The sequence below is a fragment of the Solanum verrucosum genome, unplaced genomic scaffold (assembly GCF_900185275.1).
Source record: "Solanum verrucosum unplaced genomic scaffold, falcon-dt-bn FXZP01000253.1, whole genome shotgun sequence".
NCBI classification, from domain to species: Eukaryota; Viridiplantae; Streptophyta; class Magnoliopsida; order Solanales; family Solanaceae; genus Solanum; species Solanum verrucosum.
The window spans coordinates 4,915,034-4,987,122 of record NW_026019984.1 but is presented as its reverse complement, the minus strand read 5'-3'; the positions used below and the strand labels follow the sequence as shown (position 1 = coordinate 4,987,122).

At 38.1% G+C, this 72,089-nt stretch overlaps 3 protein-coding genes across 3 annotated transcripts; 2 read left to right on the top strand and 1 right to left on the bottom strand.

Annotated features, from left to right (window-relative positions):
- Positions 1-8,632: 8,632 nt before the first annotated feature.
- Positions 8,633-18,530, top strand: LOC125818068 (uncharacterized). Its single transcript, XM_049497581.1, has 14 exons — positions 8,633-8,939; positions 11,091-11,188; positions 12,532-12,614; positions 12,743-12,869; positions 13,775-13,838; positions 15,034-15,131; positions 15,222-15,306; positions 15,431-15,554; positions 15,940-16,041; positions 16,258-16,322; positions 16,437-16,518; positions 17,898-17,977; positions 18,059-18,143; positions 18,314-18,530. The coding sequence occupies exons 1-13, from the start codon at positions 8,713-8,715 to the stop codon at positions 18,114-18,116; spliced, it is 1,293 nt and encodes a 430-aa protein (XP_049353538.1). The 5' UTR covers positions 8,633-8,712; the 3' UTR covers positions 18,117-18,143; positions 18,314-18,530.
- A 4,902-nt stretch (positions 18,531-23,432) lies between these two features.
- LOC125818063 (pentatricopeptide repeat-containing protein At5g39680) lies at positions 23,433-29,480 on the top strand. Its single transcript, XM_049497573.1, has 2 exons — positions 23,433-23,499; positions 27,217-29,480. The coding sequence occupies exon 2, from the start codon at positions 27,305-27,307 to the stop codon at positions 29,429-29,431; it is 2,127 nt and encodes a 708-aa protein (XP_049353530.1). The 5' UTR covers positions 23,433-23,499; positions 27,217-27,304; the 3' UTR covers positions 29,432-29,480.
- A 4,027-nt stretch (positions 29,481-33,507) lies between these two features.
- On the bottom strand, positions 33,508-69,800 carry LOC125818061 (uncharacterized). Its single transcript, XM_049497571.1, has 11 exons — positions 67,465-69,800; positions 66,984-67,223; positions 65,880-66,009; positions 65,016-65,168; positions 64,640-64,884; positions 64,488-64,557; positions 54,499-54,705; positions 46,523-46,755; positions 45,272-45,350; positions 45,062-45,196; positions 33,508-34,413 (listed from the first exon to the last, which is right to left on the bottom strand). The coding sequence occupies exons 1-11, from the start codon at positions 69,663-69,665 to the stop codon at positions 34,216-34,218; spliced, it is 3,891 nt and encodes a 1,296-aa protein (XP_049353528.1). The 5' UTR covers positions 69,666-69,800; the 3' UTR covers positions 33,508-34,215.
- Between the last annotated feature and the right edge of the window lie 2,289 nt (positions 69,801-72,089).

Below are 72,089 nucleotides of genomic sequence, written 5' to 3'. Positions count from 1 at the left end.
CCGATGTCATCTTCTTGAACTTTTGATTGAAAATCATCTTTCAAGGTTCATAAGCTCCAAAAACATTAAAACTCGCACAATAATCAAACGAACGACCAAGTGACCGAACTGTCACTCCCAGAAAGTCATAAATGACTTGGGGTCGCTACTAAAACGCTCTAAATGACACACAGAAGGCAAAACACAGAAATGACTAGGAGGGTCATTACAATATCCACTACTAAAAGGGACTTTCGTCCGGGAAAGTAAGGGTCAAGAAGTACCTGAAGGCTCAAACAAGCCGGGAAACTGCTCTCGCATCTCCTGCTCGGTCTCCCAGGTAGCCTCCTCGACTGGACGATGCCTCCAACGACCTTAACAACAGGAATGGCTCTCGAGCGCAATCTCCTCACATCTCTGGCTAAATGGCAACTGGCTCCTCTACAAATGTCAAACGATCATCCAACTCGACTGCATCATACTGGAGCACATGGACTCATCAGGAACATACCGCCGCAACATCGAGACATGGAAAACCGGGTGGATGGCTAAAATACTGGAGGTAGGGCCAACTCATAAGCAACCTCCCCAACTGTCCGAAGTATCTCAAAAGGCCCAATGTACCTGGGGCTAAGTTGCCCCGCCTCCCAAACCTCATCACGCCCTTCATGGGCGACACACGGAGGAATACCCGATCACCAACAGAGAATCTCAAAGGTCGGCGCCTCCGATCCGCATAACTCTGGTGCCTACTCTGAGCCGTCCTGAGTCTATCCTGAATCACTCTCACCTGGTCCAAGCCTCCTGAATCAAATCCGTACCCTGCGGCCTAGGCTCTGTAGACTCAAACCAACCACCGCAGAGCGACAACGCCTACCATAAAGCCTCGAACGAGGCCATCTGAATGCTGGAATGGTAGATGTTGTTATACGCAAACTCTGCCAAAGGCAAGAACTGGTCCCATGACCACCAAAATCCAAAACACAGCCCGCAGCATGTCCACAAGGATCTGAATAGTACGATCAGACTAACCATCAGTCTGCGGGTGGAAAGTTGTGCTAAGGTCAACTCGGTGCCCAACTCATCCTGAAAGGTCCTCCAAAAGCTAGATGTGAACTGAGAACCCCGATCTGATATAATAAAACTGGCATCCCATGAAGTCGAACCACCTCCCGAATGTAGATACGAGCCAACCTCTTGGCGCTAAATGAAGACTGAACATGAAGGAAATGTGTTGACTTGGTCAATCGATCAACGATGACCCAAATGTATCAACACCTCTAGAAGTCCGCGGAGGCCACCCACAAAGTCTATAGTAATGTGATCCCACTTCCACTCCAGAATGGGTAATCTCTGAAACTCACCACCAGGCCTCAAATGCTTGGCCTTTATCTGCTAGCAGCATAAGCAACGGAAAACAAAGTCAACAATATCTCTCCTCATGCCACTCCACCAGTAATGCTACCTCAAATCACGATACATCTTCGTTGTGCCCGGATGGATAAAGTATCTAGACTCATGGCCCTCAGAAAGTATCAACTGTATCAAAGCCCCAACACTCGGAACAAAGATGCGGCCGGTGAATCTCAACACTCCATAGGATCTAAGGTAGCCTGACCACCATCACCCGCTAACAGTCGATCTCTAAGGGCCACCAAGGCTTCATCCTCAAACTGACAACCACGAATCCTATCAAGCAAAGAAGACTGAACTCCCATATAGGCCAAGACGCGTCTAAACCGAACCATGTTATTGGCTAAGAACTGAATGTCCAAGCCGATGGGTCGCTCCTCAACATATAAAAGGCTAGACTACCCATACTCACTGCCTTTCAGCTCAAGGCATCTGCTACCACATTCGCCTTGCCCGGATGATAGAGAATAGAGAGGTCGTAGTCCTTTAGGAGCTCAATCCAACGACGCTGCCTCGAATTAAGGTCCCTCTGACTCATGATGTACTGAAGACTCCTATGATCGGTATAGATCTCACATCAAACTCCATACAAGTAGTGCCTCTAAATCTTAAGCGCGAAAACTACCGCCGCCAACTCAAGTCATGGGTGGGGTAGTTGCGCTCATGAATCTTAAGTGCCTCGACGCATAAGCAATAACTCGGCCCTACTGTATCAATACACAACCCAAACCAACGTCGGATGTGTCACAATAAACCGTGAAGCCCTCGCCCTCAACTGGAAGAGTCAATATAGGAGCGGTGGTCAATAACTCCTTGAGCCTCAAAAAGCTAGCCTCACACTCCTCTGACCAAACAAAGGGAACATTAACACGAGTCAACCGGGTCAGAGGTGCTGCCAAGCTAGAGAAACCCTCCACAAATGTCTGTAGTAGCCTGTTAGTCCGACGAAGCTCCGAATCTCAGTAACTGAGGTGGGCCTAGCCCAATCACGAATAGCCTCAATCTTCGCCGGATCTACCATAATGCCCTCCTTGGACACAACATGCCCCAAGAACGCTACAGAGTCTAACCAAAACTGACACTTTGAAAACTTGGCAAAAGCCGATGATCTCTCAAAGTCTGGAGCACAACTCTCAAATGTTGCTCATGATCACCCCTACTCCGCGAGTATATCAAAATGTCATTAATGAAGACTATGATGAAGGAATCAAGATAAGGCCTGAACATGCGCGTCATCAAGTCCATAAAGGCAGCAGGGGCATTAGTCAACCCAAATGACATCACCAAGAACTAATAATGGCCATAACGGATCCTAAATGCAATCTTAGGGATGTCTGCTGCCCTAATCCTCAATTGGTGGTAACCAGACCTCAAATCCATCTTAGAGAACACTGAAGCTCTATGTAGCTGGTCAAATAGGTCGTCAATCCTAGGCAGAGGATATCGATTCTTCACTGTCACCTTATTCAACTGCTATAGTCAATGCACATACGCATTATACCGTCCTTCTTCTTAACAAAAAGAACAGGAGCGCCCCAAGGTGATACACTAGGTCTGATAAATCCCTTATCCAAGAGATCCTGAAGCTGAACACTGAGCTCATTGAGCTCTGCAGGAGCCATCCGATATGGCAAAATAGAAATAGTCTGAGTACCCGGCTCAAGCTCAATCAAAAATCAATATCACTCTATGGGGTAGGCCAGGTAGGTCGACAGAAAACATATCTAAGAAGTCACGAACAACGGGAACTGACTCAATCGGATGGACCTCCCTACTCACAGCACACACATAGACCAAATATGATAAACATCTACTAGTCACTAGCCTCCTAGCTCGAATAAAAGAGATAACCCAAACTGGTGTGCTACCACGAGATCCCTGCCACACCACCGGAGGAATACCAGGAATGGCTAAGGTAACGGTCTTAGAGAAGTAATCTAAAATAGCGCGATAAAGGGATAACCAGTCCATGCCCAAAATCACATCGAAATCAACCATGTCAAGTAATATAAGGTCAGCTCGGGTGTCACTCCCCTCGATAGTAGCTAAGCAAGATCGAAATACCTGATCCATTACTAAAGACTCACTCACGGGGGTCGACACACGCAACGGCACTACCAGAGGCTCAGAATCATACTCAAGCGAGAGGCATAGTAAACAAAAAATACGAAAAAGTAGAGCCCGGATCAAATAAAACCAAGGCGGGCGGATGGCATAAAAGAATCGTACTTGTGATCATATCGTCTGATGCCTCAACCTCCGCCCTCGCTGGAACTGCATAGAAATAGTTATGTCTGCCTCTGCCCTGACCCAAACCTACCACCTGACCTGCCTCCTCGGGGACCACCCCGTATACCCTGTTGACCACCTTTACGGTCCTGACCCTCACCACGACCTCTAGCTGGAGGTGCTGGTAAAGCTGGGGAGCTACATGAGGAGCAGGAACAATTCGACTATGTTGAGGGAAGTCCCTGGCCCAATGACCCATCTCACCACACTCATAGAAACCCTGTCGAGGGCGACTCCTAGAAGAACGGTCATCATGGCCTGAAGAACCTGACTGAAATACCTCGCGGCCCTGACTCGAACTAGCCTCGCTCCGACCACCATCTGATGCCTGAAGAGAACTTGTGTAGGTCTGCTAGACTAACCCTGTCGAAATCGTCGTTCGGTCCTGTCATGATAATCCCTAGACCTGCGGCAAGATTCACAGTAATTGCCCTCATGCCTAGCCCTCTTCTCGTTTCCCCCTTGGGCCTCACGATGAAGATGTTTCATAGTACTGGCATGGTCAACCACGTCTAAAAAAGATCGACCCGCAGAAACCAAAGACTGGGTCTCAAGCCGAAGCTGCAATCTCAACCCACGAACAAAACACTTAACTCTCTCCTCCTCTGTAGGTAATATCATCTCGGCATAATGGAGAGCTCGTGGAACATAGTCTCGTACTCTATCACTGACATGGAGCCCTGCTCCAACCTGCAAAACTGATCTCTGAGGCGGTCTCTGACGCTACGAGGGATAAACTTGGCCAAGAAGGCAAAAAAACTCATCCCCTGACACTGGTGGAGATCCAACTAGCCTGGTCTGCATGAACGTGTGCCACCACTGCCTGATGGGCCCATCTAGCTGGTAAGCGATGAAGTCAACCCCTCTAGACTCCACTAGACCCAAAGTGCAAAGCCTCTCACGGCAAGTAGTAAGGAACTCGTGGGCATCCTCACCCACATCCCCAGAAAACCTCGGTGGTGTCAAATTGAGAAACACACCAAGCATCTTCTGGTCCTCGAGCGGCATAGGTTTATCTGCTGCCAAAGGTTGTACTCCCTTAGGTGGTCTGGACTTGAGGTGCCCTCACTGTAGGCTAATCCAGCGGCACTGGTGCTTGTGTAGCTGGGTTGGATGGCTGTTGCATACCCCCAAGCACACCTAAGAGTTGTGCAATAGCAACCTAGAGATCTGGAGTAAAAACTCGTCCAGGTGGTGGCTGGGCTAGCCCTGGTCCCACCGGTGGAGCTGGTTTATGAGCTGCTGGAGGGTCCGCTACTGGCTTTGGAACCTCCTATCTCTCCTGGGCTGGTGCTGCGGCCCTACCTCGATCTCGGGGTTGGCGTCTACCCCAATCTGGGGCTTTGTCTGTAGGCTCGAGTGCATCACCCCCGGCCGTGCCACCTCGCGAGCGAGCCATCCTGCGAAAGAGTGAATCAAGTGAGATTTCAAGGAACCAATAAGACACACGTTGCACGAAAGTGAAACAAAAGAGGAAACCTTCCTAAAGATATCATGTAGCCTCCCGAAGATAAGTTACGGATGTCTCCACACCGATCCGCAGGACTCTACTAGACGTTAGCTCTGTACAAGTGAGATCAATGAACCTGGCTCTGATACCAACTTGTCACAACCCAATTTCTCGAGTTATGATGGCACCTACTATATCGTACCAGTTAGGTAAGCCAACCCGTAACCCAGAACATCAAGTAATGAGCGTAAGGGTAGAAACTAGCGAAAACAATAATCTAAACAAGGACAACAAGGCGGAAACAAACCAAAATAAATATATACAGAAATCCCTCCCAGAACCTGGAAGTCACTAGTACATAACTATCTAATAAAGAGTACAAGTCTCAAAGGTGGACCACACAAAGCGTGTCTCAAAAGCAACAAGACTAGCTAAAACAAAAGAAGGAGACGGAACAAACCTAAAACGCCAAGTGCTCGCCCTCGTCTCCGAGTTACAACTGCAAAAGAAAGCTGGAACTAATCACCGCTGGTAACTGGTACTGGGACCTGCATCACGAAATAAATGCAGAATATAGCATGAGTACCAAAACAACAGGTACTCAGTAGGCATCAAAGGCCGACTGAGCAAAAAGGGTAAAAACAATAAGAAAGGATAGAATCTAGACACAGAGAGGTCAAAGCGGATATGAAAAGAAAGCACATGAACATACCAGAAATAAACTAAGTACAACTAAATTAAACCTAACTGGACCCCCATAAGCCCAGAAGGTACACTCATGCACAAGTTCAAATAAAACCTGAACGAATCCTCATAAGCCCGACAGGTACACAGAATAGCTAAGTCTATTGAGAAAGAAGAAAACTGGGCTCCCAACCCAAAGTAACTAAGATAATCCATCAGACTCCACCCAGCCAGCAGTGCACTCCCAGCCCAACTAGAAAGAGTGACCCTAGGGGGCACCCAATCAAACAGTCCACTCCCATCCCAGCTAGAAAAAGGGACCCGTAAGTGAGGTAGATATCGCGAGTCGTCTTACCATGCAGTCAGCTCCCAACCCAGCTATAAAGAGCGACCGGGGGACACCCAGCCATCAGCACACTCTCAACCCAGGTAGAAAGAGAGGCCCGGGGACAATCGCCGAAATCACCGAGTCTACCTAACCAACAATACGCTCCCAGCCCAGCTAGAAAGAACGATCCCGGGGGTGATGGTATCTCCAATAGGATCCAATCCAACAACAGCCACCGTGGAACACCGTCCACTTTAAGAAATCACAGAAAAGGCTCCAAGCCTATATTATCTCAATCCCACACATTTAGTGATGCACTGAACCTTCGAGAACACGTCAGAACCGCTAAACTAGAGGGAGAATATATAGAAGTGCAGCAAGCAGCGATAGCACCTAATATAAAGCTCGAACTATTAGACTCAAGTCTACTACTCCAGTCTACAAGGAGCTAAGTCATCTGAACGACGTCTGCAGAAAGTCAAGGCTATCCAGCCCATACGGGTCATAAGTCTAAGGCAATGCTAGCCTAACCTAGACTAAGGACATCATGCTTACGGTTAAGGATGAACAAAACATACAACACATAGCATACAAGCATACAATAGCATTTAGCACATAAGCATGCAACTCTACTAAACCGGTTAACATGGTACTACACCCGAGTTATGGCCAATCGATCCTAACATAAGGTATCTAATCAAAGTAAAGTAAGAAACTGGTACCCACCCCCAATTCACTCCAATCGACATATTTTTACACGATTAAGCTCAATTTAATAGAAAGGAAGCCATAGCCTACCTTAAGGCCGACTGCTCGCGCTCCAAATCACTTTGCCGGAGCTTTTCCTTTTCGAACGACCTTTGAACACTGTCACTCTATCAGATATAGGATCACAACGTTAGTAAAGTCATTTAGACACCAAAAATCACAACAAATGGAGACATGTCAATTTTGGAGTCAAAACGGGAATCGTGGGACCCGCAACGAATTGTTCGAATTTGACTCCATCAAGAGACCCTAAACAGTACCCTGAACTTATGTTTCAAAATGGAACACAATTCGAGGCTCAAAACGCAGCAAAACCCAACATGCAAGGAAAATCACATTTTAATCAACTTAAAAGAAAACATGCACCAGTCTAAACTCGAAATTTACGAGAATCGAAAGGTGCCCAACACTCCTTGAACACTCTACGACGTAGCCACGATAATTCTCAACACGTGGGACTTCGAATCACCCAAAACCAAGTTAAAATGAGTGAGATATGACTAAAACAAGAATGCCAAAAACAAAAGCTCGAAAAAAGGTTACAAAAGTCAGGTTTATTGCTAAATTTACCTCGAACAATGCACACCTAACAACTTTCGAATACTCTACAGCGAAGCCACCGAAAATACAAAGTTCCCGCACTTTGAATCGCCTAATTCGGTTTAGAGATGAGAGAGTTATACTGTTTTTAAGTTTGGAAAAAGGTTGCTAATATTTCTGCATTTTATAGCAGATTTTTCTGCATTTTTTTTTTCCGAAAACTTAAAAACTTCGACGGGGTGCTTCAAACTCGTTCGGAACCCCGTGCACGCAAATGAGATATGCAACCATACTAAATTTGATATTCCAAACCCAATGGCACAGTCAAAATTTTCATGCGAGATCATCTTGACAAAAAGTGGGTCCCACACCCAACCGCCATTTTAAGTCAAAAACCACTAAAAGGCTCAAAAAAATATCGGAAACCTCGGGACACAAAAGAAGGGTCAATCTAGACCAAACTTGACATTCTAGAGCTAACCGCACTGATGGAATTCTCATCCGAGAGCGTTTACTCAGAATGTTGACTAAAGTCAAACTTATACTTAAACTTAAAGTTAAAATGCCTAATCGCACCGACTCACACTGAAAACCTCGAAAGTCATGCCGACCATGCTACTAGCCCAAAACGACCCTTCCGGAGCTGATGGAATCGTCAGAATTGGATTCCGATATCATCTTCTTGAACTTTTGATTGAAAATGATGGTTCAAGGTTCATAAGCTCCAAAAACACTAAAACTCGCACAATAACCAAACGAACGACCAGGTGACCAAACTGTCACTCCCAGGACTTGGGGTCACTACAGGAACGCTCTAAACGACACACAGAAGGCAAAACACAGAAATGATTAGGAGGGTCGTTGCAACAAATTATTAGTTTCATTCCTGAATTATTGATTAAGTGAGCTTAAATACACCCCGATCTTATAATAGGAGTGAAATACACTCTAAATTTTTGTCAAGTTTAGAAATGTTTCCAACACTTATCTCAACTTTTTATTAAAAGTTGCATGCTCCTAATAGAGTTTGATACCACTTGCTATGTCATATTGTATAGTAAAGTAGATGTGTATTTTTAAAGCTGTTAATAATTGAGAGACGGAATAAATAATTTATATCATTTTAGGGGGGTGTTGAGGGACCCGCCCAAGTATTGCATTTCTGGCAGTTGTTTCCCCACATATTTGTAATCAAGAAGATGATAAACTGTTAAACTGAAAGACAAAAGGGGAAAAAAAAGAGTAGAGAAATTTTTAAAAGATGGCTAGTCTGGGCATGTACTCCTGGACTACAGGAATCAAGAAAAGGGTATTTGTAAAAGTTGCTAATTTAGCAAAAGAGAATGAAAAGAGAGTAGAAATAGCAGAGAAAGTGAAAAATTCAAAAGTAGTAATACTTGGTGGAACTGGAAGAGTTGGTGGTTCTACTGCTATTGCTCTTTCTAAGCTCTGTCCTGACCTTAACATTGTTATTGCTGGTCGAAATAGGTAATAAACCCTTTTTCAGTTTTTGGGTAACTCAGAATTTCATTATTGGGATGAAATTTGGATAAAGATAGAGTTTTTTTTCTTGATTTGAAGATGTGTTTTTGGTCCACATTTCTATCTTTCTATGTCCTGCAATTTGGGTACTTTCTATTTGGTCATTTTCGTGTAGTTTGATTGTAGTATTATTTTGTTGTAGTGCTGTTTTGCTACTATGTAGTGTTTTTTGTTACTATCCGCTGTATCTTGTACCTCCATTACGGCCTTTTCTAGACTGTTTTTGTCTTGAGCCGAGGGTCTATTGAAACAGTGTCTCTACCTTGCCTCTGAGGCAGATGTAAGGTTTGCGTACAGTCTACCCTTCCCAGACCCCACTTTGTGTGGGATTACACTGGGTATGTTGTTGTTGTTGTTTTGTTTTCCCACACTGGGTATGTTGTTGTTGTTGTTTTGTTTGGTCATTTTCAATAGAAAATGCTTTTCTTGGAAAATACTTTCTAATGTTTGGTTGAGAGTGTAAGATATTTTTTTAAACAAATATGTGTTTATTAGTAAATTGGATATTGTTAAGATGAAATTTTTGAGTACTAAAGATTAATAATGATGTCTAAGTGGTAGGTGGAACGTGTAATAGGACACAAGGATATAAGGGCCTTCTCCACCTTATGAGTGTAAATCAGCTGAAAATGAGTTTTTGTTCACAAGTTTGATTTTCATATTTTGGCATTTGAAAATATGAAAGATGTGAGACGAAAGCTTATTAAAATAAGAAATGTTATCAATTGGTTGAGTTTCACAGACCAGAATTATTTATTTGTAAAGAGTTGGCTACTTGGTAGAGACAAAAATGGTAAAACTTGAAATTGCTTAGTTTCAACATCTAAAAGTGTCTAGTTTTAACTAACTCAAACTAACATAAGTTTTTCTTCCCCAACATCTAAAAGGCATAAGTTGGACTCGGTACATAACATTGCCATTCTTATAAAGTTAGCAAACCTCATTACAAAAATGATGACGGATTTGATGTTCTTTGTCTTCTAATCCTTGGTGACTATTTATCTGATTTTGATGCTTGTTGTCATGTCTTTTACTTGGATTTGTTGCACTTGAGCCGAGGATCTTTCGGAAACAACCTCTCTACCTCCACGGGGTAGTGGTAAGGTCTGCATACACTCGACCCTCCCCATACCTCACTTGTGGGATTTCACTGGGTATGTTGTTGTTGTTGGTTTGTTGTCATGATGCTACATTAACACTTCCAACAAAAGATAAATTAGAATGAAAGTAATGCAAATGGAAAAGAGGAACAAGTAGAAAGGATGTCAAAATAGTTTTTACCTAGATTATTGAAGGCTTTCTTGACCAACCACTGCAAAGGCTTAAAGCTATAAGGATTCATTATGTTAAAGAAATTGTTAGACTGTTAATCAAGAAAGTTAAGTGCTGATTTCGGAAGTTCCTTTTTTTACCATGTAAAACTGAGGAGAATCTTTGAAGGAAGAGTATCTAAGGTAAATCTCGCGTAAGACTTCTTTTTGTTAATGAAAAAGTACCTGGCGGATTATCACTAATTTTGGTATTATATGGTGCTAATAATTGTATGATTTTGGAAAAGTGATATCCAAAAAATGAAGGTATAAAGAGGAAAATGAACCCCCATTGAGAGGTTGAGTTCGTGAATCCAAAGAGTTCTATGCACAAATTCAGTTGTGTAACATGGCCTATGTTGCTCGGACTCTTCGAAAATGTCGACGGGTGCTACTCGAATCCTCCAAAAATAGTGTATTTTTGAAGGATTCGACACTGATGCGGCAACCTTTTTGGAGAGTCAACATGGACACATCCAAATATCATGGTATAACATGTCCACATCCAAACAATTAATTAATCTTTTGAGAGATAAGTTGTAGATTAATTATTTGATTGTCTCGAGTGCTATGACATTCCCACTCAATTCAAGAACTTTCCCACCCAAGGCATATTAGCCAATTTTGTCTGTGTGTTTCATCCGAACTCACAGTTAAATTGATCTCTTGGTTTATCTCATTTTCTATATGACTTTCTAGGTTTTCGACATTTCGTTCTAAATTTATTGTGTAACTTTGGACTTCTTGAATAAAGAAAAACTATTGTGTATCATATTATCTATTACAGGGAGAAAGGGGCTTCCATGGTGTCAAAACTAGGAAAGAATGCAGAATTCGCTGAAGTAAATATAGACGACAGAGAAGCGTTAGAAGCCAATTTGACAGGTCTACCAGATCCTTCCCTTTTTCATACTTTGAACTTACGAGCACTTTATCAAATGCAGCTGTCTATTGCAAGTTATAGTATTGATGAGTATGGATTATCAATTAGCAACATTATCCTGTAATGTATGTGTTATTTTTTATATCGATTTTCCCTAATGGGAATAAGCTATATTTTAGTCATTGGTCCTTTCTCTCTGCAATTAATCCCATTCCTGCTGCCACATAGCAGGAATCAGTAAACTGATATCCTTTGCATTAAACTGTTTATTTGGACTATTAATTAAGGAATTTGTGTTGTATGACTCTAGACGAAGTGGCGTAATTTCACTTTGTACTCTTCTAAAAGTTAAACTAGCATAAATGCAGTTACTGTATTGTTTTAGTAGGAAGCCAAATTTCCTGTTTGACGAACATGTTAGAAAATATGATTGTTATACATGAGTACTACACTTACTTTTGGATACTTGTAAGTAAATTAAGACAAGTTGATATACTACAGCTTCCCGGGTGATCAGTATACATGGAAAACAGTTGAGGCATTGCATAATTGACACTAGGCTAAGGAAAAAGGTTTATAATTTCCTTTTCATGCTGTTAACATATAAAGCGAAATTGCAGCCTAACAGAAACATCCGTCGCTATTGCTTTACCTAGATCTGATTCTCACCAACTCCCTTTAACTGAGGGAAAATAAAAGGCAACACAAAGACAAGTGAACAATAAAACAAAATTATAGTCATTTTTCCATTGTCTGTTTAACTGTTACTCCCTCCGTCCCATTTTATGTGGCACCATTTCCTTTTTGGTCAGTCCCAAAAAGAATGTCACATTTCCTAATATGGTAAGTATTTAAAGGTACAATTCCTCTTTTACCCTTGTTGGTCCCACTTAATCTTAAAATAATACTCCAATACATTTATGAGGAGAGAGAAAAGTGAGTCTACTTTTTAAAGGATAATTTGGTAAATATTTCAAAGTCTTCATTTATTTCTTAAACTCCATGCCCGGTCAAATGTTGCCACATAAAATGGGACGGAGGGAGTAATATTTTCACCATTATGTCTAGCTGTTTTTCATACTTTGAGAAGGTACAACAGGAAATTCTCACGCACAAATGATTCTATTGTTTTTTTGCATGTTATTGTTTATGATGCATGCCACTTCTCTTCCTACTTACGAAATATCACATTATGTCTTCATAGTCCAAATATTGGCTGAAATGCTGGGAATCTAATTATTTATTAAAAAAAGAAACTTCAGTCATACTAGAATCTTGATGTACAGACATTACCCTTCTGCTAACAGTCTAGCAATATTTATTTAACTGTCTAACAATTTTGTAGATGCGGACATTGTGGTTCATGCTGCTGGGCCATTCCAACAGTCAGAAAACTGTAAAGTACTAGAAGCTGCCATTGGGACCAAGGTGAGAGAAAGGTAATCAGCCAGCATAACTTCCAAGTTTAACTTTCTTAAAAGAATGACTACAGAATTAAGAAACTCTTCCTCTCGTTGAAGTGATCATTGAAACATTTAAGTCGTGTCATCCAACAGACAGCCTATCTTGATATTTGTGATGACACAAGCTATGCAACACGAGCAAAGTCCTATATGAATAAAGCACTGGAAGCCAATATTCCTGCCATAACTACTGGTGGAATCTACCCAGGAGTGAGCAACGGTACTATAAGACTTATGTTATAATTATTTGTTCATTTAACAAAGGAAATTTCTGCTTTAGTTCTGCCTTTTCTCATCTTCGATATTTTTCATCAAAGCTTTACTGTTATGTATACTGTAATTAGAGCGTGGGTGACACTCAAAGTTTTTTAGCTCTCACTTTTTCATTGAAGAAATTCTAGCTTTAGTTATTCTTATCTAAAGAGGTAGATTTTGTTTCTTTCTTATCTACTTTACTATTGATAAGTAGAAAAATGGTAGCTTCTTCATATAGTTCTAGTGTAAAGTCGATTAAATTGGATTTGAACCCAATTGATATTGATCTCTCAAATAGAGTTCAAATATCTAGAAGTGGTTCGAATAACTTTTAAGCTAGAATATGAAGAAGAAGTTGTTTGGCTTCAAAGCTCCACAACCTGGCTTGATTTTCAGATGCATATGTTCTGATGTATACACATATCTAGATTGTGTGGACTACTTGGTGATTTTATGATGTGATTAAGAACTTGAAACATTATGTGTGGAATTTTAAAATTTTCTTATGTTTGAGCCAAGTTCAATCATTTGAGTTGTTGTCACTCTAGGTCTAGGATCAAGCATAAAATTAGAGTTTGAATAGCTCGTTCTTGAGTTCTATTACTTGGTAACCAGAGTCGAGTCGAGCCAACGGCCTTGGGTTTTGGTCTATTCCTTAATTATCATGGACTTGAGCAAGAAATACTTCTATCTCATGGTCATTATTTTGTTAATTAATTAATCAAATACTCTACCTGATTACTTTCCCTTGACAAGATGACACTATTGTAGCTTCAATTGGTTGCTGCATTGCATTTTCCTTCTTTAGGATTGTAAATGTGACTGCTCTATCAAGTGAACTCAAACATTATTTTTCTACTAATATGACAGTGATGGCAGCAGAGCTTGTTCGCACTGCAAAACTTGAAAGCGAGGGTGAATTAGAGAGGCTTAGGTGACAATTTCCTGCTTTGTTTTTGGCCTTATTAATTCATTTTACCACATTGTCAGGTGTTGGTCAGATATTTGAATGAACATTAAGTCATTCAAAGAATACCTTATCTTTCCTATTAATTCTTTCAAGGGTTTATATTTTGTGCATTGACTGTGTAAAGAACTTTTACACAATTAGTTTAAGTTGTCTACAACAAGTAACTTTCGATATCAAACCCTACATGGTGGAAATAAAAGAATAAGCTGCTATAAGTAATTAATATGCACTTATACTATAAAATTTGTTTATAATGTCAGTGTATATAATTAAAAGCTCTTTTTGTCCATAAAGAGTTACTTTAGATGACACTCTCTCTGTAACAATTAGTCAGGAGATCTTTCATTACTGGAATACTTCCTCATTTGCTGACTGTTCCCTTCTAGGGTAACTCAACCTTATATGTTAGCTCAAATGGTGAGGATTACGTAAGATCATATAAGGAGACTAAATTCGATACACTTAATTGTGTGGAGTTCTAATAGGTCTATCTAAAGGGTGACTACTTACTACTAAGTACTAACTGTGTAAACAATATTGGTTGACCTGAGATAGCTTTCTAATATTAGGACAGGAATGCTTTTCAATGAGACAGCTTCATTTTGATGTAATCTATCAACTACAAACTAAGAAAATACTCAATCTTTTCGTTCCTGATACCTATGGTTTAAGCAACGTCACCTATTGCCTTGAAAGATGATCATGTAGCCTGGACTTTACTTTGCATTGTAGGGAGTGTTCGGTGTTCCAATTTTACTATTGCTCTAAATTTCTGGAAAACAAGTTCCTTAAAAATGAAGAAAATGACTTCCCTAATGGTAGTAAGAAAATAAGTTCCACAAATGGCATTCCACATTGATTGTGCTCTCCCCACCCTCCAACTCCCTTCATCTTCATCCAGCCCTGTAGTCCCCATTCCCACCACGTTCCTACCCCACCTTCCGTAGTATTTATCTAAGATTATATACAAATGCTTTTAGGATAGTATTTTTTGCTTACGTACCGAACACATGAAACTAGTAAGAAACCACTTATTTTCCTGAAAAAACATTTTCCTTCCTACCGAACACATAAAAATAGTAATGTCAATACGTTTTCCTTATCGTCTTTTTCCCGATAAATCTTTTACAATTCTAACATGTTTAGATATTTATTTCAGATTCTACTACTACACTGCTGGCACTGGTGGTGCTGGACCTACTATTTTAGCTACTAGTTTTTTGCTTCTTGGAGAGGACGTAATTGCATATAATAAAGGTCAGCTTTTTAGATGGACTGGATTTTCCCCCCATCCTGACCCTCTTGTATTTATTGTGATCTCATCACTGAATTGAAACTATGTACCAGGAGAGAAAATCAAATTGACTCCTTATAGTGGGATGCTTAGTATTGACTTTGGAATGGGGATCGGCAAGAAGGATGTTTACCTCCTGTGAGTACTTGGAACAGTAAATTTGTTTCGAAGGATCTAGCCTTAAGCCCTATTTTCCTTTTATAATATGTGTGATCCTTTCATCCCTTGAGTTCTAATCTTATGAAAATCTCATAATTTTCAGAAATCTTCCAGAGGTGAAAAGTGTGCATGAGGTCCTTGGTGTACCAACCGTTAGTGCTCGGTTTGGAACAGATCCATTCTTCTGGAACTGGGGAATGATTGCTATGAGAAATTTACTTCCTCAAGTTGGTCTCTTAACTTGAAACTTAGATGCTTAAATCCCATATGGTGTGGAATCCTCTTTGTATATTTTTAAAAATCTTAAAAATAAAACTCCACCTATGTCACTTCAACAAACTATATCTGGTCCCAAATCCGAATAAAGTCAGTCTACTAACGGATAGTGTAAATAAGTCTCACCATGACAATTAATTCTCGTAATACTGGACTTGTAAGAGCAGAATGGATAAAAAAGATTTATATAGCTCTAGGTGGATTTTGCACTTTGATCTTTATGCATCAATAATCAGCCATAGTTTGTTGAAGTCGTGAGGATCCGACATTCCAACTTTCAAAAGAATATGTCACACGCTCAATAGGCATCATAATCATATACTAAAACTTCTGCAGGAATTTCTGAGGGATAGAAGCAAAGTACAACAGCTGGTTCAACTATTCGATCCAGTTGTTCGAGCCGTTGACGGAACAGCTGGAGAGGCAGTCTCAATGCGAGTGAGATGTCTTCTAATTATTTTTTATTTATTTATTTTTATTTGTTGAATTGTGTGGCTACCTCATCTAAAAGCTTAAGCTATAAGAGAAGGTACACTTATATTTATTTCACTATATATTCGATACGCTTCGAAATTATCTCTGCTGACCTAAAATTCTGAAATCTTACTTGCAAACAGCTAGCTCACAAAGTTGTTTTGATCTTTTGTGAAACAGGTAGATTTAGAATGCTCAGATGGACACAACAGAATTGGCATATTTAGTCATAAAAGACTTTCTAGGTACACATTAATGGAATGTTAGTTCCATCGTCACTTTCTCAGGGAAATCTAAGCAAAAATCTAATGCAAGTCTCTTCACATAAGGTTTTTCTAAGCTGTTTGTTTCTTTTTCAGATCAGTGGGAATTTCAACGGCTGCATTTGTCCTTGCTATTCTTGAGGGAAGCACAAAACCTGGCGTCTGGTTTCCTGAAGAGGTATGTATTGATGAACCAACTGCCGACATACCTGTGGATCATTATTCTTGTCAACTTCACAATTATGGAAAATGACATTCGGCCTAACTTAACCTCAAAAACTACACATATAATAAGACAACACCCTATACCCTCAAACAATGTGAGACACATAACATACCTGCACACCCAGGACTGATCATCCAATGTGTGGACAATAGGGACCCAACATTAGTTAAACCAAGTTGGGGATGGGCTGGCCTTTACTACCCTATTAAGAAAAATGGACTTGGGCCTAACTTAATCTCAAAAGTTGTTCACGAGGTGAGGATTACTCAAGATCAGGGGAGGATCCACAACATAAGTTATGAGTTCAGCCGAATTATGCCTCATATATGTATTTAGAAAAACACTAAATATGTACAAATGTTAAATTTTCAATCCAGTTATTAGCACTTGAGGGGGAATCTTAGTAGCTCGGTTGGTTGGTGACCTGAAATTTCACCTTGTTGGTAAGGGTTTGATTCCTCGTCTTGTAATCTCATCCCCATTTCCCCTTCCCCTACCCCCAATTTGTTTTTAAAAGAAAAGCGCTTGGCTCTCTAAGTCATGTGCGGTAGCAATATCAAATCAAATATGACTAGTAGTGCGGTCCTGAGCTGTCCTAGAATCTTGAATCCATATAGTTTAAATTTTGATCTGCCTCTGCACAAGACCATGTAAGGAGACAACAACACATACCTTCAACCTATGTGGGACACCTAACCCAAAAGACCTTAACTTGTATTCTTACGCTTGTTTCGGGAAATCAGAAAAAATGTTCATTGAATGAAAATTCCTTACCTAAAATAACCTAATCATCATTTATTACTATAAATGGCCATTGGGTCTTTATTCTTTCAAGCGAAGTGCATATGCTGCCTTGTCAATTTTCCATTCTTTCTTCCTTGTGTTTCCTCTTTGCTGGCGGCTATTCGAACATGTATGTGTCTCACCTATTACTCCTCTCCGACGTACCAAAATTGACGCACAAATAAATATGCACTTGACTAAATAAATAATTTAATTCGACCTGTCGCAAACATGAATCATTCCGAGTGAATAATATATCAAAAGACTCAAAACATTGAGAGTATATCATATCTAAAATTTGGGACTGTTTAGAGGAGATTTGAGTTGGTCAAGATTGAAAAAAAATCAGTCTGCAATGTATAAATATTATATAAACATTGTATATGGATGTATATACATAGTTATACATTATATATATACACTATTTATAGAATATCGATACATTACCTATACATACAACCAGTTTCGTTGAAATATTTTTTTGTTACCTGAACAGTTATGTAAGAATCCCTTTTTTTATTTAAACATTTTTTGGGCTTCCCCTGCAGCCTGAAGGAATTGCAGTTGAAGCAAGGGAAGTTCTTCTCCAAAGAGCTTCCGAGGGAACGATAAACTTCATACTAAACAAGTATGTATTTGTTATCATTTTCTCCTCCAATATGTTACTTAACTGTATAATTTCAACTGAATACGTCTTTCTTCTTCGTAGGGCTCCATGGATGGTAGAAACAAATCCAAAAGAGCTCGGTTTTGGGATATATTCATAAATTCAATATAGAGATTTGACTAATCAAGTGAGTGTACCTAGGTTTTATGATGGTTTATAATATGCGCCTTTTGCATCTCATAAGTATAAACTCCTCAATATTTATTAGTTACGTATCTTTCAAGTGACTTGATTGTGTAAACGTATTTTACAATGACCGTGCATAGAACTTAAGATCGTTTCCTTTTTCCTTTTCAGGCGTCGAGTGTGGAACCAAAATGCACCCTCACCTTCTCTATATATTGGTGCAGTCTTTAAGATTTGAATGCCTATATACAGCTTGTTAGTTGACAATTTTAGTATACTTTGTCCTTCCATTTGAATAGACTTATAAGTAAAGATGTTGTCAAGTTTGTCAATAGCAGAGGTGAGTTCAGGATATTTGGTCTGAAATATTTACACCAATATACACATACTCTTATAGTATATATATACTGATTTGGTATCAAGTTAAGCGAAATTATCAGCTTTAATGATATCAATACATATTGATTTAGTATCAGTTAAGCTAAAATTATCAGCGTTAATGATACCAATACAGTATATGATATTGATTTAGTATCAGCTAAGCGAAAATTATCAGTCTTAATGAATGGGGTATAGGTTTAATTATTTATGAGAGAATGAGTATTTCAGGAATTACTTTGAGTTTGGGTATGAACTTGTAATTATTTTGGATTTTCTGATCCATATTAAGTGAGAAATAATACATTTCTTAAGAAAAATATTTAAGGATGCTTTTCTATCACTTTTTCTTCCTGAAATTAGGTATGGAAAAAACATAAGTGCACGCTTCGATCACAGGAGTGAGAAAATAAGTTGATGAATGACAACATTAAACTAACAAATATTTATTTTGCCTAAGATTCAAATAATAAAAAGATAAATTCTTGTAGAAATTACAAATATTAAGAACATTCCAACAAAAATTAAAAGATTTAGCACTATCACATATATTAGGAACCTCTTTGGTGTGATAACAAATGTTCTTTCATTTTGATTAATTTTATTTACTACATTTTTAAATAGTAATCTTTGTTCTTTGATATATTGGCTTCTCAATTAGTGATCTTTAATGAAATAATCAAACATTAATTTATGTGAAAAAATCTAAAATGTTTAATTTATTTATTTATGACCCATTCTACTTTGGTGTTTCTAAGAATTTCATGATGTGAATGATTTTACAAAATCAACACTATAAAGATCATGTTTATGACAACATTTGGAATATTTCTATGTAACACGATAAATAGAGGCATGAAGGTTCTCATTGATACACTTAAAAATATTTGAACATACATATTGGAAGAATAAGAAAAAATTTCTCTCGTCTCACTACTTCTATTGCTTGTGTCATATTTTTGTTTTAATTTTACAGTACATTATCAATACTAAATTTTTATTTTTGTAAGTATTTTTCGAAGTTGAATTCCACATATTATTTGTTAAAGTGGTGTAACAAAAATTAGTCCATTTGTTGTGCATTCATCCGTGAAAAGGTGAGGTACTAATGCATTTTGTCCTATTTTAATATTGCCACTTCATGACCCTAACTTATTCTTAAGGAAATTTCATATTGATGAGGTATTTAATTACATTATTGACTCTTTTTGTGCCTATAACCGTTAATTTAAGTCTTAATACATCACTATAATAATAATATACTTGTGACGAAATCATGCTGCCCCATTGATTTTCTTTATTTCATAGTGTGAATATGACAGTAGTGCATAATAGGTTTGAAAGAAACTAAAGTGGCTAAATGTATAAATATGTGTGTGGAAGGACAAAATAATTGTAGGCATCATTGTGATAATTATAAACGGAAGAAAAGTATGAATTCTCAAAATTATCCTTCAAAAGTGAAGACAAATTTTACCATCAATTTGGCATGAAAGGTATCCGACATGTGGTTATGGTGTAATCTAATTAATTTAATAAGTTTTATAAATTCTCCATCAAAATAAAGAAATAAAAAGTGATGATGCACTTGACCTCTCAAAGTGATGTTGAGGTGTGTTATACAAATATAATAAATGTCGAAGAAAGACAATATGATTCTATTAAAAATTTACGAAGCACATACATGTGATCACATGAGTCTATTACTTAGATAGAATGAGACTTGTGAAGCATCGTAAATGCTCTTTCATTCTTGAAAATGAATATGTTAATTTGCATAAAAGTTATGAATAAAAAATATATTTATGTATTTTTAGATAAATGTTACAACTTACCTCTATGGGTGATTTGAGATTAAAAAAACATTTTGACATAAGTGATCATTGATTGTGTAATTTTTAGTATGTCACAAATATTGTGGTATATTTTATTATTAACTATCGAAAGGAAAAAAGAAAGAAATAATTCTCACCTATAAAAATTGTAGTCATGACTAAATTGAATATTATTGTGTCATCGCATAAACTTGTCATTGGTTGTGTACCTATGATACAACAAGAGTAAAGCAAGAAACAATTGTTGCATGTAATGATTTTGACCATGAAAATCGTAATAATTTTCTCCTTGAAAGAAATGTCACCATACAAATAGTGTTATAAAATATGTGATAGTACACAAAATCGAAAGCTCCTGAAGAGCTAATGTGTTACTACGCCGATGAATGAAAGTGTTCATCATATTGAGATTATAATAAGTCTCTAAAAGAAATTGTTAAGTTTCCACAATAATTGTCAAATTATATATATATATATAATATATATTAAAAGAGAACCGTATGCCCGCCTACGTGGCGCCACCACAAATCAGAATTTCCTTTTAATTTATTTATTTCCAAAACTAGCCTTCCCTTTTCATGAAAAGTTGTGACTTTTATGAATAGTTGTTACTCTTATGAAAAGTTGCGACTTTTATGAAGAGTTGCGACTTTTATGAAAAATTGTAACTTTTATGAAAGGTTGTGCCCTTTCCGAAGGGTTGTAGCTTTTCCAAAGAATTGTGACATTTCCGATAAGTCACAATAAGGGTAATGCTAAATGGCTAGAGAATTTGGCTAGAATTTGGCCAGAAAATTTAAAAATTGTATAATATCTTTTTTATTTTAAAATAAACTGATCTTTTTTACATTTTTTAGTTAAAAGGGTAAAAATATTTTTAAAAGGTAAAATAACATAGGTAAAAATTATTCTGGCCAAAAGGATTTTTCCGTCACAATAAAAATGTATTCACACTACCCTTTGTTCTCTATAAATAGAGAGATTTCCTCTCATTTTAAAACAAAAATTCTGAACTACTTCTTCTTCTGCACAATTAAATATTCATGTACTTGGTCCTATTGAGTGGCTCACAAATCACAATACCATTGTGTTTCAATACACTGATGAATAGAATCGTTCTATCCTGAGAGGATCTATTCATTTAAACCTCGGGTACTAGAGGGAAATAATTTCCTTAAGGTGACATTGTGCATTCAATGGGCTCATTTTTTTCCTTTCTATCCTGATATGTTTTCTTACAGTCATTAATTTATGTTTATGTATTAATTATTGTTTTTGAGTACATGTTTTAAACTTTGCTGTTTATGTTTCTACAAAGTTATTGTTATAAGTATTTGTTAGTACAGATTAATTAACACATGTTAATTGAGTATTCACACAAGTTTTCTCTATTGAAATTGTTAAAGGTACAACAAAAAAATTTCTTAAAGATCTATACTACCATCTCTTGAAGACAAAATTCAAATTTGGTATGTTATTGTAAGGACATAAAGACTTTAAAAACTTTATCACACCTTAATGTGCGAAGTGAACCACGAAAAAAAGACAAGAATTAATAAATTTTTGACATGGGTTCAAGGATGTGCTAGATGACCTATAGAGGAATATGATTAGACTGGAGCCTCTTTTAATCCCAAAGACCTAGATAACTACACATTAAATTAATTGTTCATATTCAATATGAAGCATGGACAGATTCTCAAGTTTACTGCAAGTTGTATTTACTTTTCTTGAAGTAACAAATGTGTTTCTCGACACTGTGATTGGAATAGAAGGGTAGTTTTAAATTGAACTTCATCACTCTGGTATGTTGATTTTTAAAAAACACTCAAATAAACTGAATAGTTTTATATAATATTTCCCCTTTTCAAGTGTATATAATAAGTTGAATTGTTGTCCAATATGATACATTCCCCCTTTAATTTTTCATTTTAATAATTACTTATGATACATTTAAATGAAGAACTTTAAAATGATATATGTAAAGCAAACGGTAGGGCTGAACTTTCTACACATTAGAATTAGAATATTTATTCACTTTTTTCAGTCTTTTAAAATTTATTTATCCCTTCACAAACGATTATTTATTTATTAGAAAATTTAATATATCTGGTTGATGTTCATTTGATTCCCCAAAAATATCAAATAGAAACACTTCTTGGAAGCAAAAGGATAAATTATAAAATCAAATTAAAGATGATTGATTGAAGGATAAAATATTAAGATGTTATAATTATCATCTTTCTTTACATTATTAATGTTTGTTACTACATAATCTTGTATGTAAGATAATATAGTGTTTTAGTTTTAGTGGCTGATAGATTTTAAGTATTATTTTATAAATTGATATTAAATTTCCGCGCGAAGCGCGGGTGATTTTACTAGTGACTTATATTTGAAGAGATTTAATATCTTCATATTACTACGATTGAGTTGGATTATAAATATTTACATAAAATTTTATCTTCCTTTTTTTCATGTTTGTGGTACATAAATATAGACATGGTGATGAAATCTGACGATGGTAAATAAATACTATTGTTTTTTTTTTATTGTTATTGAATAAAATTAAGAAGAAAATAAGTATTATTTCCTACTTATTTATTAGTAGTTAAAGTGATTTTAAAAGAAAAGAAAAAAATATAGTTTTTTAAAAGTAATGTTTTTATCGGGAAAAATATATAGTTAAAAAAGAAAAAAAAATAGTAATTACTCCCTCTATTTAAAAAAGAATTATCTCCTTTCCTTTTTATAGTTGTTTCAAAAAGAATAACATCTTTCTTTTTTTGGTAACATTTTAATTTCAATTTTTCACGTGTCATGTTTAAGGCCAGAAGATTAAAAGACAATTTTGTACATTTGACATAACTTTAATTTAGGACCACAAGATTCTAAAGTCTTCTTTATTTTCTTAAACTTCGTATCAAGTCAAACTAGGTCATTCTTTGTGAAACGGAGGGAGTTGATAATTGATATATTTGACTCATTAATTAACAAAAAAATGTTTTTGGATCAAATTATTAGGAATATGAATATATTTAGATCAAATTATTTGTATTTCTCTCTTTTTCGTTATATTTAAACACTGGAACATCACTTTCTCCCTCTCAATCCATCACTGCTCCATTGGAAGGCTTCACCCAGGTAAACATTTTTCTTCTCTTATCTCCTCTTTTTTCCCACACCCCAAAACAGTGACGATTATTTTTCCCCTTCCCTTCTTTTTGTTTTGGTGTTCATCGTGTGCTTGAGTTGTGAATGTGATAATTGAAGTTCGGATCAAATAGGAGTTGTGGTGTGTATTGTGAGTAGCAAACTATAATTCCCGCATCTTCACGGATTTTGGGAAGCTAATTCATAGCTGTAGAGTGCTAAAACTTGCAAAGAAAAACTATGCACTCTAAGTGTTCGATTAGTTGCCTGAACAATTTTTTTTTAACGACTGTTGTGTCCGGGCTAACTTTCATGCATCTCTCGAGTAATTTTACATGATACCTGTTGCTCCCAAATGCACACACAGGTGTACGCGGACATGCAAGTAATATAGTGACTTTAAAAAAGTAGGATTATCGAACCTAAGGACTTGTTGATCATTAACTATCTATCAAATTACATTGATTCTAATTATTTATGCAACTGTGCCACAAGAGTTTGATTAATATTGGAATACTAAGAATGCAAGAATGAAAGAAGTATACTAACTAACAATGATTCAACTTCAAGATAATGTTAAAAATAAATGGGAAATTCCAGGGTTGCAGCATAACTAAGAATTCATGCTTCACATATCTTGTATGGATTTCAGATGACTATCAAATTACTGATTTACAAGGTTAATTTTATGATTATGATCTTTCGACCTCTAATCACCTACCCTAGTTGACAGTCGTTGAGAGGATTTTGATTCAATCAATTGGTGAGCATTAAAGCTATCTTCTTGTTTCGTAACCAAACACGGCACTTAGGTATATCTCTATACTAAACACAAATCAATTCAAGTGAGTATTTCATGTTTTATCTCTCTATTCCTCTCTCGAGTTCAAAAGTAGACAATATATTTATTTTAATGGTAATCAAGCATCAAAATACTAATTCAAGAACACCAGAATAATTTATACAATAACCAACTTCATCCATAAAATTAATGTTCAACAATCATTCATAGTCGCAACCCCAGAACAAGGATTCTTAACTACTAAGACTAATCAAAATCACAAAGATAATTATTTTTATGCAAAGTAATGTCTAAGAGAGGAAGAAGAAGAAGAAGAAGAAGAAAAGATCCCTAAGGGTGAATATTATCTCGTGCCTCTTGCACTTGAAAAGTATGATGGTTTCCTCCAAAAGAGGCACAATGTTCTATTTATAGGGTTAGGGAAAATAATCCCTTTTTCTTCTTGGATTCAGAATCCTAAAATTGGAATTTTTCGTTGGGGCTTTCGTGGGGCGGCGCATCACCATAGCGCCAAATCTGGGGCTTCAATAGTTTGTGGTATGGCGCGGCGCACCACCAGTGCGCCAGGCCTAGGGAGCCAGTAGTTTAGGGCCTGGGGAGACACGCCACCAGTGCGCCACAACCCAGATTTCTCTTGATTGTTCTCTTTCGTGTACTCCTCTTATTTGTTTCCAAGCTTTTTGCCCTTGCTTCAACTCCTATTTACTTGATTCTTGCATCATTTTCTTGCAATATCTAATCACATATTTTAGTGCACAATTACCACAATACTCATCAAAACACAACCAATAGAGTAAAGAATGCTCTTAAAACTAAAGGTACATGCAGGTAAAATATAGTAAACGAACATATAAATACGCCCAAGATCAATACCTTCCACCTTTCACCAGCAACGTGTATCAGGTAACTCTATCCACCAAGGTTAGGATGGATGGGAAGAATCACCTAGTATTTTTTGTCTCCGCTCTCCACTGAGTTTTGAACCTGAGACCTCATTTTCTCAAGGACGGTAACAACTCATCTAATGAAAATGTAGCAGTCGCCTCAACCCACCTTGTGATTAATTGTGCTAAACTGGTATATATGTGATTGTAGTCACTTCGGAACATGTTGTAATGGTGAGGCACACACATTTTTTCAAATATTATTTTTATATAATAAATTATTTGATGAAAAATATTCTTAATCTAGTTCTATTCATTCAAATTCTACACATCTTTAGTTAAGAAGAGACTATTGTGAATATATAATTTTGATTCTTCTCAATTATTTTCCTGAGATTTCTGCAGTAAATATCTCTAAAAACTTATGTTTTCAAAACTTAAAAATTTAACAAAGAAAAAGCAACAAATCATATCAACCATTCTGAGATAAGATAATAATTATAATTTCTAAAGTTGCCATTTGTCTTGGGAGCATGTAGAGAATCATACTCATCGATTTTCATTCATTTGTAAACATGGAGAAAATAACCAATATCCAATATGAAATTTAATATAATTATTCCTGAAACATAAATAGGGCATATTTATCCCTAAAAGAGTAAAATTATTACATTTGAATTCACTATAACTACGTACAAGCTTGCAATAAACGAAAAAAGTAATAATATTTTACTAATGATAGCGTATTCGTCAAGTATGATTTGATAAATACATCACAAAAATAAGGTCATATGCCATCCTATCCCATTTCCAAACAAAATGAAAAATTATGGAACAAAATCAATAATCGTGGTTAAAACACTAATAATTTAAAAAAATGTAAGAGAAAAAAACTCTCTATTGAAAGAGTTCCAAATGAAGGATAGAAGTGATCATAATGAAGAACTGAGAAAAAAGTGAACACAGATAGGGGCGGAGCTAAGCGGAGGTTCGTGGGTTCAAGCGAACCCAGTAGCTTTTCCGTACCTTGTATTTGTATTAAAAAACTAACTAAATATATATATATATATATATATATATATATATATATATATATTAACTTGTGAACCCCCTAATAAAATTGGTTGATGGCTCAGTGGTAAGGAAGGGGCCATGGTAATGTTTTCCACACTAGTGTTGTGGGTTCGAACCCTACTATCAATAGAAGTTTCTCAAAGAAGCATGCACACAGAAAATAGGTAACAACTACAATTTCTCCTCTAAAACGCTATAAATGCAAATGTGTCAGCTACTGAATCAATTACAAAGAAGCATATGCATATTTAGTTTTGCTCCCCATGCACGCTTGCTTGCTTCCGCAGCCACCAGTTCGTCGAGCTCCTCATCCACACATGCTTCATGCTTCTCACTCTCCTAATTACTGAATCCTTATTTACTTCCCTTTTTTTTAAAAAAAATTCTATGACTTAATTAAGTGGCTATGCATAATTACTGTTGTGTTCACTTCATCATTGGGTCTATCGTTGCTGTACTGCCAAACAGGGGGAAGCTGGTTCTGTTTTCAAAGCCTTTTTTGGTGGTCATGGCCTATTTAATGTATTCTGTTCGCTTTTTCATTGGTCTGAATTCTGAAACATGGCAAGAGTTTATTATGCTGAGTACCTGATTGGACTTTGGTGGTAACTTATATTGCTCTTTTTTTTTGTGCACTGAAGTTTTCTTCCAGCATTTCCATAAGTTAGCCAACCAAACGTTTGCTTTAATAGGTCCATAAGTTTATTAATTTAACCCTAACATGCCTGAGATTGAGGTATAGTTGTTGTTGAATGAAAAACTATGAGTCTCCTGTGTCCGGTGGTTGGGGGGAGAAGAAACTCATATAACAATATGCAAATAATATAAGAGAAGAGTCTTGGTTTCAAATGCATCACTAAAGTAATTTGAATACATCTTTCTTGCACATGTTTTTCTATATAAGTTTAAACAGTACATTTTAAAGCATGTCTTTGCTTATATTTTCAGATCTGGCATTTCTTTTGTCCAGTCAACATACCCTTCAAGTGCTTGGAGTTGTATTACTCTACAAACTAAACTACACTGAGACTTGGCTATGTTTTTGACAAGCAATGTCCACCGTGCTCCTTTGCATGTGAGTGTGTCTTCTCTATCCCAATTGAACTCCCAAAGTGTCTTTTCTGTGAAGTACGCTGTAAAGTTGTTGAAAAAGTTAGCTGATGATGGGAACTTCAAATTGGGAAAAGTTGTCCATGCACTTCTTATTGTATCTAATCATGCCTCAGAAGACAACGTAATTCAGAATAATTGTCTCATTAATCTCTACTCAAGGTGTGGACAACTTGCTATGGCTCGGCACATATTCAACAGATTGCAGCAACGAAATATAGTTTCTTGGAGCACTTTAATGACAGGATATTTGCACAATGGGTTTACTTGGGAAGTACCCAAATTGTTGAAAGACATGGTTTCAGTGGATAATTTATTTCCAAATGAGTATATCTTGTCTACTGTACTTTCTTCTTGTTCTAATGGTGGTTTGCTACACGAAGGGCAGCAGTGTCATGCATTAGTGTTGAAATCAGGATTAGTGTTTCATCAGTATGTGAAGAATGCTCTTCTATCCTTGTATACAATGTCTTCAGATATGGAAGGGGTTCTGGAAATCTTGAAGTCTGTTCCTGGATCAAGCAACATTACTGATAATGTTGTACTAAAGGGCTTCTTGGATCATGGGTATATAAATGAAGCATTGGATGTCTTCTCAAGGATGTTGTCTGAGGGCTCAGTGGGGGACAAAATCAGCTATGTGAATATATTTGGTCTTTGTGCTCGTCTCAAGGATTTGAAATTGGGTCAGCAAGTTCATTGCAGAATGTTGAAGTCGGGTCTTCAGCTTGATGTGTTTTTAAGCAGTGCAGTCATGGACATGTATGGAAAGTGTGGTGAAATTTTAGGTGCAAGATATATCTTTCATTCTTATCCTGACCATAATGTGGTGTCTTGGACAACAATCTTGGCTGCAAATTTCCAAAATGAGTGCTTTGAGGAAGCCCTGAAAATGTTCTTACAAATGGAACTTCAGAATGTTGTGCCAAATGAATACACATTTGCAGTATTGTTGCATTCTTGTGCGGGTCTATCAGCACTTGGGTGCGGGAAAACATTACATGCACGTGTTGAGAAGACAGGACATGGAACTTTTGTCGTAGTGGGGAATGCTCTAATCAATATGTATGTTAGGAGTGGCCATATTGAAGCCGCTAGGGCCTTATTTTCAAACATGATATGTCGAGATACTGTTACTTGGAATTTGATAATATCAGGTTTCTCTCATCATGGGCTTGGTGAGGACGCATTGTATATGTTTCAGGACATGTTAGCTGCCAAAGAGCAACCAAGCTATGTAACCTTTATTGGGGTTCTTTTGGCTTGTGGACATTTGGGTAGGATAGAAGAAGGATTTTACTACTTACAGCATCTAATGAGGGACTTTGGCCTTGAACCTGGGTTGGAGCACTATACCTGTGTTGTAGGGCTCCTAGGTAAAGCTGGGAAACTTGATGAGGCTGAGAAGTTCATGAGGTCGACGCCAATCACATGGGATGTTATTGCTTGGCGTACTTTGCTAAATGCTTGTAACGTCCACCGCAATTATGGTTTAGGACAGAAAGTGGCAGACCATTTGTTACAATTGAACCCCAACGACGTGGGAACCTATATCTTGTTGTCCAATATGCATGCCAAGGTGAAAAGGTGGGATGGTGTAGCAAAGATGCGGAAGTTATTAAGAGAAAGGAACATAAAGAAAGAACCAGGATTGAGCTGGACTGAAATACGAAATGAAACTCATATGTTTGTTTCTGATGACACTCAACACCCAGAGACAGCTCAAATCCATGAGAAGGTGAGAAAATTGTTGGCTGAAATAAAACCATTGGGTTATATTCCAGACACGGCTTCTGTCTTGCATGATGTTGAGCAAGAACAACAAGAGGGTTATCTTAGTTACCACAGCGAAAAGCTGGCTGTCGCATATGCTCTCATGAAAACACCATCCCAAGCACCAATTCATGTTATTAAGAATCTCAGGATATGCGATGATTGCCATTCTGCTTTGAAGCTTATCTCGAAGGTGACAATGAGAGTGATAGTTGTAAGAGATGTCAATCGATTCCACAGTTTTCAAAATGGGTCCTGTTCGTGTGCAGATTATTGGTGAATCATCACATGATTGACAATTAGTTTCTTCCAAGGTGTCGAAGGATATTTTTCCCAAACTCACATAATCATATCTCAGCCAACCAGAAGTAGTGAGCTTAAATAAAGCTTTCTTAACCAGCAATCATGTAAGTTTTCTGAAATAGTCATTCATCATATAATAAGTTTGTTTCTAGCTTCCAAAATACTGACCCATTTTTTCTGTAATTGAGAAATCCTCAAGGGCCAATGGCCCACGGTTCAAAACCTGGTGGAGTATCTACTTCAGTTTTTTGTCCTTCCTTAGTATCTACTTCTTCAATTTGTGTGATCCTTTAATCCCTCAAGTTCTAAGCTTTTGAAAATCTCATAATGTTCAGAAATCTGCCAGAGGTGAAAAGATCCTAGGAGTACCAACTGTTAGTGCTCTATTTGGAACAGATCCATTCTTGTGACATACAACTCCTTTACAGCCAAAGCGTGGTGGAATTTTAGAACAAAGAATTCTCTACTAACTTCCTTTCTAAATGCTAAATATTGTAAAAGGATTCATCCAGTGGCCAAAAAGAAGAACTACTCTCAGTCTCATCTATGGAGAAGACTCATGGACACTAGAAAAGAATGTGAGAGGCATATCTTCTGGAAAATTGGCAAAGGGGATGTGTCCTTTTGGTGGGATAATTGGACCAACAAAGGTGCCTTAGCTAATCTGATTGAGCAAAGCAGCAGATCTAAGAAGATTCTTGTCTCTGACTTCATCGTGCATGACACTAGGAATCTGGATAAACTTAATGATTTGCTCCCTTCTTATCTAGTTACACATATCCAAACCATCAGCATATCTCCTCAAAATGAAGATTACCCTATCTGCCTGGAATGCTCTAAGAACTCATAGAATCACTGCTCTTACTAACACCAAGATCTGGCATAACAAGATGCCCTTTAAGATCTCATTTAATGCCTTGAGACTTCTCAAGGATAAGCTGGCCATTGATGTTAATCTCTCCTGGTTTAAGGTCCACGGACCTTCCAGATGTTGTTGTTGTAACAATGGTTCTATTGAAACAAATTATCATTTTTTAATGAGGGAGAAGTGGCCAAGAGAGTGTGGAAATACTTCTATGATGCGTGTGGAATTCCTCATAAAAATTCCCTAAATATTAGAGCTAAATTCATGGCATGGTGTCTCATCAAGCCTCAAAACCAAGTACATGAAATCATTCTTCAATGTCTTCCTAGTTTTATTACTTGGGAAATCTGGAAATTCAGATGCTCTTATAAATATGATGGCATCAGGTCGACTACTAACAGAGTGATTGATCAAATCACCATGCTGATGCAGAGGACTCTTGCAGCTCAGTTTACCACCATAAACTTCTCCCCTCCTTTTTCAAATATATTTCATGTTGTGGAAAGAATCTGTCCTCAATTATCTATCATTCCAGTGAGTTGGAAATGTCCTGATATCGGGAAATATTAACTTAATGTTGATGGTTGTTGCAAAGGGAATTCAGGAAGCGCTGGAGCAGGAGGAATTTTGCGATATCACAATGGACATATGATCATGGCTTTCGCATTTTACCTTGGGGAATGCTCTAACAACTACGCAGAGATTCAAGCCATAAAAATTGGATTGAAGTGGTGCTTGGATAATGGTTTCAGAAATCTGATTATTGAATCTGATTCTCTGCTTACTATTCATATGATCAATGGCAACATATCCACCTCCTGGCTTTTAAAATATGAGATCAAGAAGATTCAAGCCATGAATGCAGAGGGTCATATTCAATTTAATCATATCTTCAGAGAAGGAAATTCAACTGCCGATTTCCTGGCCAATCTTGCAGAGTTTAAAAAGTACAACTCTTTCTTCACAACAGCGATCAACTTGCCTATGCAGATTATATCCACTTTGAAGAATGAAAAAAAAAGAGGTCCAAATTTTCGAATAAGAGTGAGGAAAAACACCTTCATCTTTGATCCTGGCTGATTATCTCTTTTGGATACAGACACTTGGTATTTTTGTGAGCTCTTGCTCAGAAGTTTTATCTCCATCTTGTATATTGCTTAGCTCATTTTGTATTTGAACTTATTGAGGTTAGGCTCCAGCCCCCCTCTCAATCTCCTTTTGACTTCTCAATATATTCCCCTCGTGGGACTTATCCATTCTTGTGGACTGGGGAATGATTGCTATGAGTAATTTACTTCCTCAAGAGGTCCTATTACCCCCCCCCCCCCCGAACTTATTTTATAAATAATTTTCTACCCTTTTTCGGCCTACGTGGCACTATCAACCAGATAGCTTGAAAAAATTGTCAACACGCGCTAGGCCCAGAAGATAGTGCCACGTAGGCCCAAAAGGGGTAAAAAATTATTTATAAAATAAGTTCGGGGGGGGGGGGGTTAATAGGACCTTAGTATAGTATAAGTGTGTCTCTAAGATTTCGGGCATAGGTTGGGGGGTTCTTATGCATTTTCCCATATCTTAAAATAGAACTCCACCTATGTGACTTCACAAACTTTAGCTGGTTCCATATCCGTATGCAGTCTATTAATGACTAGTATAAAAAATCCTCTTCATATGCTGGACATGTAGGAGCAAAGAATGGATATAGAAAATTTATATAGCTCTTGGTTGATTTTCTATTTGTGTGCGCGCATGGAGAGAGAGTAAAATAGGCTTACAAAATTTCTGATTTGTTTATAGATTAAACCATTCATTTTCATTTTGCACTTTGACCTTTGATGTGTTCATTTATCAGCTCTGAAATACTGTTGTATTTTTTCTTGTAGTCAAGGTATCCCCCAAGGTCCAACTTTCAAAAGTATTTATCACACACTCAATAGGTCTTGTACTCACATAGTACAAATTCTGCAGGATTTCCTGAGGAATAGAAGCAAAGTGCAACAGCTGGTTCAACTATTCTATCCAGTTATTCGAGCTTTCGCCAGAACAGCTGGAGAGGCAGTCTCAATGCCAGTGAGACGACTGCTAATTATCTTTAGTTTAGTTTTATTTGTTAGTCGTATGACTACCTCATTTAAAAGCTTAAGTTGTTAGAGAAGGTACCGTTCTATTATATGATATCTTCAACATTCTGAAACCCTTACTTGTAAATAGTAAGCTCACAAAATTGTTTTTGATCTTTTGTGAAACAGGTAGATTTGGAATGCTCAGATGAACACAAAAGAATTGGCAATATTGAAGGATGGTTTAGCTCTCTCTCTCTGCTTTTCATATCTGGTAAAAGTTGAAATAATATCAGAATGTACTCTTCTTATAGATATCACTGCATTATTTCACCTTTTTTTTTTAAATATTATTTCGAAACCAATTTGATATCAACTCTGCTCAGAATACAACAACACAAGACCCAGTATAATTCCACAAAAGTGGGGTCTGGGGAGGGTAAAGGGTATGCACACACACCATTGTATAGAATTCGGCCATAGATGAAAACAATGTAACAGTTGCCAACCATGAACGTATACTTTGATCCATGTTATGTTGTCTGTATTGGTACTAGTTGAAACAACTAGCTACATTCTCATGTCCAAATGAAGTGTTTAGGATTTAGACTACCAACAAAATGGATGCATCAATTGAAAGGTTAGTTGTTGTTTTGACTAAAAAATATACACAGGCTGGACGTGTGCTGGCACGAGCTAATCGATCAATATTAGTTACAAATATTAACTAGTTAGTTGTCATTCAAGTGACATGATTTGTGTGAATATCTTTTACATCGTGAGTGCATAAAATTTAAACTCATTTCCGTTTCCCTTTTCAGGCGGTGTGTGAAGGCCATATTTTCACCCTTACCTTGAAGATGAAAACTTTTACATTATATTTTCCATTACAAGTGCAAAGAGAACAATGAAATCTCCTCCTTTTGCGTGGCTGGATTTAATTCAATGAGAGAAAATCTGTCGAATGGAATATGTAAAGATACAGTTGACATGTTAAAGCAGTTGTGTGTTGATTATTTTGGCTACCGGGTACTGGTGTTCAATTTGAGTAATCCTATGTGACTATAATTTAAGTAAAGGTAGAAAAAGAAAAAGAAAATGCCTAGTAAACCCACACCAAAAGTTTTTCAACAAATCAAATAATCAAAAAATAATTGACTTTGGTGTATTACAACAGAAAACCCCACCCACAATCAAGGAAATGAAAAGAACAAAATATCAAAGAAGAAAAGAAACCTCACTCTTAGGATGTTTCAAATGCAAGCAGACACTCTATACACAAACAAAATTACAAATATAATTTAAAACTTAAATGCAGAATAACACAAGCACAGAAAATGATAGATAAACGACTCAGCAAAATTAGTCATCCACAGCAGTCTTCTCAAACTATCGAGTTGGTCTCTCTGCTAGCACCAAAACTAGCAGGGTTCCCGGAGCCATGAACAGTTTCTGTATTAATCCACATTGTTTGATAACTATACAACAGCAATCATGCAGACTGGCCTTGTTTGTTGCCTAAACATATCTGCATGCATGAGTTCAGCTTGATGCTAGTCCCTCTCCAAGTTACCAAACCCGCTGTTGGGAATTTTATGCAACAATTTCTTTTTTGTTCACCCTGCTCGAATGACTAGTCAAGAAGTGCCCAAATATGGAAGGCCGAGGTGTCAGTATGTTGAATACTTCATCCACAAATTTCACGCCTGTTCTTTTTAAGTTCTGCAAGTCATGTATCCCATGTACTGAGGTGACAGCAAACACACACGCAAGCAGAATGCTGAACACGAGGTGCATCGAATTGTATGAATCTCAAGTACTGTAAGTTCATCACAACTACCAGTTAGCTCTATTTCTATCTGGTTCTCTGGACTGGGTACTCTTATATGCTCTCCAAACATCTTCCCACTGGCCTCTACTTCCACTTCTCTCAAACGGATAATTGTTAAAATCCGTGTGTGTTCTAAATGTGCTTCTCTCATTGCCTCTGCTTTGATTATTCCTCATCTCTTCTTCAAGGTCATAACGAGAACGCTTCAAGAAAGAAGCAGTAACTCAGTAAAGATTCAAATTTCAGCAAACAAGAGATGTAAAATTTATAGAAGAAAATGTTAAGCAATCAAGGCCATCTAATCAAAGAAAAAAAGGAGGAAGAAAGCCGAGCACATCCAGGGATACCACACAACTTGAGAACCAAGATTAAACACGATTAAGTCTGATAGGCATCAGATAAAGGTTGCTCTACTGAGGATGGGTTGGGATGGGCAGAGAAGAAAAAAAATGTAATGTACATCTAATGGTGCTTGGACAGTAAGTCGGGAAAAGTTCTTTGTAGAAGTTCATTCCCAACATGTTCTGAAAAACCAATGTTTGAATAGTTGTTTATAGAAGACATACTGATCATTTTGAAAAAAGAAAAGAAAGTCTCTCAGGCAGTTCATTGTTATGATTTTATTTATTTTTTTGATCAAGTAAAAGGTTTCATTGATAGTAACAAGGCCAACTTGGCTGTATACAAGTGATATACCAAAAAGAGGAGAAACCTACAAAATATGGTTCTCTCTGAAAGACACCCACTCTATACAAACAGGAACTATATGGGTGCTCCAAAAGAAAATAAGGGATCAAAGGCACCTCAATTGAGCAAAGCACATCTCCACCCCTTCAAAAACTCTACTATTTTGCTCCTTCCAAATGACCCACATCAAGAGGAGTAACATTCCAAATCTTGTGCCCCACTCTTCCAGTAGAGCATCAGCTCCTTAACTGTTCTTGGCATAACCCAAGAAACTTCAAACCATCTGAAGGTATCCTCCTATAACCTCGTAGCTAACTTGCAATATAACAGAATTCGGTCCACGTCCTCACCCGTCTCCTTACAAAGGAAACACCAGCTCATGCAAACAACCTTTCTTTACCTAAGATTCTCTGCCGTCAAAATCACTCCTCTAGTAGCCAACCACGTGAGGAAGCACACCTTCCTCGGCACCTTCAGTATCCAGACCAATACAAATGGAAAACTATCATCTTCCCTAACCAGCAGCTTCTCATAGAATGACTTAACGGAGAACACTTTGTTATTCCCCAACTCCTAACACAAAGCACCGGGTTTGTCGACTGGCTTGCATTGCTTTTGAAGTAAAACCTGGCAATCTCTAAATCTTGGTCACCTCCCAATCTCAGAAAGTCCTCTTAAACCTTAAATGTCATAAGGCCACATCCCCATGAGTTCGCCTAGCTTGCTGAGCAGACAATTCTCTTTGGCAAGAGACCATATACAATGCTGGGAATTCATCCTTAAGAACCAAACCTTCACACCACTTTTGCCCCCAAAAACAAACCCTGCTCCCTTCCCAACTTTGAAAACAATGTGAGTATTAAAGGCATCCCACCCCTTCATGATATTCCTCCACACACCACACTCGAAAGGCATCGTGATCTCATTTGTTCTCCATCCCCCTTCCATCTCTCCATATTTATCCGCTATCACCCCTCTCCATAAAGCTTCTTCCTTCATCCCAAATCTCCACAATGACTTACCCTAGAGTGCTATGTTAAAGACCTTCAAGTCCTTAACCCCAAGTCCTCCCCACTATTTAGGAGATGTCATGGTTTCCCAACAAACTAAGTGAACTTCTTTGCCCCGTCCGCCGCATCCCAATGAAAATTTCTTTGCAACCTTCCATCTTCCCTATCACAATTATAGGAGTGTTGAACAAGGACATGCAGCATGTAGGAATACTCGATAAAGTGTTCTTAATAAGCACTTCCTAGCCTCTTTTGGACAAGTATCTTTTTTGCCAACCTACTAACATTTCTCTACCTTTCGAATAATCGGATCCCAAACATTGAGATCCTTGTTCGATGCGTCTTTAGGCAATCCAAGGTACGTAGTAGGGAGAAGACCTACCCTGCATTGCAGAACTTGTGCAAGAATGTGAATGTTATTTATTACACCAACAGGTATGATCTCGCATATTCTGAGATTAATTTTAAGCCCCAACACCACTTGGAACCAAGTTAAGACTTGCCCAAGGAAGTCCAACTAGGTGCCATCTACATCACAAAACACCAAATTATCATCTACAAAAAGTAGATGAGTAACCACCATGTTACTTACACCACTAACCGCAGCCTTGAATCCATTGATATGTCCACCTAAAATTGTTTTGTCCATCATTCTGCTCAAAGCTTCCATCACCAAGACAAAAGGCATCGTTTTTTTTTTTTTGATAAGGTAACTTTATATTCACATCAAAACTCATCAGCAAAGCCTGATGAGGTGGGATTTACAGCCCCCAGGGGGTAATTTCAAAAGCCAAAAATTGGGCAAAACTTTACAATTGAGCTTTAAAATCCACTAAGCCATCTACCTCCCCCACCAAATCCTGTTTACACCAAAAATACAGCAGGCCCAAGCTATTCATCTTGATTTTCTGAGTGCTGTTAAGTTTCCCATCATGTGATCTTTCATTTCTTTCCTTCCACAATGTCCACCAGATGCAGGCTGGGATGCATTTCCACCAGTCCTCTTTGGATCTTCTTCTTCTGCCCACTCCTTCCCACTGTCTCAACAACTCTAAAGTAGTTTTGGGCATTACCCAGTTAATTCCAAGTATACATAAGAACATGTCCCACAGATTTGCAGCTGTTCTGCAGTGTAAGAATAAGTGACTATTAACTTCTGCCTCTTCCCCACACATGAAACACCTTGAGCAAATCTGTATACCTCTTCTTTGTAACACTTCATAAGTTAGACATGCTTTCCTAATTGCCAACCAAATAAAACCTGAGACCTTGTGAGGAACCTTGATTTTCCAGATTAGTTTCCAAGGCCATTCCATTTCCATAGCCTGGTTAGAGTTTAAGCTCCAGTAACAAGACTTCACAGAAAAAATCCCTTTCTTGTGCATTTTCCAGATTGGAGTATCAGGACTTTCAGTGACACCTGGAAATGCATTTAGTGTGTGTAATAATCCTGCTACTCTATCAACCTCCCAGTCATTTAAAGCCCTCCTAAAGATCAAATCCCAACCTTGAGGGCTCCACACTTGTGCCACAGTGTCCATCTGTTGTAGGCTCAATACATAAAGATCTGGGAACATGATCTACAAATTCTCTTCCCCTAGCCAAAGTTCATTCCAGAAACTGGTTTTCACCCCATTCCCAATCCTAAAGGATAGATTGGGGATAAAGGATGGCCACAGTCTTCTGATTGTCTTCCAGACAGAGCAACCAACGGTACCATTTGCTTCTTCAGTGATCCAATTGTTTTGGAGACCATATTTTTGTGATATGAATCTCCTCCACAAAGCCGTATCTTCACTACAGAACCTCCATAGCCATTTTTTCAACAAGCTGATATTTTGCATATTCAACTTCTTTATACCCAAACCACCCTGCATTTTGTTGAGTGTCACTACATCCCATTTAACCAGATTATACTCAAGCTTCTCTTTATTTCCTTGCCAAAGGAAGACTCTTCTTGATTTGTTGATTTTCTTCTCTATACTTCTTGGTATTGGGAATAGGCTCATCATATAAGTAGGAAGTGCATCCATCACAGATTTGATAAGAGTTATTCTGCCTCCCAAGGATAGATATTGGCTTTTCCACCTTGACAGCTTCTTCTCACATCTTTCCAGTACTTCATTCCAAACTTCCACCTCTTTGTTCTTAGCACCAAGGGGCATTCCAAGGTACTTTGTTGGGAGGGAGGCCACCTGACATCCTAGGTTCTCAGCTAGCACTTGCATATTAGCAACCTGATTAACTGGGTATAAACAACTTTTATGCCAATTGACATGGAGTCCTGATATTCCCTCAAAGATGGTTAAGATGGCCCTCAAGTGTCTTATATGATTTACTTCAGCTCCACAGAAGACCAAGGAGTCATCTGCATAAAGCAGGTGTGAGATCTCCATAGCATCTCCCCTATTTGCATTTGCGCTGAAACCTTGCAACCACCCATTTTCAACTGCTTTCCTGATCATGGAGTTGAGACCCTCCATAGCTAAGATAAATAGGAATGGTGACATGGGGTCACCTTGTCTCAAACCTCTTTGTGACTGAAAAAACCCTTCAGGATTGCCATTAATGATAAGGGAGAACTTCACAGTAGATATACAGACCTTAATCCAGTTGATCCATTTGTTTCCGAAGCCCATATCTCTCAGAATCTTCAAAAGGAAGGACCAATTTACATGGTCGTAGGCCTTCTCAATGTCCAGTTTGCATAAGACTCCTGGTAGATTCTGCTTCACCCTACTGTCCACTAGTTCATTTGCTAGCAATGATGCATCCATTATCTGCCTTCCTTTAAGAAAAGCCATTTGGTGCTCATCAACCAAAACCCCCATGACCTTCTTCATTCTTTCTGTGAGAAGCTTGGTTATGATTTTGTATACTCCACCAATCAAACTTATTGGTCTGAAATCCTTCAACTCTTCTGCTCCATGCTTTTTAGGAATTAAAGCTACAAAAGTGGCATTGAATGATTTCTCAAAAGTTTCCTTCTGGTGGAAATTGTGAATTGTCTGCATCAAGTCCTCCTTCAAAGTCTCCCAACACACTTTGAAGAAACTCATGGTGAATCCATCAGGTCCAGGTGCCTTGTCACCATCACATTGTTTGATTATATTTAACACTTCATCTTCGCTAAAAGGCCTTTGTAACCAGTCTTGTTCCTCTTGGGAGATTCTAGGGCAGTTTACATACTCGAAAGAGGGCCTCCATAACTCTGTTTCAGTATAGAGTTTTTTATAAAACTCAATCATATTCACCTTAATGACTTCTGGCTCTTTAACCTCCTCTCCTCTAATTATTAGTCTGTCTATATTATTATATCTTTTGTGAGCAGTAGCCATCCTCTGGAAAAACCTAGTATTGTTGTCTCCCTGTTTCAGCCATAAAATCCTGGATTTCTGTCTCCACCTAGACTCCTCAATTTTTGCCAGTTCTTCCAATTCTACCAAAATTGTAGCCCTCACCATTAGCTCATCCTTTATCAGTTGTCTTGAATCTTGTGCCAAATCAATATCAGTTAATTCAGATAACAACTTGTTTTTCTTAGTGACTAGGTCCCCACCCACTTACTCCATTCTCTGGGTTTAAGTTTCAGCAACTTCAGTTTCATACTGAGCTTGTAATCAGGGCAACCTTCCACTACAAACTCACTCCACCAACTATGCACCATCCCCTCAAAACTATCCAGTTTGAGCCACCAATTCTCGAACTTGAAATAGGACTTATTCTGACCCCAATCCCCACAGTATAGCATAATAGGGCTATGGTCAGATGTCACTCTAGGCATTATCGTCTGCCTTATATTTTTGAAGGTCTCTTCCCATTCCATTGATTATAAGAATCTATCTAACCTAGCTGCACTGTCATGGTTTGCCCCTCTGAACCATGTAAAGTTCCCACCAATTAGTTGAGGATCATGTAATTCCATATCCTCGATCCATTTGGCAAAATCTTTCATCACATTTGTGATCCTATTGCATCCTCTTCTTTCTACCATGACTCTAACCGTGTTAAAGTCTCCACATGTGACCCATGGACCTTCACACAATTCTTTGATTGCTGCCACCTCTTCCCAACACTCCAACTTCTCATTCCTACTCTGAGGGGCATATACACCAGTGAAATACCAACTAAAAGTAGTTTGGACTGCATCAAATCTATAGGTGATTGAGAATTGCCCCGTCTCTACTAAGCTTCCTTTCCATATTCTACAATCCCACATGATTAGGATTCCCCCTTTACTACCATCAGCTTCTAAGTAACCACACCTTATCCATCTGCTAGCCCATAATTGTTTTGCAATACTCTCTACCTCCCTACTTATCTTTGATTCTTGAAAGCAATAAACATCTGCTTTCCACTTCAGCAAAGCACTCTTAACAATATTCCTAGTAGAACTATTGTTAATCCCCCTTACATTCCATGAAAGTAATTTTACCATCATTTAAAGCTAAGCTAAGGACTCTCCCTTTGGTTCTGGAACCCTCCACCTGCTGGTTTAAACTGGACTGCAAGTTTTTCAATTCATATTTTCCAATTCCTCGAGGTCCTGGGTGTTGCAGTTGTACTTCCTACCTTCTTGATTTCCATAACAGTTTTTCTCTCATCCAACCTCTTCAGTAATGCAAAGGTTTCTTCTCTAAAGCCTTCAAAAGCCACTCCATAAGCGGCACTTAGTTCCAGGGTATGCTGGTTAACCCAGTTGGATGCCCTTATCTCCTCTTCATTGTAGTTCCCAGGCATATTCGATGTTACTGGCTCAACATCAAGAATTTGTTGTATTTGCATGTTGTGTTCATCACTGTTACTTTCCCATCCCTTAGAACTCTCTCCTTTTTCCTGTGATTGCTTACCCTCGCTTTCATCTGACCTGACTTGCTCAGATTCTTTTAGACGCATATCTGCGACTTCTACCTGAGTGTTCGTTGCGTTGGCTTCACTGCTTTTTTCCATCGAAGAAATTTCCCAGGCATCGTAGGCTTTTAAAAATTGCATAGCCAATGTTTTAAGTCCACTTAGCCCTTTATTAATCCCCACATGCTCTTCATGTGCCACTTCTTTTTGCTTTGCTGAATTAATTGGGCTAGAAAGGCCATTCATTAAAAGACCCACATTAGGTTTTGGGCCTAGGTCTGTATTGCACAATACTTTCAAGCCCAAATTTGGATCTGGGATATTGGCAGCTACCCCACTTGTCTCAGCCCTAGCATGTGGCTGGGCAGCTTTATTTGTCCCCTCTCTGACTAAAACAGAGTTCTCTACCAAAACCTCTGGTCCGCGACTGGTTGACTGCTGGGTAAAAACCATCTGAGGCTGAATTTGAATTCCATCTTCTCCGGCAACCACTCTCACTGGAGCTTCAGTCCATAATTGCATCGTGTACTGGAAAGAGCTGTCGTCAATCGTCACTTCCTTCAGCACGCAAGAGCCATCACCATTAATTTTGATTCTCGCCCATTTGAGATGGTTTCGGAGGTGAGTCTCCTCTTCCGTTTCGACCCATCCTCCACAAAAATCACCGATGGCTTTGAATGTTTTTTGTGCCCAGAGATGCAACGGCAGGCCTACCACTCTAACCCAAGTGGATTTGGGACGACCATAATCTGCCGATGTACCTATTGTCGGACTCCACCACTGCATTTTGACCGGAGAATTCTTCCACACCCAGTCACCTTCTACCACTTGTTCTGCAGTGGTTTTGGATGCAAATTCGAATAGGAAAATTCCCTCCCCCATTTCGTAAATATTGAGACCATGAATCTGCTTCCAGAGATTATTTGCCCATTTCCTGACCTCTGTAAGATTTGGAGTCTCACCTTTACTAACCATAAATTTACCCACCAAACTCTTCTTTAATACATCACTCTGGGAATTTAAGTCCTCATAAATGCAAATTTTGTCCCCCCTTTTAACCATGTTCACTGTTTGCGTGTTTTTTCTCCCCTCATTCCCCCATTTAGTGCTCCTTAGCATATTCGCATAGGAAATGTTGTTGTCAACCAGTCTATGCTTCTCTAAGTTCCCCCCACGTTTGTGACTACTAATGAATCTCCCAACTTTCTCTGCAATTCCTGTCCAACCTAAGTTAAAATTTAGCTCCGGTATAATGATGACTGCCCTTCTTCTACCTCTGACGTTTATCAAGCTTATATATCTGCCAAACTTGTTAAAATTCCTAGCGCAATAGATTTCTGAAAATGCATCTTTTTTCTTCCATCTTCTAACTGAGTTCCCCTTCGATTTGGAAGCTTCTCGCAAGGTCCAAGAAATCCATTCCATATCTTTGCCATTGAATGTTGTTCTCGTCACGGACTTCCTGTCTCTTTTTGTCCAGTCATACCAATCTCCTGTTGAACCTGAGGTTCTTGCAATATCGTATGATTTGAATCCCACCGCGAAATAAATGATGTCATCCATCAAATGCTTGGCTGAGGATGAAAGAGAAGGGAAAGAAAGAGAGAGAAAGAGAAAGAGAAAAGAGAGAGAGAGAGAAGAAACGAGAAGGTGTTCCAATGATCGAAAAGGATCACCGGATATAGAGGAAGGAGAAGGTTAGGAAGGCAGTTCTCAGGTGACCTACCGGAAAGAGGGTTCTCTCTCTCCTAGGAAGTAGGAGAGGGAGAGTTTTTGGGAAGAGCGCCTGAGAGCATTACCTTATTTCGTTGAAAAAGGATCTTCGTGTTTTGGTCCAAAGGGCGGGTTACAGACGGATTTCTCGGTTATCAAAAAAAAAAAAGGATCTTCTTGTCTCAAACCCCTCGAACCACCAAAGAAACCACACAGATTGCCTTTTACCAAAACCGAATATCTCACCGAAGAGACGCAAAAACTAACCCACTTCCTCCATTTCTCCCTAAAGCCCATCTTCAACATAATGAAATCTAGGAGCTTACAAATTACATGGTCATAAGCCTTCTCAAGATCTAACTTGCACAAAACACTCGGTACACCTTGTTTCTTCCTCGAATCTACCACTTCATTAGCCACCAAAGCTGCATCCGGAATTTGCCTTCCTTTGACAAAGGCATTTTGTGAAGAAGAAACAATCTCGTTCAAAACACTCTTAAGTCTATCGAAAAGCACCTTAGAAATAATCTAGTAGATATTTCTCACTAGACTAATAGGCATATCACTCGATGCTAGTAGCCATTCCTTCTTAAGAATAATGACAATGAATGAAGCATTTAGACTCCTTTCAAACTCACATTGGCCTCCACTCCTCTTCCTCTTTAATCAATCATTCATAGAACTGAACAGTTGCTCCCTCTACTTCCTTCTCCACCTCATATGTTCTCCTCAACCTCCATAGACTCTTATCAGATTCCTCCGCTTATTTGCAATTGCTACCCTGTGAAAAATTTGTGTTAGATTCCCCCTCTTCCAACCACAAAGCCCTCGATTTTTGTCTCCAACTAGTCTCTTGAGCCAAATCCAAAGAAGTTGGCTCCCCTAATAAAACTTCTTTCTTCTCCTTTTCCCTCCCTTCCCACCTCTATTCTTTCTAACTCCCCCACCTCATTATCTCCCTCATTTTCACCTTTACCCTCCTAAATACCTCTTTATTCCACACCCTATGTCTTTTTTGAGCAATTTCAACTTCTTTGCAAGCCTGAAAGAATGCCTTCCTTCCACCTCATAACTACTCCACCAATCAACCACTTTATTACCAAAGCCATTCACACGTAACCATACATTCTCGAATCTGAAAGGAGTTGAGTTCTCGTATGTCTTCCTCTACTACCATCCAACATTACAAGGGAATGATCCATCTGTAGCCATGGAAGAGAAGCTTGGATCACGTTGGGTGCAAACTCCTCCCAAGAAGTAGACACCAAGACTCTGTCTAGTGTCAATCAAGATGAAGAGTCTTCCGATCTAGACCAAGTGAAAGAAGCACCTATCAAAGTCAAATCAATAAATAAGTGGCTATCAATAAACTCTTAGAACTCCTCCATCCATGAGCATGGACACCACCCTACACCCAATCCTTTCCTTCGGGAATCGTATAGTATTAAAATCCCTCCTAGCACCCAAGGTATGTCCCACCTCTCCATTCCATCTCCTAACTCTGCCCGAAAGGTCTCCTTTTCCCCCTACACTCCATTCCATTGCTAATATTTCTTAATCACACCCTTAACATGAACTCCCACTTGTAACCTCCATACCCTCTACCTTTCCATCATCCCAAAGGATTAGAATTCCTCCCGCACTACCCTGAACCGGAATATAATCGTCTTCACACACCTTCCCCTCCCCTCCCCCCCACATACTTCTAATATGCTACCCGACATGAACTCCATTTTTGTTTCTTGAATACATATCACATCTTCCCCTCTTCCCTAAAACCTACTTTAATGATGGCTCTCTTCTTAGGGATTTTTGTTTCTTTGCCAAACAAACAAGTTCTGCAATTTCCAGATTATTTTTTTCCCCAACACCACCCAGATTTTAAGTCTCCTAATCTGTGTTCTCCTATCAGTTCTTTGCTTCTAATTTGATGTTTAACTCTAAGACTGTTTGGATTTTTACTTGGAAATATTGATTTCAATAATTCGGTTTAAGCGAAGCAGAAAGATTATAAGACAGTGGGTTAGAGCCATTAGAGAAGCAACAAACGAGAGACTACTGCATAACCTGTAGAATATGATACAAGGAAATTTGCTCCTAGTTTTTATAACAAAAGTAAAGCCGGTTTAATATGGTGTAAGTTATACGCTGATCTACTACAGCAGATGTTTTTCCTTAAAAGCTCCTCGAAACAACAGTCAGATAAGATGGGCGACTTCAGCAATAAGGAAAAATTCATTGAAGGGTAAAAGGACATCTAACTTCCATAGGCTCCACACCGGCGGTCTCCCGGATACTAGGAACCAGATACATGGGATAAGGCATACAAAAAATATCTATCTTCAAATATATTTTATACTCTGAAATTAATACGCACTATCAAGCAGGTTTTTTACATAAACTTGCTACAACCCCTAATTCCATGCCAGCCTACACCCGAGGGAAGATCCACGAATACGCAAGACCGGGAAAAGGGCTAGAAACAAATTGGTGATTTTACACCCTCTTGCAATCACACATTCTCTGATCAACAACAACATACCCAGGTAAAAAATTACTCTCAGGCAAACAACCATGAATCAAAACATACCTTTGTAGAGTCCGAAAGCACCGCATAGGCCTCTCCTATCATTTTAAAGAGCCTGTCAGCATCTTTGTGAACTTCTTCTGCTATCTCTTTCCACAGTCCATCCGCATTGTCATTTCTAGCCAGTGAATGCCCAGCCTAGATCAACAAAACAATGTTCAGATAAAGTCACCATAAAGTACTGTAATAAAATAGCAAAGGACTTCAAAGAACCTTATCAGGGTGATGCTTGAGTGCAGCTTTTCTATAGGCCTTCCTAACTTCAGATGCACCAACAGATGGATCAACTCCCCTGTCGTTGTTGCATCAATTGTTAGAAAAGCAATTGCATAGTATATAATCATACACCTGTATGAGTTCTTAGTCACGAAGGGATATCTTCTACACAGTTTAAAAAAGAAAGAAAAAACGTTTGACAGACCAACTTAATATATATACACCAAAAGTGATGTAGATTTTCCAGCTTCTGGTATACCTCTAGTATACGGGAGCTTTTTTCAATATTAATAAAAGAATCTACCTCATCAAAAAATGTATACCATACCAAAACTACCTTTAATATCATGTATTTTTAAATATCATAGCATGTCATTAAAGGTAAAATGGGAATGTGAAAATTAAAGAGTTGCCAAAAATAAAAAGGTGTTTTAAACTTTTTGGAATGGACCAAAAAAAGAGTTTCGTATAAAATGGAATGGAGCAAATACATGTAATCAACTCAAGCACTGCCTCATACTTTATTACTGAAGGACCCAAACAGACAACTTTTCGATTATGTCATAAATCATACAGGATTGACAACCAATATGTTGATGATTGCTCAAAGTAGATGTTATCCTGTCTGGACAACTACCCTGTTAGAATAGCATATACAATTCCACTTAGAATAGGAATAGTATATAGAATCCTACTTGGTAAAGGATTGTATCATAGGAAGAGAACTACAAGAAATTTGCAGAAAAATAGGAAGATAAGACAGACAACTACATATTTGCAACACACCATACCACCATACCCAGTATAATCCCACAAGTGGCATCTGGGGAGGGTGGTGGGTATGCAACCTTACCCCTACCTTGTGAAGGTAGAGACTAGAGAGGAAACAACAGACTTAACATTGATACTAAATTATGTTCTCAAGCAGTCCACTAAATGTTCCATTGAATGAACACTCAAAAATAATACTCCCTCTGTCCCAATTAATGTGTCATACTTTCCTTTTTAGTCTATCCCAAAAAAACTGTCAATACTTCCTTATTTAGAAAAAAACTAACTTTAAACTTCTCATTTTAACCTTAATGAGATGATTTATAACCGCACAAATGTCTATGGTTTGCTTTGGAACATAAGTTTCAAAAGTTTTTTTCCTTAAACTTTGTACCTAGTCAAACACTACCACATAAATTGGGATGGAGGGAATATTAGTTCTGGAAATCAATAACTTGACTGAATTAAGAAACTTACAATATGAGGTAAAAATTCAAGGGGATTTCCTTTCTGTCTTCTTCCTCCATGGCTGAAAGCTTTTGTTGTGTTTGCCGAATCTCATTTAGGGAACTCACTTTGTTATGTGATCCAGATCCACCTACTTTATTTTCCATATGCCTTGTCAGAAGGGATACAAGTCGCTGAAGATCTGAAGCTGCTTGTCCATAATCTCTGATCATCTCAAAAAGAGAAGCTCGTCTTGAGAGTGCCTGCAGTAATTTGTGTTGACATTTAACTGAAGATATACTGTACCCTAAGATCAGGTAATACTAACTCAGCAAAATTGCTATGGGCACTTCTTAACTAGAAAAAAGCTGCCAAACTAAAAAAATTCAATGTACTAGATCACAGAAATAATTGAGTGAAGTCATGCAACATTCATGGGTAATATTTAGAACTACATGAAGAACTATTGTGATTACCAGCCAGTTCATACGAGAGAAATAATAAAAGTACCATCCTTGAACCAGTAACTTACTCAGCAAAGAACTTCATGAAGCATATGGGGAAACAATTCCTATTCAAGTCATCTTACGGCTATATTCTTCGTAGTAATGTACAAACCGGAAAAACAGAGGGAGAAAAGAGATCATCTGATACAAGTCCTAGAGAAGTACTTCACAAATAATTTATATCTAAAGCCTACGATTATGAAATTTTATAATTTGATCTTGTAATTGATAAATCATCAAATGTAAAAATTTAACACACATAGTAAACAATAATAACAAACAAATAATTTCAAACAAAAAGTAACATAAGTTTCTCTTACTTACAAAAATAGCTTATTAGACCAACTCCAACCCATTTCTATTTTACTCTCTATATTCTATATTTGGAGAGAAATAGAGAATAGGGTCTCCAACCACAACTCCAAAAAACCTTCTATTCTCTACTTATAGAGAGGTGAATAGTAATTCTCTAAATTTAGAGAACTACTATTCATCCTCTCTATTTCACTTTTTGATTATTTTAATACTATTTATATTATTCACCTCTCTATAAGTAGAGAATGAATAGTAGTTCTCCAAATTTAGAGAATTGCTATTCTCCTTTCTATAAGTAAGAATAACCTAAGACCCATCCAACCATCTTCATCCCCAGAATCATCCTCCATTTTCTCCTCAACTTCCTCACATGTTTCTTGACCCATTTAATTTTTTCTTTAACTAAATCAATCATTTACTCATTACCATCATTATACATGACCGGAAGCACTGTTGAAAGACTTCACAGTTCACACAACCTTTGTATTAGATTTTATCCGACGACCATTAAACCTGAACTCTTTTGTCCACTACATCTTGTGCATATGACAGTTTAAGGCCCACAACGACTGAAATGGATATGATAATCTTTCTCTTTCGTGTAGAGAAGAAGGCCATCGTAGGATTGACACAGGACTGATACTAGGATTAGGATTTTGTTTAGTATTAGGGTTAGATTTGTTTGAAATTTGTTTGGGGAGAAGAAGTAAATGAGAAAGAGAAGGATTTTTGGGGTTGGAGTACCATCTAAAATTAAGAGAATCGATTTGGGGATTTTTGGGTGGGTATTATGTATTTGGGTGGGTTTTTAAATTAATTTGGGTGGATCTTTTAATTTTGGGTAGGAAATTTAACAAATATTAGATCGACGGTTAAGATTGAGACACATGTATCACCGTTAGTGTAAAGGGTATATATGCTCCAAAATTTGGACGGTAAGGATACTGGTGTCCTAAAAGTATAATGAGGGGATGAGGGGTATACACATACCATTTACGAAAGTTCGGGGGTCTTTTTCCCTATATTATATAACATTTGTAATAACATATTATAAATCATATAAGACCATTAATAAGGCTCTAATATTCGTAATTATTTTCTAAAGTAATATATTTATTATATTAATTTATAATTTTTATTGATGAGGTTTCGTAAAAAAAATATTTGAGATATAAGTTAGTTTTATTATTATTTATCATTGTTTTAAAAAAATAAGCATCACAAATATGAAAAGTGCACGTGTTAAACGAGTAATTAAATCAAAAACATTTAAAAATCTATTAATGAAAAGTATACTACGTCCTTCGGGATGGCTTAGTTGGTTTGGAGGGTGGTCATCCACACTGATGACCCAGGATCGATCCCCCCTCAATGCCTTCTGAGTCTAGCCTGTCGCATAGGATTTGCCTAGTGCGGTGTACATCCCCTGTGTGGTTTGCCGGCTATTACACAGTGCACACAAAGTGCTCAGCACAGAGTGCTCACCCGAAGGGCAGAGGCAGTGGCAGAGGTTGTAGCGGTTGCGGATTATCCTAGGTTCCAAAAAAAAAGAAAAGTATACTACATTTATCCCAAATTAACTTTTTTTAATATAGTTTTTTTTTTATTTTCATCACTTTAAATATGTAATTTAAAATTATAATTATTTTTTCACTATGAAGAATGCATAAAATTCAAAATAGAGAATGGGTTGGAGATGCCCCTATTAAAGTGTGATCTTAATGCACCAATTCAAGATACTTCAAAAGCTCCAACTGCAATGACAAAAATGGTGGTAGATGAAAATTTCCGACTTGAACAATTTTTAGCTATACAGAAAAACAATTAAGAACAAAAATGGTCATTATGAACTCCGTAATGCATTAATAGAGCATTTATGGGAGCAACATAATAATCTTAAAAGTTGAGTGTTTATATAATATTTACAAGGTGCAAAAGCAACTTGACAAGATCCCCTGGGAAGGCAACAGTAAGCACAAGTTCCACCTTGTGAACTGGGCCAAAGTCACTATGCCAAAGCAATATGTAGGATTAGGGATTAAAGACTTGGCCTTACATGGAAAGTGTATGATTTTGAAGTGGCACTAGAGATACAATCAGGAGGTAGTTGGTCTAAGGAGGTAACCCTAGCAAAATATGGTGGTGCTCTAATCAAGACAGAAACTCTAATGGCACAAGAGTTGGAAAGGTATAAGGAAGCTATGAGAGGTCTTCTTTAGCAATGCTTCTCTAAAGGTGGGAAAAGGGAACATATCTAGTTCGAAAGATACTTGACAAGGGAGCACTCTCTTAATGGAAATTTTCAAATTGCATCCAATCCAGTCCCCTTTTTTCCAAGTGTATTTTCCCCCAAATAAATCTATATCTAATAAACCTATGTCTTCAATGAAGTCAGAATTCTATCATTGATCTATTTATTCTGATGCCATCTCTTTTTTCTATTGGATACCTGACTGTATTGAAATCCCCACACAAAACCCAAGGCCCAAAAAACAGCCCCCTGCAGCACCTAGCTCCCACCAGGTTTCATCCCTCTCCACTCTATCATTTGGTGCATAAACTCCCATTAAATGTCATTTGAAGTCTTGGTCTTTTCGAGACAAAGAACATGAAACAGGGTATGCCCCAACACTACTCAGTTCCCCTTCCCAGAATCTCTTGTCCCATATGATCACTACTCCCCCCCCCCCTTGTTCCACTAGCCTCCAATTGTACATAGTCTGTCCATCTACTGCCCCATACCTCCTTTTCTATGTTGGAAATATCCCCCTCTAGTTTTGTCTCTTGTAAGCAAACAACATCAGCTTTCCAGTTTAACAGCATGTTCCTTATCAAACCTCTCCTCCTTTCACAGTTTAGCCCCCTCACATTCCATGAAACTATGTTTAACTTCATTGATCTTTGATAGCCAAAAATCCCCCTTTGCTTCTTGTGCCATAACTCATGAAATTGGTGTCCAGTTCTAGACTCTTCAGCTCATTCAGCCCTTTTCATTTCTGAACTTTTTGCTCATTCTGGATGACTTTATTTTCTAGCTTGTTACTGTCGATTTTTTGAAATAATTCTGCCGCCTTCTCCTCACTGCCTTTGAAATCAACCCCGAACTCTCTACTCAGGCGAATAATGTGTTGTTGTATCCAGACCGGCGCGGTTAGCTGAGCGTTGTTCTCTTCTGGAATTGAATACCCAGAGGGGTTACCTCTTCTTCTATAATAATGTAGTCTTCCCCTTGAGCTCCTTGGTTGAGCTCGACTTCTCTTGCCATACAACACACCTCCATATCTTTTACACTGGTAGTTACTCCTTGATCTTCACTTATCTGCAAAATTTCTCTCCCTTCAATTGATTTCCTCCGCTGACATTTTGTCGAGAGTACCAGCTTTGGTAAATGCTTGTACTTCGATGTTAACTAAGTCTAGGGATTGGGCTGGGTCATTATAAATTTGGGCCTTTTTTGAAATTAAAGGGTCTAGAAAAGGGCCCAATTTATTTTTCCTTCTAGAGTGGCCCATTAGGTCATTACTTTTGCCCTTGCCTTTTAAATCTCTGCCACGTGCACCCCCCCACTCAAAATAAACCCTTCCTTCGAGGTTCCCACGTGCCCATCCTTAATCTATGCTGACATAAGCTCAAAATAGGGATGTCTCCCTTCATTACCTGCTAGGTAATGACCTTGATTTTCTTTTTCCATCTCCCCCTTTCTGACGGTGACCGGAATCTCGCACCACACCGGAATGGTGTATACGAAACCCCTCTCCACCACTTTTATTCTAGCCCAGTGAAGATGGTTCTTAAGGGAAGTCTCCTCCTCCGTCTCGATGAAGCCGCCGCACTGGTCTCCAATCTTCTTGAACATCTCCTTCAACCACAAACACAATGGAGCCACACAATGGAAGGCTCAGAACTCTAATCCAGACCCAGTCCCTGTTGAGTGTTGAGCTCTTGGAAAGTTGGGAAGCCCGTGAAAATAGATCTGGTCACTGGTTCCAGCCTGTATTTTGTGGTGCTTATGGAAAGAAAGGAACAAAAGATGTTCTGATGCCATTTCAACTCCCGTCCCTTCTTTTAAGGCTAGTTGTTTAGTTCGTCTTTTTAGTTGGGTTACCCTCTCTTCTGTAATTACTGTTAATTCATTCTTAGAATTTATCAGCTCCATAGATCTCTGTAGATAGCTGTTTTTGTCATATTGGGAGCTGATATTTTCTTTCTGATGCTTTTGTTAATGACATCCTTCTTATTTCTTCCAAAAAGAAAATACAGAAAGCAGAGCACCCTCTCAAGGAGAGGGACTTAGAATTTGTCCCTGAAAGTGGAACTTCAGCAGTTGGCTAGGGCTGAAGAAACATCTTGGAAGTAAAAGTCAAGATGCTTGTGGCTAAAGGAGGGCAACAAAAACACTAAATATTTCCAAAGGATTGCTAACTAACTAGCACAGGGGGTATAATTCTATTGATAAACTCAAGGTGGGAGATGATTTAGATGAAATAATTGAAGACAGGGATCAAATTAAGGAGGAAGATACTTGGCTACTACCAAAAACACTACTCCGAGAATGAAGTATGGAGGCCTGAACCTAACTTTGATGACCTTGGTAATATTTCATGGGAGGAGAAAGTTTTGGCTAAAAAGAACGTTTGAGGAAAAAGAGGTGTTATCTGTAATCATGTCTTGTGCACCAGATAAAAGCCCTGGACAGATAGCTTCATCATGGCTTTTTTCCAAAAGTCACGAGGTTATATCAATCAAAGAGGTGATAGGAGCTCTTAATCACTTTCACCAAAATTGTCACATGGTGAGATCGTGCAATGTTACTTCATTGTTCTTATTCCAAAGAAAAATGGAGCGGTGCAATTGAGAGACTACAGGCTTATAGGTCCCATCAGCAGTGTATACACAATTTAAGCAAAGATACTAGCAGAAAGGCTAAAGAAAGTTTTTGGCAAGTTAGTCTCTCGACATCAGAATGCATTCATCAAGAATAGAAAAATGACTGATGCAGCCTTAATTGCAAATGAATCCCTAGATTGGAGACTGAAAAGTGGTCTTTCTGGTATCTTATTCAAGCTGGATGTGAAGAAAGCTTTTGACCATATCAACTAGTTTTATCTCATTTCTGTGTTGATGAAAATGAGTTTTCGGAATAGATGAATAAGGTGGATAAAGTTCAGTATTACCATAATTAAATACTGAGGTTTAGTAAATAGTAGTCCAGTTAGTTTCTCCTCTCCATAAAAGGGTACTAGGCAGGGGGGTCTGTTTATCTACCTTCCTCTTCATTTTAGAAATGGAAGGTGTCACAAAAAATACTTGACAAAGCTAGCCAGCTGCTACGGACTCAAGGTTTTAAGGTAGGCACATCATTAGGAGGTAGTGTCTCATTTGCTATATGCAGATGATACATTGATTTTTTGTGAAGCAGATAGGTCACAAGTGCTATACCTCAACCTTACCTTGCTTAGCTTTGCAGCCATCTCAGCGCTGCATATTAGTATCCTAAATAATGTCACTTGCTCAGGGAATACAATACCTAACAACTGGCAGGTATCATGGGTTGTAATATTGACACATCCCCTACTACATATTTTGTAGGCTAAATTCAAGTCAGCAGATGTATCGAATGGGACCATTGAGAAACCCGAAAAGGAGGCTGGCTCCTTGGCAACTGCAGTATCTTTCAATAGGGACTGGTTGGCATTGATTAACAGTATGTTGGACAACATTCCAACCTACATCATGTATATATTTCCAACGCCCAGGAAGGTGCTAAGCCAGCTTGATAAAATCAGAAGATCCTTTCTGTGGAAGGGAAACAGTCAGAATCATAATTTCCACTTAGCCAAATGGGCCAAAGTCATTCAAACTAAGCTTAAAGGTGGTCTGGGGATCAAGGATCTTGCAAAACATAACAAAATTATGTTGATGAAATGGCCCTAGAGGTATAGCTCAGAGGAACTGGAAACCATTGTGCACTAAAACTCCTAGCTCTTTAATTGGGGTGGGACCCTGCAAGCAAATTAGCAAACTTTGGGATGAGGTTCTCTCAAAGAATCTGATTCAAATTTGGTAATGGAGCTCATCCTTCTTGATTGATCAATGGTTTGACAATTCTACATTGTAGGAAGACTATCCTAACCTATTCCACCATTGCTGACAATAGACTGGCAGCACCTGGACATCTAACTTGAGAAGGAATGTTCATGATTGGGAATTACCGGATCTCCTAGATTTACTGTGCAGACTTGGTAATTTCATCCCTGAAGAAGAAGCAGTTGACAGACTACTTTGGGGTGATTCAAGAGAAGGTTTATATACTGTAAAAGCAGGTTACAGTCAATGATCAGATCATTGAGTTTTGGCCCTGGAAACTTATCTGGAAGACGAATCTTCCAACAAAGATCATTTGTTTCACCTGGACAGTTCTAAATGAGTCATGTTTAACTCAAGATAACCTTAGCAAGGAAGTATTCAGTTTGTGAACAGGTGCTACATGTTCTCAAGCAATTTAGAAAGTATTAGTCGCCTCTTCCTCACTGTTCAGTTGCTAAGTACTTGTGGAATATTTCTACTCTCTTTTTGGACTCAATTGGGTTATGCCTTTTAGATTCAAAGATGCCTATAAAACTTAGTGTCATGGAGAGTTGATAGGATCATCAAGATCTCTGCAAGTATTTTTTTGGTGTGTTACTGTGTTTGGAGTGAGAGGAACTACAGATGTTTTGATGGAAATTCAACTCCAACACATTCCCTAAGTGTCTTCTTAATTTATTTTGTTGGAACAATCTTGCTATTGTAAGTAGTTATGTACAGCTCTTGGGACTTTGTTAGTTCTTTCACTTTAGCTCTTGGGACTTTGTACAGAAGCTAACTTTATTTTTGTGCTCCCATATGTAATTTCAGTATCTTCTTGATGCATCTTTATTGAACAACTTACTTCATTAAAAAAAAGGCAGAAAGCATATCAATGATTTTGAACAGTATAAGCTTTCAACTCTTATGCAATAAATAAACTACCAGAGGAAACCATTTCTCTTTTTTTCCTGAGCAGTTGAGGGAGTTTATGTTGGAAACAAAAGAAGGGTAGTTGAAAGGTTTTCCCTTCAAGGCAAGATTCCCAGAAAATGCAGTATGCCCAAGAGAGAAATTGCATTCAATAGATGCACCAAAAAGAGCATTTTAGAACCATACCTTCGCATAATTCCCATCAAGGGCAATTGCCAGGCTGCAATCTGCAATGGCATCTGAAATTTGACCCATACCTCGGTATGCAGCAGCACGATTGCAGAAACAGATTGCTGTGAAAGGTCGTGACTCAAAATTACATGATACTGCAGCTGTATAGTGCTCAACAGCTTCTGCATGCTTTCCTGATTGAAATGATGCATTTCCAGCTGCCTGCATAGTAAAGGGCGAATATTCTTGAAATGGAAAGCAAAATGTTCTTCTCAGTATTTAACATTACTTTTTCCTCAGGGTGGCACCACAAAATTTTGCAGTACTTGCTCTGAGATATGCCAGGAATCAGAAAAATGCAATGAAGATGAACAGTCAAACAAAGGTAGGAAAACATTTAACCTTAATGGATGAACAAACAAGTTAGAGGCCATACGGAAGCAAACAAGAGTCTAAAGCAACTATACACAAGAGTCATAGTCGGCTCAATTTGTATGTCTTTAATCAACAAAATCAGTAAGATGCCAAGATGAGGCCTCACAATACTTCCAGGATAGGTAATAGCACATATTGCAGCCATTGACTAGTTCTGCATGCTACATTACAAGATCACACTTGACTGAAGAAACTCAGCTGACTGTGTTCCTTAGGGTAGAACCTAGAAAAAACGAGTCATAACACCCTACTTGAATCTAGAGGATATCACTGCTTGCAGGACACCAAATGACACCATTACAATCATAATGGAGCTACTTTACAATTTCATAGTAGACACAGACCATAAGGAATAAGTAATTCAAAGTAGATATAGACTGGTTTGTTTTTTTTTTTGATGATGGTAACTGTATATTCACACCAAAAGGCCCATCACTGATGGGGTGGGATTTACAAACCCGGGGTATCATCAAGACCAACAACTAGACATGAAACTTTACAATTGTCGTATGAAATCGACTAAACTATCTATCTCCCCCACTATATCCTGTTTACACCAAAAATACAAAAGACTAAGGCTCCTCATCTTGATATTCCGAGAATTGTTGGCTATTCCATCATGACCTCTTTCATTTCTTTCTCTCCATAATGTCCACCAAATGCATGCTGGAATGCTCTTCCACCAGTCTTCTTGTGACCCTCTTCTCCCCACTCCTTCCCAATTTTTCAGCAAATCAAAGGAGGTTCTGGGCATCACCCAATTTATGCCTAGTATACATGTTAGAACATGAACAGGTTTATACAACCCTATTAGAATAGGAACAGGTTTATACAATCCTATTAGAATAGGAATAGGTTTATGCAATCCTATTTAGAATAGGAATAGGAATACAAATAGAAATAGGAATAGTAAATAGTATCCTACTAGGTAAAGGATTGTATTCTAGTATCTATAAATAGGTCTCAATAATTTATTTTCCTATATTTCTCACATGGTATCAGAGCCTCTACGATCTTGGTAAACAATCAAAGAGCTTCCGCTACTGGCAGGCGGCTATTACCTATGTATGTCACCCGTCTGGCCAACAATTATGTTAGCAAAACTTGTAGCACCGTGTCATCTTTTCGGTGACTACTTTTTCATATTTAATTTGTGTAGCACCGTGCCATCTTTCCGATGACTACTTTTTCATAATTAATTTGTGTAGCACCGTGCCATCATTCCGGTGACTACTTTTTCATAATTAATTTGTGTAGCACCGTGCCATCATTCCGGTGACTACTTTCTTATATCTGATTTGTGTAGCACTGTGTCATCATTCCGGTGACTACTTTTTTAATATCCTATATGTGTAGCACCGTGCGATCTTTCCGATGATGACTTTTTTCATATTTAATTTGTGTAGCACTGTGTCATCCTTCCGGTGACTACCTTTTTTTTGCGTATCTAACTTACGTAGCACCATGCATCTCTCCGAACTACTTTTCATATTTAATTTGCATAGTACCATGGATTTTTTCGAACTACTTTCTCAAATCTAAGTTGCATAGCACCGTGTGTCTTTTCGGTGACTCCTCAAATTTGATTTGCATAGTTCCATTCATCTTTCCGATGACTCCTCAAATCTGATTTGCGTAGGGTTGTGCCATCATTCCAACCCTACCTATATAATTTCTCCTTTTCAGTAGGATCGTGCCATCATTCCAACCCTACCCATATTATTTCCCTTTTTTAATATGGTCGTGCCATCAATCCGACCTTTCCTATATAATTTCTATTTTCTAGTTGGGTCATGCCATCATTCCTACCCTACCCATATAATTTTATTTCTTAGATTGTGACCACTTTCAGCCAACAAATCTATACTCCGGTGTATAAGCATGTTCCGACCAATTTTTCGGTGACTTTCTTGTTTAATATCGACTCATCTATTGATTCCAACACTGTCAATATACTTCATACTAGATTTTGAGCACTTTGTTGCTCAAGGGGAGTTTAGTAGCCATGTATGTCGATTATGCGAGTCACTCTATGGTCTGAAACACTCTTTGCAAGTTTGGTTTGGGAAGTTCAACATTGTAATTTTATCACTCTATGTTTTATCGGTATTATGCATCAAATTCAGTATTTCACGAGAAGACAAGCACATTGAGATTGATTGTCAATTTTGTCAAGTTGACTAATCAACTTGTAGATATCTCACCAAGCCCCTCATCGGTCCTCGTATTAATTACATTTGTAACAAGCTAGGTACATGAAATGTATGCACTAGCTTGAGGGGGAGTGTTAGAACATGAACAGATTTATACAATCCTATTACAATAGGAATAGGTTTATACAAAATCCTATTAGAATAGGAATAGGTTTATACAATCCTATTTAGAATAGGAATAGGAATACAAATAGAAATAGGAATAGTAAATAGTATCCTACTTGGTAAAGGATTGTATTGTAGTGTCTATAAATAGGTCTCAATGTAATAATGTAGACACAACAACACAATTCAATAATTTCTTTTCCTATATTTCTCACAATACAAAAAAACATGTTCCACAGATTTGCAGTTGTTCGGCATTGCAAGAACAAGTGACTATCTATCTCTGCCTCTTTCTCACACATAAAACACCTTGAGCAAATCTGTACACCTCTTCTCTGTAGTACTTCGTGGGTTAAACAGGCTCTCCTGATCACCAGTCAGATGAAGCATGAAACTTTGAGAGGGATTTTAACCTTCCAGACCAGTTTCCATGGCCAGATAGCTTTTCATTGTGCGACTGTAATTCAGTCTCCAGTAGCATGATTTCACCGTAAAGGACCCCTTGTTGTGCAATTTCCAGACTGGCATATCAGGACCTGCATTTACTCCTAGGAAAAAATTTAGGACCTGCAGCAATTCAGCCATTCTGTTTATCTCCCAGTCATTTAAGGCCCTTCTAAAAATCAAGTTCCACCCTTGAGGACTCCACACTTGTGCCACTTTGTCCATCTGTTGCAAGCTCAAAATATACATATCTGGGAAGGTAGTCTTCAAGTTTTCTTCCCCAATCCACAATTCGTTCCAGAAATTAAGTCTTTTCCCCATTACCAATTTTTTACTTCAGATTATTACTAGAGCAGAGCCACAGTCTTCTAATTGTTTTCCACACAGAACACCCAAATGTACCAGTCACCTCCTCAGTCATCCAGCTATTCAGGAGCCCATATTTCTGTGAAATGAATCTCCTCCAAAGTGCCATATCTTCACAACAAAATCTCCACAACCATTTCTTCAGTAAACTTCCGTTATGTGCACGTAACTTCTTTATGCCTAGTCCACCCTGCTCTTTGCTCAGGGTCACCTTATCCCATTTGACTAGATTGTACCCCTTCTTCTCTTTGTTGCCCAGCCATAGAAATACTCTTCTTGCCTTGTTGATTTTTTTCTCTATGCTGACTGGTAGAGGGAACAGACTCATCATATAAGTAGGTTGGTCATCCATGACTGATTTTATAAGATTTAGTCTGCCGCCCAAAGACAGATATTGACTTTTCCATTTTGCTAGACTTTTCCATTTTGCTAGACTTTTCCATTTTGCTAGTTTCCTCTCACTTCTTTACAGAATCTCATTCCACACTTCCAGCTCCTTATTCTTTGCTCCGAGAGGCATACCTAGGTATTTAGTAGGTAGGGAAGCCACTTGACACCCTAGGTTCTCTGCTAGGATCTGCATATTAGGCACTTGGTTGACTGGGTAGAGACAACTTTTTTGCCAGTTAATATGGAGCCCTGAAACGCCTTCAAAAATGGTTAGGATAGCTCTCAAATGCCTTATTTGTGTAACTTCAGCTTCACAAAAAACTAGGGAGTCATCTGCATAAAGTAGATGAGATATCTCCATAGCATTACCCATAGTTCTGTTAGCACAGAAACCTCTAATCCATCCATTCTCCCTTGCTCTCCTGATCATGAAGTTCAGGCCCTCCATTGCTAGGATGAACAGAAAAGGTGACATGGGGTCACCTTGTCTGAGCCCTCTCTGTGATTGGAAAAAGCCTTCTGGACTGCCATTGATTATGAGCGAAAATTTCACAGTGGAGATACAAAAATTGATCCAGTTAATCCATTTGTTGCCAAACCCCATATCTCTCAATATTTTGAGAAGGAAAACCCAATTTACGTGGTCGTAAGCCTTCTCAATGTCAAGCTTGCATAGCACTCCTGGTACATTTTGCTTCACCTTTGAGTCTACCAACTCATTTGCCAGAAGTGTTGCCCTTCAGGAAGACCATTTGGTGTTCATCAACCAGAGTCCCCATAACCTTCTTCATTCTCTCAGTAATGAGCTTGGCTATAATTTTGTAGACTCCACCAATTAGACTTATTGGTCTGAAGTATTTCAACTCTTCTGCTCCCTGCTTCTAAGGAATAAGTGCTAAAAACGTATCATTGAATGACTTCTCAAAAAACTCATTTTGATGAAAATTTTGTATTGTCTTCATTAGGTCCTCTTTCAAGGTCCCCCAACATTCCTTGAAGAAACACATTGTAAAGTCGTCTGGACCCGGAGCTTTGTCACCATCACACTGTTTGATAATACCCAATACCTCAACTTCAGTAAATGGCCTTTGCAGCCACTCTTGATCTTCCTAGGAGATTCTAGGACAGTTAGCAATCCCAAAAGCAGGCCTCCAGCCTTCTGATTCAGAGTACAAGTTCTTGTAGAACTCAATCATGCTCACTTTGATTTGGTCTGAGTCTTTGATTTCCTCCCCCCTGATTACCAGTTTGTCGATAGCATTATATCTCGTGTGTCGTTGCCATCCTTTGGAAAAAAATTGTGTTGTTGTCACCCTGTTTTAGCGATAGAACTCTAGATTTTTGTCTCCATCTAGCTTCCTCATTTTTTGCCAGTTTTTTCGAGCTCAACCAAGACAGTTGCTCTAACAATCATTTCGTCTTCATTTAGAGCCCTAGTATCCTGAACCAAATCAATATCAGCCAACTCAGCTAGAAAATTTCTCTTCTTAATATCCAGTCCGCCACAAGCTAATTTGCTCCATTCTGTGATTTTTTTCTTCAGCATCCTTAACTTCAGACTTAACACGTAATCAGGGCTTCCTATCACTTCAAATTCATTCCACCATTTATGCACTAGTTCCCGAAAACCGTCTATCTCGAGCCACCAATTTTTGAACTTGAAGTAGGGTCTCTGTTTTTCCCAATCACCACATTGCAGCAAAATAGGACAGTGGTCCGAAGTCACTCTAGGCATAACCATTTGTTTAATGTTTTTGAAGAACTCCTCCCTTTCTACGAAGTAGAGAAATCAATCTAATCGAGCAGCACTGTGGTGATTTGGCCCTCGAAACCAGGTGAAATTCCCCCCGCACAAATAAGGATAATGCAATTCATCTCATCAATCCACTTGGAAAAATCAGCCATCACATTAGTGATTCTGCTACAACCTCTCCTTTCTGCCATGGTTCTGACTGTGTTGAAGTCCCCGCATGCCACCCAAGATCCTTCACAGAGTCGAACTGTTGTCACCTCTTCCAAGCACTCTAGCTTCTCACTTCTGATGTGAGGGGCATACACACCGGTAAGAAACCAGCTGAAGGAATCCTGCATTGCTTCAAATTTATAGGTAATTGAAAATTGTCCTATCTCCACTAGGCTACCTTTCCTTACTCTACAATCCCACAAAATTAGGATGCCCCCCTTACTTCCATCGGTTTCCATATACCCACATCGCATCCACCTGCTGGGCCATAGTTGTTTGGCAAGACTATCCACTTCCTTATTTACCTTTGTTTCTTGAAGGCAGTAAACATCTGCCTTCCACTTGAGCATAGCACTCCTAAAAAGATTTCTTGCGCAAATATTGTTAATCCCCCTTACATTCCATGAAAGTAATTTTATCTTCATTTAAAGGTCAAATTTAAAACTCTCCCTTTTGTCCTAGATCCCTCCACTTGCTGATTCAGACATGATTGTAAATTTTTTTGCTCATATTTTCCAATTCCCCTATTTTTGGGAGTGGCAGTTGAGTTGTCTGATTTCTTGTTCTCTAGTGCTACCTTTCTTTCATCTATTTTCATCAATAGGGCATGTGTTTCATCCCTAAAACCTTCGAAAGCCACCCCGTAATTGGCACTGAGTTTCATGATGTGAGCATTAATCCATTGCGATGCCTCACCCCCTACGTCTTGTCGGATCTCAGGCATATTCGTAGACACTGGTTCAACATCATGAATCTGTTGTATTTGCAAGCACTGTTCATCATCAACATCTTCAGGCAGCTTCGAGCTTTCCCCTGCCTCTTGTAATTGGTTTCCCAGGCTGCTATCAACTCTACTTTGGATTGTTGCGTTATGTTGCTTGTCGAAGTTCTCTCTCAGCTCAGAATTTGATGTTGGCTCAATTTTGTTCTCCATTGACGCTGATTCCCAAGCACTGAAAGCTTTGAGACATTGTGTCGCTAATGTTTTAAGGCTAGTCAAACTCTCCTTTGTCCCTTAAGTTCTCGTGCCCCTCACATGTTTTCCCCTTAAACTGAGAGGTCAAATCTAGACCACCTTTAAAATTGAGGCCCAAGTTTATTTTTGGGCCATGATCCAAAGTTTTTTGGCCCACAGTTAGGGTTGGACTTTTAAGCCCTCCCACACTTGTTTCTGCAATATCACGTGGCTGGTCAGCTACGGCTGACTTGTCCTTGGACAAAGTGCAGTCCCTCCCACAAACCTTTGGTATAAACCTTATGGACCATCCACTTTCAGATGAGCTTTTTGAATCTGATCTTCTCCGGCGACCACCCTTGCCGGACTTTCGGTCCAGATCTGCATAGTGTACCAGAGGCTGCCATCATCGATCGTGACCTCTCTGGGTACGTTAGAGCCATCTCCTTCAACCTTGATTCTCGCCCATTTAAGATGGTTCCGTAACTGTGTTTCTTCCTCTGTTTCGATCCAATCTCCACAAAAATCTCTGATAGCTTTGAAAGTACTTTGGGACCAGAACTGAAGGGGCAAACCCACAATCCTGATCCATGTTGTTCTAGCACTTTTTGTCGCCGATGATGTACATATCGTCAGGTTCCACCATTGAAATAGCACAGGAGAATTTCTCCAACTCCAGTCACCTTCTGCTACTTGTTCCGCCGTGATTATGGAGGAAAACTCGAATGGGAAATAGCCATTCCCTATCTCGTAAATATTAATGCCGTGGATCTGTTTCCAAAGGCCATTCGCCCACCTTCTGATGTCTGCTGAGGTTGGAAGTTCACCCTTTGTGGTCACGAATTTTCCCACTAAACTTTTCTTCAACACTTCACTGTACGAGCTTGCATCGTCATTAATGCAGATTCTATCTCCCCTCTTGATTGTCCCCTCTTCCCTATGCCCATCACTCCCCTTATTGGCCCATTTAATGCTCCTTAGTATTTCTGCATATGGGATTTTTTTATCCACCAACCTGTGTACTCCTATGTTCCCCACATACTTATGGCTGCTAATAAATCTCCCAATCTTTTCTGCAATTCCTGACCATCCTGAGTTGAGAGTCAATTCGGAATGATAATCATTGCCCTTCTTCTGCCTTTTACGTTTATCAAGCTGATATACCTTCCGTATTTGTTATAGTTACGGGCACAATAAATTTCTGAAAAAACATCCTTTTTCCTCCATCTAAGCACCGTGTTCCCCCTTGTTTTTGAAGCCTCCCGAAGCATCTGAGAGATCCATTCCATTGCTTCAGCATTAAAGGTTGTTCTTGTGATGGAGTTTATGCTTCTTTCAGTCCAATCATACCAGTCGCCTGCAGCTCCTGATGTCATAGGATTTGAATCCGGCTGCGAAGTAGATAGTGTTATCCATCTAACGGTAAAGAAAGGAGAAAGAGATAGAGAGAGAGAAAGGAGAAGGTAAATTCCGGTGATCAGAAGGATCACCGGAGAGGAGGAGAGAGAAAGATATTGAGCTAGGCCTTTACCTCGAAATTAGTGCCTAGGAGAGAAACATCATTGAGATTCTATCTACAAGGAGAGAAAGAGCTCACATTTCTTTCTAGCCTGATCAATATAGACTCTGGTTTTTCACTACAAACACAAACAGATGATGCAGATAATTGTACCTCATATAGTCACAACAATGGGGATATTTTTTGAGAATTGACAAGAACGAGGATAACCTTATAGGCTTACTCAGTATACAGTTTTGTTGCATCTATTTTTTTCTTCTTTTCTGAAAGGGTACAATGGTTACTAACTGCAGTAGTTTTCTCGTACTAGGAGCTTACCAAAAAAAAGCAAGGCAACAAATAAATTTATTTTCCAAGAGTCAGTTAAGGGACTAAACTTCAAAAATAGAAAAAATACCATGCCGCTTAAATCTCATATTGCACAAGAATAGCTAGTAACACCTTTCTCCAAAAAGAAAAAAAAACTAACAGCAAACACGAAAGCTTTGCAAGGAAATTCAGGATTGACCAAAGGATGACCAACCAAAAACACTTCAAGAAGCTTGAAAAAAGAGTAATGATAACAAGGACAATATTTAGTAGGACTTTGGATATGAATTGGTTAATACTTAAAAGAAGTAGTAGTAGTTGGAAGTTGAAGTTGGGTTTGGACATGAAAACACAATTGAAGTCTTCTGAGTGAGAGCTTGAAAAAGTCCTAACAGCTGTTCTTCAAACATCAAATTCCATATCAGATTTGAAGTTGAAATAATGGGTCAATCTCATAACAAACACTTATTTGAAATAATTTCCAAGCATTTAAACAAAACGGACAAATCCCTTAATATAATAAACTAAAGATGAATTCAAGTCATTCTCTCACAACCAGCCATCCATGAATGACCACTTGTAAAACATACAATTTTAAAGGCTTCAAATTAAACTTCTGCCATGGTGAGTATTCTTACACTTCAATGTGTAAGAAACCATATGTGTGTGTGTGTGTGTACATTAGCCTGAATGGGTCAGTTGAGACACGGCCACCGAATCCCAACTCAACTACCCAAGATTTGAGTGGAGACCAAATTGGCCCAAGCTGATCTAATTGGCCCTGTAAAAAGGTGCTAGCTAAGGCAGTGAGCCTCGTATGCTGTTACTTCACATACCATAACTCGGGCTCCCCCAAATGGTGCAACTTAGTATTGTTACAGCAGTCTAGCAAACTTAAGGTCCTACAGATTCAAAGGTACAACCTTAAATAAAATTTCCGCCTTTGCTCGATACCTTCTATCACTCTCATTTATCACGACTTCTAACTAGCTAATTCAGCTAGAGACCATAATTGTTTTTTCTCTTCAGTAGTTCAGTCATTGCTATTTCATTTTCCTTTCAGATTTCATCCCAGAAGATTTTCAAAAGTATTAACAGGTAAATAATTTTGCTAGTTCCATTGAAAATAATGACCTATAGTTCAAATCTAGGTGCTACATTTAGTTAATAAAAAATAAATGTATATATTTTTTTCTATGATGGAATATATAAATACAAGTATGAAACCTAGGAATAAGATAAATATAACAAGTGATAGCTGCTTGTTTAAAAGGGGAAAGATCATAAAGCACAAAGTGCACTCACCTTAAAGCACAAGAGCTCACGTATTGTTACAGCAAGAGGAACAACAGCTTCTAAATTCTTGAGTCCACTACTGCAAATTCAAATTATATGACTGTAAGCTAATACCTAATGTAAAAAGAGGATAAAGATATATTCCACAATATAGAAGCCACCTTTCCATTAGACACATCGATTTCTCTTGGTTCTTCAGAAAATTATCAGCCTCTTCAAGCTTCCCGAGATAAAAGTATGACTTCACTATTTTAGAAATACACCAGAGCCCAGAGGAAGCACTTCTCTCTGTGATCGCACTATCTAACTCTGATGACTGGTAACTGAAATTATATGGCGGAGCATTTGACTTAGCCAATTCAAGTGTCTTCTCACATAACTGAATCACCTCTTCATACCTCCGCAGCTGTTCATTAAACTCAACAAAATTAATTTATTTTAAGAAATTCAAAAGATTTCAGGAACACATGGCGCAATGTAACAAATTTTAAGCAGCCAAAATTCAATTTTACAGTCTCATAGTTCAATGACACAAACCATAAGAAGAGCATCTGCTTTCAATTCGAGTAGTTTCTCCGAATAGGTGCTTATTGTCAAAGCCTCACAGACCACACCCAAGGCCAACTCTGCATCACTTTGCCTTCGTCTTTGCAATAGTTCCACACACTGCTTCATGCATTCTGATACCCTCTGAGGGCATTGGAAAAGACCAATTAGCTTTCAACTTTTCATTTTATTAAGATAAGCTCATTTTGTTTGTTGAGCATTCACAAGTTTCTTAAGCATTATTATCCAGGAAGCTGAACAAAGAAAATCAAAATTAAAGCTTCAACTAGAATGGCAAGACCAGAATCTAAGTAAAATAACCTATTCTTTCCACATATTTCTATTTTTCTTTTCTTAGCGAAATAATAGCTATGGTATAAAAAACAGGAGTGCCATATATAAGAAATTAATCTAGCAACAGATACCTAAATGCACCCTCTCTACTTGTGTTCATCTTGTCCCTATTCTCTCTTCTTTTATTCAATTTTGGGAAATCTAAATTACCTTGCATTTTATAGGGATTACATAAGCAAGTTGTTCATGGAACATGCTTGAGATGCTCAAAATTTCTATGGCTAAAAATTCCAGATAGTATCTTTCAAACCCTGAAATTATGAAATCCATAATTTGCAAGTTTTCTTCTCTTTTTCTTTCACCAAACAACTGGTGAATTTAAAACAAGCTGGGGCATAAATGACATTACATGTGTAATGTTGAGGTAATAATTGCAAGAAAAACACAGCTAAGACTATTTAGATAAAGGAGCAGTAAAGGTGGTACCTGTCTAGGGAGAGAATCTGCAAAAGATGAGTTTGATAATTATGTAAAGCAAATTACTGAAGTTAATAATTGTACCTGTGCTTTTTCCAAGCCCTCCGAGGCCTCCACCAATATCTTTCTATCCACACACGCCTCTGGCCCATGTTGCAAGCATGTCATGAAAAACTTTGATGCATTTTCGACTTCCCCAAGGGCAAGGTAACAGCTAAGAAAATGCATAACAAAACACAGTTACAAAAAGAAAGTATCTACTTTTTAATATATTGTATTAACATTACTATTTCTTTAGATGAGATGTATTAACACTACTATTACTGGATGCTGGAATGCAACTGCCCACAACATTCAAATGGCATTAAGACTGCTGAAGAAAGCTTGTGAGACTTAAAGCTGTAAATAGAACCGCAGAAATTTCTAAGACTAGCTAAAACTTGAGAAGCTTCAAATTATATATTTAGCTCAGCGAGAAAGTTGGGAGCTTTTTATAAGCCTTGAATCCAGCAGACAGAAAACACTAGAGTAAAGCTGTACCATTGAGTTGAATAAATGCACAACATTTCTGAAGACAGAGATCCAGAGGTATTTAAAAGAAGAACCTAAAGATGTATACTGACGTTCAGTTTCTCAAATGAGTCTTTTCAACGAAGTTGTACAAGAATGCTGATGCTTCAGTGATAACAACCAATAACTAGTTATCACATTAGCCCTAGGGCTTTGGTCTAGTGGTACGAGCGCAGAGCGTGATGTGTAGGTTAGGTGGATGTCACAGATTTGAACTATGCTGCGAACAGAAGCCTGATACTTAAGAACAAGGGTAGAAAGGCAGACATTATCCACCAAGTATTGAAGCATGCGCCGCTGGCCCTTGTGATTTCCAAGTTATAAAAAAAAACTAATTTATCACATTAAAGAAGGGTTTTGTTAAAAGGGCATCCCATAGAAAGTTTACCCAACAAGAATGACAGAATGGTGAGCTACTCTTCAAGACAACATTTTATGTGTTTCATGCACTGTGATTGTTTAAAACAGACATGTTTATGCATACTAAAGGTCAGTGATCAAACTTCTGTCAGCAAACCAAATCTTCAAAAAGGTAAGAGGAAGCTAGACCTATACGATATAGAGACTAAAGGAACTTATGACAAAGAGAAGGTAAAACTAATAACGCATAGAGCTTACTTTGCGGCTCGAACTTGGACCCTGAAAAAGTTCGGATCTAATGCAGCAGCCTTCATACAATCCTCTAGTGCTTCTCTCATTCTTCCGAGGGACATGCGTGTTGCTGCACGGTTGCTATGGCATAACATTAAAGCCCGAAGACCGCTCTTAGATGCGTCACTTTCGGACACACAGTTCAATCCTTGTGTGTAACATTCCTCTGCTTTAGATAAGTTCCCATTTGCATAGGCTTGATTCCCCCTGATATAAATTCATATCACAAGTATGAACTTCGGATAAAGATACACCAAAAGGAATAAGTGACTGAACAATCACACCCTAATAATGAACAGAAGAAGAAGAAGAAGAAATTGGCATGTATGATAGGAAATACAACACGTTACTAATTCAGAGTCAATCCAGTAACAGTATAGGCCCAAAATTTCATCCTGACTTTGATCAAGGTAGACCCCTCCATGATTAAAAAAACAGTAACTTGTACCTCAATCGCCATTTTTCACAAGCTTCCTGAGCTGCCATGCTTGCAGCAACTGTTTCATGGTTGACTTCCTTGACCCTAGATTGTTCATTGTTGCCCTGGCTATGGCTTATCATAGTAGGTATATCTCCTTTCTTACTCTGAGTTGGAGATGGAAGAGGAGATGATCCAGAAACTTGAAAAAATTGCCCAGGTGACGATGAGTAAGACAATTTTGTAGTTGAACTACACGAATCGTTAATGAGCTTCGTTCGATTTTTCTTCTTCTGTTGGCGTGTTGCTGTTGCAACCTGATTTTGAGCAACAGAGGGTGCAGCAAATATGAAGCTACCCTGGCAAGCCTCTTCAAAATTTGAAGCAACATTAAACTGACTTCCCCCGTCACTATCTTGTCTCTCAATTGTTGATTTAGAAGTCACTTCAGTATCTGCTGCAGTTATGAAAGAATCAGTACTATAATCTAAATGCTCTGTAGCAGATTTGAAGCTTTCAGTCTCAGCCCCAGATATAGATATAGACTCTTCAGAAGGACCGTCCATATCTACACCATGATGACTAGAGTGTCTCGATTCTACTTCTTGTGTCTCACTACATGTCACATCATTTTCATTAATATTCATGCGTTCTGTTGCATCTATCAGATCTTCATCTGTTCCATCATTTGAAACAGCAGGACGGGTATCACTAGATCCATAATTCTCATTTAGAATGAACGACTCATCAGAAGCCACAGAAGTTCCTCTTGAAAGTGTATTATCTGCCGGTGTTTCACGATATGGAGAAATATCCATAGGTGAGTAAGGTTCAGAAGGTTCCGCATTCTCTTCTGAACTTCCTCTGAGGGCAAAGTCATGAGCAAAGTTCACTGGCGTTGAGAGTGTTTGCTTAGGTTTCATTTTCTTTTTCTTGTATCTGGGATCTCTAGTTGCTTCCCTTCTAGTTTCAACTTTCTTATTTAAGCTTCCTTTAACAGTTGGTATAAGATTTTGCATTGGCTTGCCATCAGACTTAGTACTGAAATTAAATTCAACCTTCTTTCCAGTTCTATCAGTTGATGGTGATTCAAAAGTACCCATCATAGATTCACCAGGGATATTAAAGGAGGGGAATGAGGAGGTTGAACTTGTACCACTATGATAGCCTGGATGAACCTGATTAGTAAACTGATTATTCTGTGTCCCTGCCTGAAATGAGAATCCTGAAGGAATTGAATCTGAAATTCCACTGGAACTCTTATTAACAGCATTTCCACTAGGGTCACTTGAACTTGAATCAACTTTTACATTCTCATTAGAAACATAACCCGTAGGCTTATTTATATGCATGTTTTTCATCTTATCATGGAGCAAGGTCTCCGATTTTCCACCTAGAGAGCCTCTTTCCTTATATGCATAGTCGTTCATGTCATTCTCAGTTCTCCCTTTGATATTCAATTTGTTCATCTCATTCAAGAGTTCATCCCCTACACCCCCACCAATTTTACTATCAACATTTTCACTACTCGAGAAGCTGCCAAACACGTTATACTTGGATTTTACACTGTCCATATTACGTGAAGTGTCAACACTTCCCTCACTTTTGATATTTAACTTGTTCTCCACCTCCTTGCTAACCATTTCATCAAGTTTTGCATCGCCACCCGTAAACACAAATCCCATATCAGCACCAGCAACCACATTGTTTACACCACCACCCACATTCATTTTCTTCTCACTTTCAATATTCAGTTTCCTCATTTCATCAACAGGAAGTGTTCCTTCCCCTATATATCCCTGATAATTGCTCAAATATGCTCCAAACATACCACTATTTCTACTAGCTCCAAAAACAAACCCTCCATTACCAACATCCCCACTACCCCTATCAACCCCAGAAGCAAAACCCACATTCCCAAATTCCCCAGAAACCGACTCCACATGATCCATGTTCATTTCTTGAATTTCCCCAACACCCTTAAAAGGGTTGAACATTTGGTCCTTTCTATCAGAACCCGTGTATTTCTTTTTACACAATCTGGGTTTTGGCAGCCTTGAGGGAGCAGAAGAACCAAATGGAGATGGATTCGAATCCGATGGAGTGAACCCAAGATTGTGATCCATTGAAGCTATTATGTGCTCTGAATGATTATTATATGAAGATTGAGCGTTAAAAAACTGACCTTTATGTAGATGCAAATCTCCGGTGTCGGTCAACGCCGGCGACATATGTCATCTAATCTGACGGCCGGCGTTTACTTGTGATCAATTTTTCAAGAATCTTGGATTATCATGAAATTGCTTCCTTTGTGGGATAAATCAAAAGAAGCTTGTTGAGGAGGGTGTCCTCCCTTTTTTTTATGTTTTTTTATTTTTTGACTTAATTTTTCAAATTTGTTGTTTAATTTAATTACTGTTGCTGGGTAACAAAAATTTTACCTTGGTGAGTGAATACTGTATACTTCTTTTTATTTTGGGAAAATTTAGTGGCTAATAAAACATATACTAGTTAATTAGCTAATATAGTTATAGTTTGCATTAATTACAATCCAGAACTTACTTCTAACTATAATTACATTCTCTCTCGCCTCTCCTCTCTTCTCTTCCTCTCTCTGGAATCCCGCTCGTCATTCTCCTCTTTTTCTCACTCGCCTCTCAATCTCTCTCTCGTTTCTCTTCTGTCAATCTCTCTCACACTTTATACGAACACGAATGTATAATTTGTGTTTGTATAAAGCGAGAGAGACGGGATATACAAATCCTATACACATAATACAAATACAAATCTTCCCCTGTTCAGTTCTCTTTTATCTTTCTCTCTCGTTTTATAGAAACACAAATTCTACAAATACAATGTTTTATTTGTGTTTGTATAAAACGAGAGAGAGATTGGATATACAAATACAAATATTTTAACTCGATTCAGTTGTATACGAATTCAAACTGTATGCATATATGCAAATATAATAATTGATACATATACATAATAGTTACATATATACAATTATCTAACCAATATACGAAGCGGGAACTGGAAAGGTTGTCAGACAACTCTCTGAACTCTTACTTTTCTATCTCGTGTGCAAGATATGGTGTATGACCTGCAATTGGGTACACTAGAAGTTTTCCTTCATCCTTTGGGAATCAAGTCATTCAATGAATGAAAAGTGAAAAAACTGTAGATAAATGATTTATACAGATGACGATAAGACTTTCCAATCAGCAGTCGCTCTCCACTCTCTGCCCTCTCTCATTCGCCTTTCTCCTCCTCCTCCCAATCTCACTCGCCAGATATACAAATACATATGTATACCAGTTACACATATACAATTATTTTGACAGATATACATATAGAATTCGACATATATATATACAATTTACCTCTCTGCACTCTCTCCTCCCTCTTCCAATCTCGCTCGCCACTCTCCTTTCTATTCATGTAGCTACGAATCGTAATTAGCAAACTATAGTAATGGAGCATAATTAAGCTATTTTTAAGTGGCTGTACGTGAAAAATCCCCTTATTAATTGCTCTTTGGTTTCTTGATCATAAGGGAGATTTTGGTTTTTGAATTAGACATTATTATTTTTTGTTGTTGATTTTATGTTATTCATTTTTGTAATATATATATATATTTTTTTCATGTCTTTTAAAAGACCTTTTACAATTTTCAGGATTATATAGAGTAATAATAATTGGTTTCACTCTGTGGTATCATTGTCATTTAGGATTCATTTGATATGAGGTATGAGGTATAATAATCTCATAAATAAAATGTAATTATGCGTGTACTTGGAGGTATTAGGACGTGGATTATTTATTCCACCATTTTATACCGTAGTGATGAATAAATTATCTCATATACATGATGAAATAAGTTATTCCATAATAACTTATTCTGGAATAACTAATTCACAACCAAATGACCCCTTAGTTTGAAACATTTTCTTTAATAGAAAAAAGAATATTTATTTATTTATAAAATAAATAGAAATTGAAAGTAAGATTACAAGTATAGATTGTTCGTGTCAAAGTTGGTCCAAAACATTTTTTATTGCAAACAATAAAGATATAAGTTAGAGAATGAAATATTATAGTGAGATTTAACTATAATATTCTTCCAAAGCAGTGTCACGCTCCAAATTTGGTGAGTCACAATAGGCATTCGATTTCTCACTTGACCAAGCAAATCAAACATAACTCGTATAATTATACAAAAAACCTCTTGGGCCGACGATATCGACTTATAAACACATATGTTCAACCAGTTAAAAAAACTAATAAACCAACAAGGTCTCTATAGAGAACAATCTACACAAAAACTAGACCAACAAACACACACACAAATATATATATATACACACACAAGGCGGTGAGGCCAAAAATTAGACTGTCAACTAGCAGCAAGACTGGCAAGGCCAATCAAAACATATTAACACATAACATGGATCTACAATCCTTTAAGAGTTTCATATTTATCGTCCGTCTAAGGCAGGGCCCCGCCCTACCCGTTGGGCATCACTACATATATGTAACTACGGCTTCAAGTTGCCAATTCAACAGCTTCAGAAGGAGTGGTTCTAACAAATCAAATGTTGAATTCAACAAATGTTTATTGGAGGGACCTATTTGAACCTCTACCTACACGGGCT

Bases quoted from the DNA above. Each gene is read 5' to 3' on its own strand.
- LOC125818063 (XM_049497573.1), top strand. From the start codon at position 27,305: ATGTTTTTGACAAGCAATGTCCACCGTGCTCCTTTGCATGTGAGTGTG.
- LOC125818061 (XM_049497571.1), bottom strand. From the start codon at position 69,665: ATGTCGCCGGCGTTGACCGACACCGGAGATTTGCATCTACATAAAGGT. The intron at 65,169-65,879 runs GTACAATTATTA...CAATGCCCTCAG, and splicing joins AGGGCTTGGAAAAAGCACAG to AGGGTATCAGAATGCATGAA. The intron at 34,414-45,061 runs GTATGTTTTGAT...TCTTTCTTGAAG, and splicing joins TGCTTTCGGACTCTACAAAG to CGTTCTCGTTATGACCTTGA.
- LOC125818068 (XM_049497581.1), top strand. From the start codon at position 8,713: ATGGCTAGTCTGGGCATGTACTCCTGGACTACAGGAATCAAGAAAAGG. The intron at 8,940-11,090 runs GTAATAAACCCT...TATCTATTACAG, and splicing joins GTTATTGCTGGTCGAAATAG to GGAGAAAGGGGCTTCCATGG. The intron at 12,870-13,774 runs GTACTATAAGAC...CTAATATGACAG, and splicing joins CTACCCAGGAGTGAGCAACG to TGATGGCAGCAGAGCTTGTT.